Genomic DNA, 72089 nt, shown 5'->3' with positions numbered 1-72089 from the left:
AAATCTTGCTAAATAAGTAAATTTTCCACCTCTTAATTTTCACATCATGTTTTATCAATAAGATATCTACAACTTGATTTTTATCCCTTAAGGGAAAGTTTTCAAGAATGCTTCCAGTGTCGTGAAGAATTTTATTGGCAGATCCTTGCATGCTCCTTGGGAAATGCAAAGCACATCATGTTCTCTCTCATCTAAAATGTCTCAGTGACCTTCCATGCCTTAAAAGATGAAGTGCTGATTCTTTGGCGTGACACAAAAATCCCAGTCACAGCCCAATCCCTTTCCAACTCCCACTTTCCTGTTCATTCTCCCTTTCACAGCTCCCACACATTCTGAGTTCCCTTATCTTGAAGCCCACCAAGCGATGTCAGATTCCCCAGCCTCAGCACATGCTGTCTCTACTGCACATAAGTGACCTACCTAATGCTTGTCTATCTGTTGAGCTGCTAAAATTCATCAAAATTCCAACCCCAACGTCACTTCCTCTGGGACAGCTTCTCTAACTTGCCAAAGCAGAGGTCATCGTTTCTCTTGTGCTCCCCATAGCATCTTGTAGTTTCCTTTTTCATGCTCGTCTTCCACATTTGCATTTGGAGCTGCTGCACCACGGTGCAGTCACATGTTAGACATGTGGGAGATGCATTTAGAACACAGTGTCAGTATGAATTCAAACCTACTTTCAGATTTAATCCTCCCAAAGCAACAACAGGAATCTATGCATTTCTATTAAGATAACAGAGTTTTGGCATTCAAAAGAATGGAGTAAACTCTGGAAGACATCAACCCAGTATCGAACACTTAGTACCCGACCCCCTTTCCAGGAGCTCTGTGGTTTGCTTGTGGGGAGCTGTTCTCCCATTACGGGCCTGGGGCTCAGCAAGAGGGACATTTCCACCTTGCTTCTTCTACCACGGGCGTCAGTTGGAAATTCAATCTGAAATTAATCTCGTGAGTCAAGGACATTAGGGCAGAATTGAATAATTGCAGAAACAACAGTATCAATGTTGGGGTATTAGCCGGAATAGTAGGAGTAGCCTCTACTGTGATGTTAGGCCTGGATAGTCAGGGCTAGTCTGCAACATTTGATAGGAAATAACTGAGAAATTGATACCCATAAAGTGAACGTAATCATGAGGCTAGTTTAATGGTCAAAATCCATGTGAAATATACAATCTCAGCCATGTATAAATAATAAAAGCTAAGACTTAATAAAAAGAAAGCTGAAGGAGACAAAAAATACTTGGGCCAAATCATTTTTTTGGGAAATATATGAAACATGAATTCTAGGGAAATAATATAATTTGCCCAACATCACATGGCCACTGGAAAAGCTAGGCTAAAAACCAGGTTTTTGAGGTTTTATTTATTTATGTATGTATTTATTCTTAAAGATTTTTGTTTGTTTGAAAGAGAGAGCATGAGTGGAGGGGTGGGCAGACGGAGAGGGAGAAGCAGGCCCCCTACTAAGCAGGGAGCCCAAAAAGGGGGGCTCTATCCCAGGACCCTGGGATCATGACCTGAGCCAAAAGCAGATGCTTAACCACTGAGCCACCCGGGTGCCCCTTGAGGTGTAATTTAGTACCATATTTTATGATGCCATGGTGCTTTCCAAGTAATTTTTTACCCATTTTTATTTCCAGCATGATTTAAGGGTCTTCAGTTTCTTATTTCCCTACTTAAAAAGAATACCTTTTTATGTGTCACCATTTTTTAGAATAAAGTAGAGAAGTTATAAGAGTTTTGTAGATGTCATATGTGAATACCACAGTTTGTTTTTTATTTTTTTTGAATATCAGTTTAAAATAGTCAAATCCTACTCTTGATATTTAAATAAGAAGTACAGAATATGTAATACAACATACACTCATATTGAAATCGGATCTCAATTATAACCATAATTTGAAAACTTTGATAATATGTTGCTCTACATACTATTTTTATATATTCACTTGGCTATTCCTTTTTCAAATATCTCTATTCATTTCATGTACATTTGGTGTTTCTAAGAGAAACATTTGGTCAGTTTACAACAATGGCATCGAATCAACTTGATAAAAAATAGCTCTAACTAAAATTTAATTTATGACATTTATTTGGGGCCAAAATTTCTGGCAAGTTCTGAGAGTTCAAAATCCATGAGGCGGTGTAATTTACAGATCTTATATTTTAAAACCCAGTCTGGATTTAGTGCCAACATCTTCCCTATCTCTCTATAAATTATTTTATATTCCAGATCCATTAAAAGAATTTTGAGGGTTTTTTTTTTCAACCAAAAACATGGTCACACAGGGAAATTAAAATATCATGACAGTGGAGCTATTGCAAACCTCCCTGCTTTCTGGTGTTCACAGGTCCAGTCCACCAGCTGCTCAGTTCTAACAGGCAGACATTGCATAGCTTACTGAGTTACCTTCTTATAAAGTATTTGTGTCTAGACTTTGAGTAGGTGTTTTTTTTAAAATCTTTCCTAGTTTGTTCCTGCTTACCATAAAGTTTGAAATAGCTTACATCATAAGAAGTAACAAGTGTGAAAGTTTCAGCTATAGAAAACTAGGCAAAAATATTCAATATTTAAATTAGTTCAGTTGATGAAAGGCTAAAATCGAAGGACAGTTTGATTTCAGAGGAGGTCATAAGTATGTGAATATGTAGTTCCTCAACCAAATTGTCACTTAAATGTAGAGATGTCCCCGTATGGACCTCTGCTGGGTGCAAAGAACTGCTTAAACTATTGTGTAATGATCAATTTCTATAAGAAAAATGAAATTAGTAATGTGAAACCAAATGCAAACTATTATCAAAATCGAAGTGTAAAAAAAGGGAGTAAGTTGAGATAAAAGATGTAAGATCATCAGAACTAAAGTATGTCCTTCTACAAAACCTACTCAGGGAACCAAGCGCTGCGTCATACTAACGCACTGTGCCTGTGGTAGGATTATCTCTGAAACACATCTACCTGCCTCTAAAGAAAGATCCTTCTCCTAGGTACAAGAGTACCAAAAATCCTTGGCAATACTTGGGTCAATGTTTGCCTAAACAGAGCCTTTCTCTTGATGAATACTTTGCCTTATTACCCATCTTTCTCCAAATAAGTGCAGATAAGGAGTGTTCTCCTGTGTAAGTTAGGGTACTTTATACAGTGTGAACAGTATGAAATATATGTATTGTCTCTTAATAAGAAAACCGGAAAGAGGAGCTTCTCCAGAGATGGTTGGTTAGCTGCTCGGTGAGGTCATCACAGAGTCAGGTGTCTGTCCGTCTACGGCCAGTGTGACATTCCAGCAAGCCCACAATTGGCCTCCATGGCTTACATGAAACATCCTGATTAAGAGTGTGGCTTTGTAACCATGATTTCTGATTGTTTGTACCGGCTTGTAGGCATTGTTGAGAGATAGCAGTGGGATCGATGGCGTGCATCTGGCCTGGAGCCTGACGAGGTGCCCTGGGACTCCTGGAAAGTTCTCCTGCCGAGCCCGTTACACACCAAGGCGGTGCTCAGGTGATCAGCAGAGTGTCAGGATTCCCCTACTGAAGCTCCTTGGGACACTGCTTCTGAGGGGGTCCAGGCCCAGGTCAGGTGGTTCCTGATCCAAGAGAGAAGGCACATGGAGGAGAATTTGAGTTTGAACCTGGCCTCTCGTGACCTCTGGCTTTGAGGAAGCCGTTGGTTGTGATGAAGCTCTTGAGCTTAATACTCTTGCTGTATCGGGTCTTTTCTTCTGAAATAAAGTGTAGATTTGTAGGCCTTGCCATTTGGGGTCCTGTGAGTCAGGGCCTGGACTAGGGTCATGCAGGTGTGGACTATCTCCTTCAAGCTTGTGGTCAGGAGACTCACTTCACTCTACCCTTCACTCCACCCTTGTGAATCTTCTCATCAGTCGGCCCTTCCCGTCACCCTCACTAACCTCAACTTCGTGCTCAGTCTCATTTTCTGCCGTTGCCAGTGCCTGCCAGTGGTCATGGAGGCGCCATGCTCTCTTGTTTGCATGTAGCAGGAGAGAAAAACTCCATTCCAATGGTGAACCGACAGTCCTTCCCTTAATGTCTTTAATTGGGACAGACCACGTTGATCACCAGGAGGATGCACGGCCTCAGAGGGTTTAGTAACTAGGGTGATTCTCTAGAGCTGGTACAAGGGCAGATATCTGGAAGGAAACATAAAATAACAACAGAATTTTGTGAAGAGGAGGGGCTCTGTTGTAATTTGGGGAACTCAGAGTGTCAACTATACCTTCTCACTGTCAGAAACATGAACCTAAAAGGAGATGGATAAGTGCAGGCAAATACCAAACACTTCGAACTAAAGTTGACATTCTCCTATTTTTCATTTTCATGGTTCAACTTGCAGGCTTAATTAAATACTTAAAGTTTTCCTAAGAAAACCTTTCTACATTAATGCTTAATATAAGACCATTTACATACTAAAAGATCAGTATCAATATGTAGTAACTAGTAACAGTCTAAGGCAAAGAATTTTGACTGACTATGCTCACTAAAATGGCAGGTATAATTATTGTTTTTTTTTCTACTGATTTCTGTAAATCAGATAATTGAAAATTACTATTTAACTTCTTATTTCAAATAGGTTGTTTTACAGGACTCAAAAAATGTACTTAAAATTAACATAAAGGCTTGTTAAAGATGCAGTTACCCCACATTAAAAATAATTACTCATTTGGGTTAAAACCATTTGAAATCCAAATAGTGTACACTAAGGATACTGTTTAAATTGTCCATGATACACTTCACCAAAAATTACTCAGTTCTATGATTATTTATTTCATATTGTACTGTATACCTGGAGGATTATGAAAATGCTGTTTTAGCCTATAATCAATATTCAAAGTAAAGAAAATGAGAATATTTTTGCAAATAGTTAACTAGCAAGGGGTAGGATATTAGACGTATATAGTACAGTAAGAAAAGTAAAAAGATATAGGAACAAACTGAAGAGAGAATGGCTACCAAAACTAGAAATTATTTACATAACTTAGAAATTCTTGTTAAAAATCTCCCAATTGATATATAATTTTTTACATTACCTTCCCATGACTTACTTTATGTTTAAAAAGACTTTATTTAAAAAGAGAAAGAGTGACTGAGAGAGAGAACGTGAGCAGGAGGGGAAAAAGAGGGGGAAGCAGGCTCCCGCTGAGCAGGGAATCCAACGGGGGAGGATGGGGTCTCGATCCCAGGACCCCGGGATCCTGACCTGAGGCAGGGGTAGATGCTTAAATGACTGAGCCACCCAGACGCACCCCCCCCCATGACTTATTGTATAACTGGAAATTTGCGCCTTTTGACTATGTATATGTATGTACACACACGCACACCACTGCTTCTTTTATCCATTCATTCATTGATGGTGTTTAGGTTGTTTCCATACCTTGGCTGTTGTAAATAATGCTGCGAGAACATAATAGTACAGGTATGGCTTTGAATTGGTATTTTGTTTTCTTTGAATAAAAACCCAGAAGTGGAATTGTTGGATCATGTGGTAGGTTTTTCATAGTGAAAACCTCCACACTGTTTTCCATAGTGGCTGCACCAATTTATATTCCCACTAACAGTGCACAAGAGTCCCCTCTTCTCCTTATCTTCCCTAACACTTCTTATTTCTAGTCTTTTTTTTTTATAATAACCATTCTAATAGGTGTAAAGTGGTATCTCGTTGTGATTTATACTTGCCTTGCCCTAATGATCAGTGATGTTGAGTATCTGTTCACATGCCTGTTGGCCATATGCATATTTCCACATGGAAAAATGTCTGTTCAGATTTTCTGCCTATTTTTTAATTGGATTTTTTTTTTGTTGTTTTTAAGTGTATGAGTTCTTTATATTTTTTTTTGGATATTAACCCCTTATTGGATAAATGATTTGCAAATATTTTCTTCCATTCAGTATATTGCCTTTTAATTTTGCTGATGGTTTCCTTTTCTGTGCAGAAACTTCTTAATTTGATGCAGAACCAGTCATTAATTTTTCCTTTTTTTAATCTTTGTTTTTGGAGACGTATCCCAAAAATCATTGCCCAGATCAATGTTCAGATGTTTACCACCAATGTTTCTTCTAGGAATTTTATGGTTTCAGGTCCTACATTCAAGTCTTTAATCCATTTTGAGTTAGTTTTTATGTGTGGTGTGGGGTAATAGTCTAGTTTTTTCTTTTGCACGTGGTTGTCCAGTTTTCCCAACACCATTTATTGAAGATACTGTTCTTTATTCATTGTATGTTCTTTCTTCCTTTGTCATAAGTTAATTGATCATTAATAAACAGTTTGACAATATTAACTCTTCCAATCCATGAACATGGAATATCTTTTTTTATTTGTGTCATCTTCATATTTTTTCATCAATATTTTCAGTATACAGTCTTTTACCTCCTTGTTTAAATTGTTCATAGGTATTTTATTCCTTTTGGTGTGATTATAAATGGAAATGTTTTCTAAATTTATCTCCCATGATATTTCATGATTAGTTTGTACAATAAAATAGTTTTTGGATATTAATTTTGTATCCTCAGACTTTTCCAAATTCACTTATTGGCACTCACTCACTTTTTATTGGAGTTTTGAGGGTCATCTTGGGCCATCCCAAATTCATACTTTTTGGATTTTTATATGACAACAAATTAATGAACACAATAGCCAATAAAATAATACACAGAGGTCAGGATATAAAAAATAAATGACCTCATTCCTTATCAATTCTATTCCTACTTTGTAAAGACTTTTAGCCATTTATTAATATTTTTGATAGTTATAGCAAAACTTCAAATTATATACATATTATTCTACTCTGTTGGTTTCAGAAGACATGATATTTTTTTCTATGAAGAACATTTCACTGCCTTACTTTAGATCTCTGCTTGCCATGTATTCTCAACTCTGTAGAGATTTGATAATTATTTTATATCTTATATTTATATTTATTATTTAAATATTTTTATATCCTCTTCTCAAATCTTTATTGTTCCACCCATTCTCAACTTCTCATATTATAATATCAGGATAGAATAATCTCTTCTCTGTCCCACCTCTGTCTGCATCCTATTACTTCTACATTCTGTTCCATTATATCTATGCCTTAATAATAATTTATAAATTGAAAACCAATTATTTAATATTTGTAATACATTTTTAAATAAATATGTAAATGTTCACCACATGGCCAAGTTTTACTCTAGGATTGCATTTTCTTCTCTAGGAGTCTGGGGTCACATGCAACTTCATGTCACTTAAAACTGACACCTCTAGCTCAAGGTTGAGTAGTCTTCCTTTTTTACTAAGTCAGTTACTTAAAATCATGCTATATCTCATTGCTTTATATTTGGACTATGAATTCCTTATAAAGAGCTTTATTCTTCCTTAAGTTTTTGGTTTTTTCTTTATGTGGACTTTATGAAGCCCCTAGTTTTCAGCTGTTTTTACTACCTTATCTATTTTATAGATTTATAATCTATTTTATAGATTCTTCTAATTTTTCTCAGTGGCCTGCTGATCTGATCTGAATGGGTCACTCTTGAGGCCTCTGTCTCACTTTCCCTCTCATGCCTTCTTTGACCTAGTTTCCTGGAGCCCATCTTGTTATTCAAGATATTCATAGAAATAGTATGCGGAAGGTTTACTTGCTAAATCTTACATGTCTGAAATAATTTTATTTATTTTTTTGCTACTATACTTCATTGAGTTTGGGTGGGTAAAAATTCTAAGTTCTAATTTAATTTTCTTCAGAAATATGGATTGTCTTCTAGCATCCAATCTTAATGAAAAGGTGCTTCCTGAGAACATTTTAATTCTTGTTCTTTTGAAAGCAATTTTTCTTTTTTCTTCTCTGGAAACTCTCAAGTTTTCTCTTTGTCTTTAGTATTCTGAAGTTCCACAGTCATGTGCTCAAGTAGAGATGGATGGCTTTTTATTCATTGAGCTGGATATTAGGCAGGTCTTTTCAATGTGAACTCATAATTCCTTCATAAATGGAAAATTATATTATCTTTTGATAGTTTCCTACCCTCTATCACTTTAGTACTCTTTTTCTATGATTTCTATTAGTCTGATAGTAAATTTCCTGAGCATGTAAATTTCTGCCAATATTTTTTAACTATGTGAAACTTTTTTATTTTTCTATCCTACACTGTGAGATATCCACTGAACTCATTTTGTATTCTTTCAGTATTTCTTTTCAATATCACTTCTCTTACTTTTAAACCTAATTCTCTTTGTGATTTCTTTTTTGTTCCTTTTTTGTAGTTGCCATAGTTCCACACTTGTGTACATGCCATGTTCTCTCTCATGTCTGAGGATAACCATCACTCTTTTCCTTGAATCATCTGTTTGTTTTATTAGAACAGTTGGTTGGGGTGTCCATTGTCTTTTTTTGGGGGGGGGGTGGAACAATTCTTTTTTTAAAATAATTTTATTGGAATATCTTTGACATATAAAAAATGTATATATTAAAGAAATAAAACTTAATGTTTTGATATATATACATATATATCACATATGTATGTGATGTGATACTGCATGTATGTGTGTGTATGGTGAAAGAGCATTGAAATCAAGCTAACATCCATCACATCGACATGGTTACTAGTGTGTGTATATCTGTGTCTGTGTCTATGGTGAGATTTATGATCTATTTTCTTAGCAAGTTTCAAGCATAGAATACAGTATTGTTTAATTACAGTCACCAGGCTATATTCTAGCTCTCTGGAATTCATTCAATTCACAGACCAAAACTTTGCACCCTTTGACCAACATGTCATATCCCCATTTCTCTCACTCTAAGTAACCACTCCACTCTCTGTTTCTATGAGTTTGACTACTTTACATTGGGTGGCCATTGTCTTGTCTCCCATACTACTGATATGCACATGCCTCCAGTTATTCTTGATGGTCTGGTTCAAATTAAAGAAAGCAATAGGTAACTTTTGTATTAGTTGGGTTTGTCTTTATTTACATCATTTCTCTCTCTCAGGAGTTTTCACTACTTGATCTTTGAAGTGAGGGACAAAAAAGGCAAGGGGTGGGAACTGGTCCCCTAACTAAATGCCTGTATAGTTCAAGTTAATTTCAGGAGAGACCCCAGTTTCTGTTCTTCAAGAGCTAATTGCCTGCTGCCCTCTGTGGGTTAGCAATGTAGGGGTACACTGATTCTAGGGTGGAGCTTCACACAACCCCCAAATTAATCTTTCTGTTTAAAGCTCCACACTTCACTCCTATCTAACTTAGCTGCCTCTGAGCCCAGAGCTGCTGTTTTCACCTCCAATATAGGTTCTTCATAATGTGTTTAGGGATGCAGACATCTAGGCCCATTTCATCTTCAACCATACTTCTCTTCCATAATTTCTTTGCAATCCCCCATCCTTTGTTGATCATCCTCCCCTATCATTTTGTTATATATGTTTATTCAGTTTTGTCTTTTTCTACATGTACTCCAAGATAAGAGGCAAAAAAAAAAAAGCCATTTTGACTTTCCAAAACTAGGTTAAATTATATTCTTCAATAATTGTTTTTCAGATTATTTCTTAAAGTAATTTGTTATCTAAAACAAATTTATTAGGTCCAGCTTGGAGATATTTACTAAGGAGATACATTTTAAATGTAATTTTATATGTATTTGTCTTACTTCCATTGTGAGAAAAGCACTTTTTCTTTTACAGTATGGTAAAATCAGTCCGTTCCTTAAAATAAGCAGAAAATCTATCTTGTCCCTGCAGCTGCTAAAGATATAACATATACAATTATAATTATTTCATCCAAAACCGAAAGAAATAGACAAAGTCCTAAAGCTCAGAAAACTGATCAGGAATAGATACTGAAGGTTGAAGAGCCCTTAGTAGGCAAAAGAAGGCCTTTTTATGAGATTAATAGAAAATGTGTTACAATGTGTTTTTTTATTTAAAAAAAATCACATAAATATCACATATTGAAGCTATATAGGAAACTGTAAGATTGTTCTTTGAATCCATGAGAGTGAGAACTGTGGTTTAGTCAAGACTTAGAGTCTTAAAACCAAATTAAATGATGCAAAGCTCTGAAGATTGAGGAAAAACAAGTCATATCTTTATTTAGATACACCAAATATATGGAATAAATAAGCATGATAAAATTTTAGTAATTACAGTTACCACTTTGTGAGAGCTATTATTTAGAAATGTTGTTTTAAGCACTATGCTTAATTCTTTTTAAAATTTTTTTTTTTATTTATGATAGTCACAGAGAGAGAGAGAGGAGAGAGAGAGAGAGGCAGAGATATAGGCTGAGGGAGAAGCAGGCTCCATGCACCGGGAGCCCGACGTGGGATTCGATCCCGGGTCTCCAGGATCACGCGGTGGGCCAAAGGCAGGCGCCAAACCACTGTGCCACTCAGGGATCCCTAATTCTTGAGACGGATATTATTATTCTAGTTTAATAGATGAGTTAGTTAAAACCAAAAGTGTTAATTAATTTGTGCAAGTGGCATATGTAGTAAATAAGTTAGAAACTGGATATTCCCATATCATCAGTAATATAATTGTTCTCTCTTCTGGCTACGTTTTAGAATTCCATCCGAGAAGCTTTAAGAGGGATAAAGAAGGTTAGCCATCGGTGGCCCAGCAATTCAGTGTTGCCTTCGGCCCAGGGCATGATCCCGGAGACCCGGGATCGAGTCCCACGTCAGGCTCCCTGCATGGAGCCTGCTTCTCCCTCTGCCTGTGTCTCTGCCAATCTCTCTCCCTCTCTGTGTCTTTCGTGAATAAATAAATAAAATCTTTAAAAAAAAGTAAAAGGGATAAAGAAGGAATGAATAGATAGAGAGATGCAAGGAGGGGGAGAGGAAAGGAGGGAAAGAAAGAACGAAGGGTGGGAGGAGGAAGGAAGAGGAAAGAAGAAAGAGAGAAAGAAAAGAAAGAAAGAAAGAAAGAAAGAAAGAAAGAAAGAAAGAAAGAAAGAAAGAAAGAAAGAGGCCCTACCATTTTCCAAGACTCTGATTTTGGTGGTATGGAAAAAGTTTTAGGCATTGGCATTAACTTTAGAGAGATTTTGGGGGGCATTCTAATATGTAGTCAGTATTGAGAACCACATTCCTAGTCGGTATTTCTTGAACTTAATGTCTATATAAATCCAAGGGGGAAGCTATTAAAATGTAAGTTTTCACTTAGTAGAGGATGTTGGAGCTATGACCCTACACCAAAATGGGTTGGACTGTAAGCAAAGTCACCTAGGAAGATCTTCTGTTACTAAGAATAAGACTTACATTAAATAGCGAACTGATTTTGTGGTCAAAGTGAGGCAGAGGGAAATTAAGGTAGGAAATAAACTTTAGACGATAATTGTTGGCATTGTGTAGTAAACAAGTATTTAAATTATAATTCCTAAGCTCTCTTGGAGATGTTAAAGAAAAAATCATTGTGACACTTGTGAAGGACAGGAAGGCAGACTTTACTCAAGAGGACTACCATCACGGGGTTTTGTAGTAGGTATGAGAGTTTGGGCTCACCTACAAAAATAAAGACAGTAGAGATCTGTAGCCAAGGAGAAGGGTGGGGATCAGTGGATGGAAATTATTAAAGGAAACATCAAGGCCAGGGGCATTCTTGGTAGCTCAACGGGACTCTTGCTGAATGTAGGACAGGGTGATAAGACAGTGAGGGTGGGAATGAGGAGTGTGAGCAGATGGATATCAAGGAAGGGGGATCAATAACCCAATCTAACAGGATTCTTCTTAAAAATGGAGTAATTGGGATAACAACAAAGCCCAAGGTCAGGATTAGTCAGAAAGAGGACTCAGAGGAGACTGACTCATGTTTGTCTAAGAGAGAGACAGCCTTTGTCAAAAGTCAAAACAAGTCATAATACAGACCCTTGCAGTTAATTCTCTTGATGTATCTTAATATTTATTGAAATCTCAGAAAACTTTTAAATAAATCAATGGGAAATAATTAGGAAACCCTGTAAGATTAACTTTAAAAAGAGGTAATAAGTCTTAGTAATTAAAATCTGACATAGTTCCTTTTAAATAAATCCAAATACTTATTTTTAAAAATATCTTATTTATTTATTCATGAGAGACACAGAGAAAGAGAGGCAGAGACTCAGGCAGAGGGAGAAGCAGGCTCCATGCAGGGAGGCCAATATGGGACTCAATCCAAGGACCCGGGGTTACGCCCTGAGCCGAAGGCAGACGCTCAACCACTGAGCCACCCAGGTGTCCCCCAAATACTTATCAAAGTCTTCATTGAAAGAAGGCAGTTAATTTTATTGCCAACAATACAATAGAAAAGAGTCTGCAGGCTGCCTTAGAAACAATGTTCATATTGCAATTACTTTAGGAGTGACAGCTCCAGAAATGATGCATGCATTTCACCAAATTTGTTTTTCAAGAAGGAAAAAACTAATTAGCGTGAAATGATATAAATGTCAATAAAATGTAAAAAAATGATATGACTCAGCATCTTAAAATAATTTGAAAAATGTTCCATTCCTGGATAAGACAAGTAGCAATTAGTCGATAATAGATCAAAGTAATCATTAGCTTTCAATTTTTCCGTCTTGTAAAATATAAAAAGAAATCATTATAAATTGAAAGAAAGTAAACAAGAAAAAGTTTAACATATTACGTAATGAGAACTTCATTAAAATAATTTGAAGATTGCTTATGTCCTAAAGGAGTGATTAAAATTATCTTGCTTTTTTAAATCACAGTTTAAGGTACTTCTCTGAGGAGTTGGCACAAATTTTGGACACTACTAAACAGGAAGCAAAGATAAAATAGAAGCTGTCTTAAACTGAGCCGTGAGAACTGTACGGATCTTGGTAGACTTGTTTGATTGATTTCCAGTATCTTTCTACAACACCTGGCTTAAACAATTATCATCATTCATTCACTATCATAAATACTAAATACACTCCTTGAGAAGAAAGCCCATTTTCTGAAACTGAGGTGAACCTCAGAATAAACAAACAAGATTTAAAATGTAGAACATTTAACACAATGTAATCTGTAATTATTTGGAATTTTTATAGACTGTCATTAGCATACCTTCTTAGTTATAATAATAAGATCTCAAAATATTGAGGGGAGAATAGGATAATAGTTTGTCATATATAATTACCCAATGGATTGGATAAACTGTTGAGTATAGATCAATAAACACAGAACTATGCACAGTAAAGATCCTGATGCAACTGAGATTATGAGGCAGGTACTGTACCTCTCCCCGCAAATACAAGAACATATCTACTGTGTTTGGATCACCTACTCTACATTGCTAAGGGGTATCTGCAAGGCGACCTCTTTTAACTCAGTCATTTTTTTTCCATCAGTAGATACATTTTCGACATTACCATAAAATAATCTTTATTTTTCTCCGTCTAGGAAAATATTTCTAAATATTGCCATATTCTCACTTCCATTTCTCAATATTGTGTTGTGATACCATTGCTGATTTTTAAAATTCTTTTCCCATGGCTATTGAGAGAGAAGCCAGTCTTGCTTCCATCATCCTGAAAAACACTCTGGACAAGAATACAACTCTACCAGGACACTTACCCCTGCTGTTCCAATTAAACACTTGGAAATTGTCGGCTCCAATGTTTCAACTTACACTTCTTGTTTAATGGATATCAAGAAACCCTGTGGTTTCTCGGATTTCACCTTTGTTGTGTTCCTTTCTCCAGGAGTCACTCTATTTCTCATTAATTATGGGACATGCTTACCTAAATGAGCAGTCTGTGTAATATGCTAGACCGAGAATCTTCCTTAGTTTATGTTGCGTGTTTGCCCATGTGCCTACTTCTGAGTTACCTAACACCGTTGCTGAAGGTACCATGTCCTCACAGTGAGGTCAACATAAAAAGGCACTTCATTCCCAACTATAGGTCCCTGAAAATTATACTCAAGTTTCCATTTTGCCCAATCTTTAAGCCATTATTCACTTGTTGATCTCAGAAATCTGCGATGCCATCTATATCACATTCCATAATGTTCCACATTTCATCTACCAATAAATATCTTGAAGCAGTACCGTGTGCTTTGGAAAATTCAGCAAGGGCTATACATACTCGTAACATTTCTGAACAACAAAATATTTGATGACAAAGTGCTAGAGATGCTATATGCCCAGAAGCTACCCTGGGGGACGTAGCAGAAAGATGGTTACATCCAGAGAGGTGATGAGGTCAAGAAGAGCACACACTGTATAATCTAAGAAAGCAACACATGACACACATGACCCTTTTATCCATAACGGTTAAACGGATACATGATTATCAGGAATTTGCTGGAGTACTAGATTTGCCAAACATCCTCAAAGAGAAGCATTAGTCAATATGTCGACTAAAGAACTGGGTCATGGATAAGTGGATACCAATGAGTATTTGTTTCTATTAAAACATGCTGATAGGAACAATCAATATATTTTTCTTGAATCAAATGTGTTTATCTGTCTAAGAAAACAGGTCTCCTCATATTCCCTTTACAAAGTATTGGCTACTCTTCATATTTTGCTATTATGTGTATTGTAGGTATCTATGAGAAATCTTGTAAAAATTTGATAATTGCATTGAATCTATAGGTCAATTTAGAAAGATTTTGTACCTTTGATATATTTTCTCCCAACTAATGAATAGTTTCTTTCATTTGTTTACAACTTCCTACATGTCCTTTATCAAAATTTTGTAAGTTTCTTTACTGATTGTATACCTTTTGTTGTTAGATTTATTACTAAGAGTAATACTTTTTGATTTAAGTTTAAATATATTCTTTTAAATTAATTTTATGATTTATTATTTTCAGCATAAGGATAAAATTAACTTGCTTACCCCCTCATGAATTTTTTTTTAAGATTTTACTTCTTTATTCCTGAGAGAGGCAGAGACACAGGCAGAGGCAGAAACAGGCTCCCTGCAGGGACCCTGATGTGGGACTCGATCCCAGGGCCCCAGGGTCACACCCTGAACCGAAGGGAGACACTCAACCACTGAGCTACCCAGATGCCCCAAGTCCTCCTCATGGTTTCTATTTCATATTTTTGTCTCATATTTTCATTTGACTTCTGGGACTTCTTTATCTTTCTCCTATTTTAATTTTGCACTGATATACATACACTCCTTTTTATATTACTCTAATTTTTCTCATTATGTCCCTTGGGAGATTAATCTGTTCCCATTAAATGTAACACAAAATGTATTGACTTATTTTCATAATATTTAGGCATTGTTAATTTTACATTATAGTATTTAAGTTACTAGATATCAGGAAGAGTAAACACCATGCAATGACAATACCTTCTCTTCTAGGGAAGGAGCTAGTGCTTTTTTAGCTGTAGGTTGGAAATTTCTATTGAATTAACCAGAATTATGGTCTGGTTATTGTCTTTGGAGCTTAAGTATGGTTTGAGGAGATATGTGTGGGTGCCAAGTCAACAAAGGGTAGTTGTGATGGTTAGTTTTATGTGTCATCTTGACAGGGGCCGCGGGGAGCCCAGATATTTAGTTAAACGTTATTCTGGGTATGTCTGTGAGGTTGTCTCAGGATGAGATTAACATTCAGGTAGACTGACTATAGCAGAATGCCCCCCTCACCTCATGTGAGTAAACCTTATAAAATCTGTTAGAGACCTTAATAGGCTAAAACCTGCTTTAATGCAGGTTATTTATTTAGGAAGTCTGTATACCATACCTCCAGAAACAGAAATCTGCCTTTAATTTGTTTTTGAGTTCTTACAGCGCCCCCTTCAGCAAGATTTTAAAAAGACCTTAAATATCTGGACTCAAAGTCATAATAATGTTTTTGAATTTTTCACTTTACCTATCATACATAACTCTTAATAATTAGTAGTTACTAAATATTGCTAAATAAACATGCGGGCTATGGATTAATTTATCCAATACTTTATATGCCTCCTGTGCTAAAATCTATAGAAAAAAACTAAACTCATGAAACGTTTAAGTTGATGCAAAAGCCTATGTCTTTTTTTAGACCATTTTAGACCATTCTTAGATATGTTGACGTACAAAAAGCTATACATATTTAATGTGTACAGCTTGATAATTTTGGAGATAAGTATGCATCTGTGAAATCATTACAACAATCAGCGCCATAAACATATCCGTCACCCCCAAAAGTTTCTTCTAGCTCTCATTATTTATTATTATTTGCATGTAAGAATAATTTTTAATAACAGGTTGTATCTCAGACTTTTTTCATATAATTAAGCTATAGAACTGAATGAAGCCCACAGTTCTGAAGCATCTACAACACAATTTCTTGAGAACACCTTTGTTGTCATATGGCCATATTACTTCTTAATTAGATCTATTGGATTTAGGATTTTTTGTTGATTAGTTCTATGTCAGTAGAAATGACAACATGGAGGCAATCTGACTTGAGCAAAATGAAACTTGTTGTTGATTATAGCATGTCATTTGAGACCTTACTAAGTACTGGATACTGTTTATGTATTTTCTTTGCCATAATAATAATTAATTTACTTATTCACTCAAAAAATTGAGTGAATACTAATAATAGCTATTATTATTAGCTAATAATACCTATTAAAGGGCTAATATTTAGAGGAAGGACTTTTATTAGTGCTGATTTTATGTGCTCGGTGCACAGCAATGAGCAAAATAGATAAACTTTTGCACATCCACCTTCATCAAACTTACATTCTATTCAGTGAAACTGGCCAACAGATATTTGTATTTATGATGGATTAGACATTTTAAAATGCTATTGAGAAAAATCAGTGCTGGCAAAGAGAATGGGAAATTCTGAAGTGGGATGGGTAGTACAATCCTGTATAAAGTGGATAGTGAGAAGTTGATATTTGAGCAAAGCCCTGAAGGAGATGAGAGAGTGTGAGATAATGAGGTAACAGCATGCCAGGCAATGGTACGACGCCTGGCATACTCAAGGAAGATTGTGTAACTGGAGCTGAGCAGAGGAAGCGAGGGAGGGAGAAGCAGAAATTGATGTTAAAGAGAAAACAAAGAATGAATACTGGACAAATTGAGATCACATAAGGCAGCAGCCCTCGACCCTGTCATATTCAACACCCCTTTCTTTATAATAGCTATGGATGCAAACAACATTGTTTTAGCAACTGAGGTACTACAGGGATGTGAGTTTCTAAAGCTGTAAACATCACTTGTCAAATTATCAAACAGAACTGAGTATCACATCATCTTCCCTAAACAGTCCAATCATGGTGATCTTAGAAAATTCAACATATGAAAACTATTAGAAAATAATTTGGTTATATGTAAAATAGAATTAGTTTCTAAGCTCAGAAACATAAACAGGTTTTTCATTTTTATGAAATTGCCTTTCCATTTGAAAACTATGGAAGGGGACAGAGCAGTTCAGGAATATCCTACATATTGCAAGATTTCTGGGATCCTTAGATTTGGCTCAATAAACCTGAGTGGGAGTATCTTATCTTTGTTTATTGTGATAATAAAGTTTTCTTTTTTTATGGCAAGAACATAGGATTTATTTATTTATTTATTTATTTATTTATTTACATTGGAGTTCAATTTGCCAACATGTAGCATAACACCCAGTGCTCATCCCATCAAGTGCCCCCCTCAGTGCCCATCACCCCATACTTTTTCAGAACTCCTCTTCAAGAACAGTGCCAAAGGAATAGGGCCTTGCTAAACATTATTTTAGTCTGACCTGACATACCTTAGAAGGTTTGCTGTAGTTACCGTGTTGAGAATAGTAAGACAAGAAAGGAGCCAGGTCCCTGCATGGAGCCTGCTTCTCCCTCTGCCTGGGTCTCTGTGTCTCTCTCTCTCTCTCCTCTCTGTGTTTCTCATGAATGAATAAATAAAATCTAAAAAAAAAGGAGCCAAGAAGATCAGTTGTGAGTCTACTACAGTGATTCAAGCAAAGCATAACGATGGTAAAAGTAGAGGAGCTGAGAAGTAACTGTATTTTAGATATTTATTAGAGTTGAACAGATTTACTATTGAATTGCATGTGAAGAATAAAAGAGAAAAGTCTTATGTGAGTTTAAGTATTATAGTTCTTTGTGTTGCCCTATAATAACTAAAAGGATAGAATTATAATTTATTTAAATATAGTTTTCGAATGGACAGCTTACAAGGAGGAAATCAGAGTTTGATTTGTGCTGGGTTATGTGATACTCTCAACAGTCCAAAGAGGTAACTATTATTTTATTCCTATTTTACAGATGCTGAACTGTGAGATCTAGTGTTTGATGGATGTTCTATAACCATTAAATGTCAGTCCAGGACACAAATATAGGTTGTGGCACATAATTTTAAGCCTTAACTGACTAAAAAAATCCAGTGCAGTAAAAGTTTGTAGACATGGTTTAATTGAGAGGCTCAAATGATGTCATAAAATATGGTCTTATTCTCTCCTTTTCTCAGCTCAGCTTTCTTTTTTAGCAATCCCATTTTCAATCTCATTTTGTGGTACCAAGATGGCTTCCAGAACTCTATGCTTACATTTATTCTTTGTGGCAACTCAACCCTCTTGACTCTGAGACTAGGTTTGAGTGAGCGCTCAACCTGTGGCCCAAGAAGAGGTGATGGTTAATGGTCGCATATCTACCCCCACCCAAACACATCAGCTGATCATGTATAGTGAGGAATTCTCTAGGAAAGATAGGATGCTTTTTTCCAAAGGTGGGATGATGATGATGATGATGATGATGATGATGATGATGATTGATAGATAGATAGATGATAGATAGATGATAGATAGATAGATAGATAGATAATAGAAGATAGATAGATAGATAGATAGATAGATAGATATAGATAGATAGATAGATGATAGATACAAACAACAGATATCCACTGAAGACATCATGAAAAAATAAGTATGTAGATATATCCATGATATGTTGTCAAAATCCCTATTTAGTCCCACTCAGCACTCTATCTCTATAATAATATTTCTAATACGAACAGTCAAAATTAATGGACTAAATATTAACACTAAATATTAAGCATTGGCAAAAAATGTAATCATCATTAAAAGTTTTGGGAAGCGCACACGCACACACACGCGCGCACACACAGAAGTTTGTATCCCAGCAGCTGACACCGTAGGGATTTAAAAAAACGTTTGTTGTGTTAATAAATGGGCAAATAAACAATGAATCTAAATGGAAGCCCTCATTTTTTTTTCACACTTTAGGGAACCTGCCTTCACAGTATTCTTCTCAGAAACATCCAACGTTTTAGACATTTGAGGACTATGTAGCACGATAAAGTTAATGATGTGTACCGTTGATTCTAGGAAGAAGGCGCTCCTGAGAGACACTGAGAATCCAAGTAGATTGTATAGTCACAGTCCTGGAACTCCATAAAAAAGGTCATCAATAAAAGTGGTGAAGCATGGAATTGTAGAGTCTAGAATTTTAGCTTCTAAAAATGGGCATGGCTTTATTTTTTGCTGTTTTGCTTGATCATGTAATGTTTAATAATAATGTTTTCATACAAGGACCGTTATATCTGGTCGTTGTTTTAGGATTACATAAACATGGTCTAAGTCTTTCAGAGATCTGCGTGTGAAACAGTTTTCTTTCTGTTTTAATAATGCAAATAAAAGTTTTTTTAACCTCAACCTAGGTTTCTCATTTCTGATGCCCATAAGCAAAATTTAGCAGTTGCTTCTAAAAGTTTTTGTTGGAGATGTATTAGACCATCTGTTCTGTTTGCTCCCTGATACTTGGAGATAAGTATCTCCTGGCATCAGAGGCAGTTACAACAGCTGTGATTTTGCTTGAAGTATGCTAGTTGCATTATCAAGATTCCAAAATCCTAGGGTATCATAAAGTCTTCCAAGGCCAGATCCATTTACACCAAGGTCACTAGCTTATTCTCTGAAGATAGGGAAAAGTAACAGTTTAGGTCCTTATCATCCAGTTAAGATGATCATCAACCTTAGATATTGAAGTGTATTTTACAGTTGAAGTAGATAGTCCCAAACTAGCAATGTAGTCACAAGTCCATTCAATAACTATGGATAATGAAGATAAATCCGATGCTTTACAAAAATCTCTCTGTACCTTTGTGAGCACACCTGAAATTCATCTATTAAACTTTTTATTTCTCTGGGGGCACCTGGCTGCTTCAGTCAGAGGAGCATGATCCTGGGGTCATAAGTTCAAGCCCCAGATTGGGTGAAGAGATTACTAAAAAAATAAAACAATAAAAAACCCTCTTTATTTCTCTACATCTCAACACCTACTCAATGTCACTGCCTAATTGTTAGCAGATTCGAGCCAAAATCATATTTCATAGGGTCGTCTCTTCTCCTGGGTTTTTGGTACTCTAAAATACGTGGTATTGGAATCAGTGTCGAAGCCACATAACTTCTTGAAATCAGATGTTTCTGTTGCTCCTACGCCAAGCTTGAGCACAGGAATGCTTTGCTGGGCTCTTCCTGCTTTCAGGGCTCGGGCCTCCCCTCTCCCCTCTACGTTCCCACGGCAGCCCTGGTTCTCATGCAGTCCGTCTGGAGGCTCTGTCGGCTAATTACAATCAAATCCTTGCCTCAAAAACAAGCTGTTGGCATTTTCTGATCCTTTCTGATTCATTGTCTCTTTTGGAGAAGAGGACAAAGAAGGAGGTTTGGCAAATAACTGATGAATATTAAATGACAGAGATCAGTATGAATTCAGCCTAATTATTTCAACGTATGGCCAGTGGAGGCAACACCATACAGACCCAGGTATCTATCGATGATACAAACTTGATTTAGAGACAGGGACGTTTATTTCAAATGAGTCTTCCTGTGGGCAGAGCGCATTTCAGAAAACATTCTGGAAATTCCCGGCTCTCAGTCCCCTGCTGAAGACTAGTTTTTCATCAGCCTCTCAGGGGGATTAATAGTTACTGAAGATTACATATAGGTTTATAATTGAAGTACCATCCCATATTTAATTCTTCTGGACTGAAACTCTAGAAGCTAAAACATCATTGAATACTTCACTAAGTTCATTGTGTCTACGTCCTCCTAACTCATTACGCCACTTAATAAACAACAACATGTAACTTCATCTTGTTCATGTTGACATGGTATTTTTTACATGTAAATCTGCCAGAGCAGAAAAATAAATTCAGCTTCATACTCATGACAGCAGACAGAGAAAATTGCCAAAGGCCACTTGTACAATATATATATATATATATTTTTTTTTTTTGGTTTCCCCAATGGCATCCTGCAGATTCTCTGGTGTCACTTGGATTTATTTTAGTTCACGCTGTTCAAGGCTGATGGTGAAAGCCTAACAATGAATTCTATAGTGAAGGGAGAAGATGGTGTGACTTTCAAAAATACAGCAGCTTTAGTTTCTTCAATTAAAAAGCCCCTCTTCGTTGCAGGGATTTTTGGCACGCCTGTATTTCTCTGCTTTTGTTCATTTGTCACACAAATGGGAATATATTAAAGCAACAAGCAGAGTACGGGATGAAATAGCAGCATGACACCTGGCTCCTGGCTGTAAGTGCCCTCAAAAGCTAATTGGGGAGATGAGACATTTATGTATTTATACAAATACCTAATTCAAGTCACTCTGTGTGTGTGTGTCTCTTACAGAAATGTAGAGAGGAGGAATTCTATAATTCTGCCTTTGAGATGAGAGAATCCATCTCAGAGAAAGAGCATAGTAGCTAGACTTTGAGATGTTGAACTTTGATTTAAAAAAAAAAAAATTGGTGACCAAGGGTAAGGGCAACTAACTGTCCCAATTTGCTTCAAGACTGAGGAATTTTTTTCAGCACATGGGACTTTCAGCGCTAAAGCCAGACCAACCTGAGATGATTGTTTATCCTGACTTAAAATATAAGTTTCTTTCTAGCTTTTATCTTCTTCCAATATGATCCCCATTTTTATGCCATGCCTCTCTAAACTCAGTCTTTTTGAAATATCAAACTAACAGCCCATTAAACTCAGTCAAAATCAGTTAAAGACTTTTTCCCCTCTTGTGTGGTCTGGAAAGGCTTGATCTTCGCCCTCCCCCAGGGGTGGGGTGGAGAGACACTATGGGGTGGAGAGACACTACAGGCAATCTCCCTAGTGAGGCAAAGAAAACACTGAAAGGTAATAATGTTAAGGATAATAATAGTTAACACAAACTGAGCTGTTAATTATTACATGCACATTTACGCATTTAGTACTTACAATAACCGTAAGAGGTGGGGGTATCTGTGAAATGAGGAAACTCAGGCATTGAAGTAGCACAAGTGCTACAGTTGGAAATAAAAACTAAAACAAAATGGCTCCAGACTCAGTATTTATCATTATGCCATTGGGTTTCCATATTAAATGCTAAAACTTCATATCCTGGCTTACTCAGAAGAAAATCCAAGGTCAAAAGGGCTGTTGTTGTTGTTGAACTTTGCATTCTTTCTTGTTTTTTTTTTTTTAAGATCTAAAGAATTAAGGGCATTTAAGACTGTGAAAACAGTAGAAGTCCAGAAAACAGAGCGGATGCTGATAGAAGTTATAAGAGAGAATTAGCAAGGGGGAACATTGGCCTTGAAGATTCTTCTTCTTCTTTTTTTTAAGATTTATTTATTTGAAAGAGAAAGACAGAGAGAGTGAGCAGAGGGAGAGGGAGACAAGCAGACTCCAGGCTGAGTGGGGAGCCTGACCTGGGGCTCGATCCGAGGACCCTGAGATCAAGACCTGAGCTGAAGGCAGGAGTTGGCCGCTTCCCCGACTGAGCCCCCCGGGCGCCCCAAAGGAGTCTTCATTAGTGCCGGGAGGGAGATTGAACACTGTTATTTATGAGATTTTGTAGGATGAAGAAATGGATGAAACACAAAATCCAGGGTATATGTAAATATGCATAATCTCAGCGTAGGTGCAATGCTGTGATTTTCCATTTCTATTTTCTTCAAAATCTCTTCCTTTGTTATTTGTGGAGGAAGGAGAGAATGAAAAGAACAGATTAGATTCATGCATCAGGCTTTCTCGGCAGCAGCCTTTCAGGCCAGCTCCTTGCTCCCTCTGGAACATTTTAAGCTACCTTTTCAATTTCAATTGACAATATCTTCAATTTTCAATGAAATTCTTCCCTTAACATCCATGACACGGTCTGTTTTTCCTTCTCCTTCTGTGAACTTACTTCCCTAGTCTTTTCCTGAGATCTTTGTATCAAATCTGGGTGTGTCCTGAAGACGTATCCTTGTAATTTTACCATTCATTCATGCACACACTCTTTCCCCTCATCACTGTGGTAATGGAAACTCATATTTTTGCTTCTCATTAAATACTTGTTTAGCTAAATTAATAATCACAGAAGTGTAGATCTCTAATATGTTAAAATTTGATAAGGTAATCTTACAGCAGATTCTGTTCCCATAATTTTTGCAAAGAAAAATAATTGATGGTTTCTAAAAATTACTATTTTTCTCCTCCGTGGCAGATACAAAACAACCCATAGTTAATTAGTTCTATAGTTATTATCTATATGATAATTAAACATTTAAATACCCGAATGTCCTGCCTTCTTAAAATGTATAGCGTTAGTAACTTTTTTGTTTATTTAAAAAATTCATTGTTATTCACATTTGTAGCGGCAAGCACAGCCCAAATATTTTTTAACAGATTCAAATCTACATTACCCACTTGAAAACGAATTTGAGTTGCCTGCACAAATCCTAGAAAATAATTAATAAGACACTACTGAAGGAGAAAGACACTTGTGTTAGAGGAACAAATACTCCAGTGACTAGACAAGTATTCTCTAATGATTTGCAAAAACAAGGTCTACACCCTGGACAAATTGCTGCAAAATGGGACTATGGTTTTGTGGTTAAGAGCATAGACTCTGGGGCCAAATGACCTGGGTTCCCGTATGTCATTAGAGAAACGACTATTAGAAAGTTGTCCAACCTCTGTAGCTCATTTAAAAGAGGGATAATTTGACTATTTCATAGTAAGCATTAAGATAATGAAGTATTAATAGTACTGACATATAGCGGGCACTCAGCCAACCATCTCTCCCACCTGAGCAGTCAACCAGTCTTTACTCCTTTAGAAATACTTTATTTTTTACTCTCCATAAATGAATATAAATGAAACAAAATTTCAGTTTCCATTTGAACTTTCTATAATCTAGTGTTTCTATAATCTATCTTTAATTCTTAAGAAGTGAATAAAGTATTGTACCTAACGTATGAGTATTTAAATATAAGGCTATTATTTATTTATTTATTTATTTATTTATTTATTTTTATATATTTATTTTATTTTATTTATTTATGATAGTCACAGAGAGAGAGAGAGAGAGAGGCAGAGACACAGGCAGAAGGAGAAGCAGGCTCCATGCACCGGGAGCCCGACGTGGGATTTGATCCCAGGTCTCCAGGATCGTGCCCTGGGCCAAAGGCAGGTGCCAAACCGCTGCGCCACCCAGGGATCCCCAAGGCTATAGATATTTAATCAGAGAGCAAAGAGTGTTGTGAGAATGCGGTTCTACATACACACCTTTACTTTTATGACCCAGCAGCACTTCTGGTATGGTGAAAGAACTGGGTCTTTCATAATACCAAAGATTAAGTCTTTCTTTTTCCCCCCCTCCATTTACACTTTGATCTTGATTAAATAGCTGAGTTTCACAAAACCTCAACTGTTTCATCTTTAAAGTAGACAAGGTAAGATCTGTGTCATGCTATTGTTAGAAATAAAAGAATGTGAGCTTCATTAGCTTGCTAAGGTCACCATAACCAATACTGCGGACTAGCTGGCTACCATAGACATGTATCTCCTCGCAGCTGTGAAAGCTAGAAATCCAAGATTAGTGTCAGCGGGGTTGGTTTCACCGTGAGGCCATCTATGAGGTCTGGCTCAGAGATGGCTGTCTCCTCCCTCCGGCTCCATGTGGTTGTCTCTGTGGGCAAACATGTCTGATGGGTCTCTACGTCCAAATTTCCTTACAAGGGTACCAGTCACTGGACTAGGCCTAAAGACCTCATATGAACTTAATAAAGTTTTTAAAGCCCTCGTCTCCGAATATGCTTATGTTTTCAGGCACTAGGGGTTAGGACTTCAACATATAAATCTCACGGGAAACATTCAGCCCATAACCCTCAACCTTTTGAATCCCCCAAAATTCGCGACCTTCTCACATGGAGAACACACTCATTCCCACTGAAACAGCCCAAAAATCTTAGCCCATCACAGCTTCATGTCTCAGTCCACGATCTCCAACTATAATCTAAATCAAGTGTGGACGGCATTGAAGTGAGATGCACCTGCAGGTACGTTTTCCTTCTAGCTGTGAACCTATGAAACCAGGTCAGCTCTCTGCTTCCCAACTGTAATGGCGGTGCAGATACAGGGTAGATACCCTTATTCCGAAAGGGAAAATCAGATAGAAGAAGGGGTCCCTAGCACAGGCAAGACTAGGGCAGCTAGCAGGGCAGATTGTGTTAGATATTGAGGCTCATCAGGACTGATCTTTTGCTGGCTCTGCTGTCTCAGGCCTGGAGCAGCCCCTGTGTCTGCAACCCCGGGCAACAGCTCCGTCTCAGGCCCTGAGCAGTAGCTCAAGCCGGTGGAACCCAGAAAACACTTCCAGGCCTCAGGCCTGTATGGGTTCTGAAGTACTGGGCGTTGGGACCTCAACCGAGCAATTTGGGTAGGACGCAGTTCAGCCTATAACATGCACTATTTTCTTTTCTAAAGTGTTATACAATTAATAAAATTTAACATGTGGGCATCTTTGTTATTTTAAAGAGACAAAAAATGAGACCAAGGAGTGAAGTGAACAGTTTAGGATACGCTGGTTTTAGAAGCACAGCCAAGTTTAGACTTTTTTCATGCGTGTCCCTATTCTTCTGGCCATCTTCCATAATGTGCATTTGCAGGTTTCTTCTCTCACGTGGTTCCCTTCATCTTTAGTCTAAACTCACCTTTCCCATCCTCATATTCTCCTGGAACAACTCCCTTCGCTCCCGTGGCTCCAAATATGACAGCTGTGCTTCTGCTCAGGATTCTGCTGTCCATGTCCATCCTCATGCTGTCGCTGAGTTCCCAAACCTCCTGTTACCCCGACCCCTGGGCAGCTCACCTTGATGGCCCCAGATGCCTCAAGGCCGGGGACCTTAACCCTCAACCTATCGTCCTTTCCATTCTTAGGCCCCCAAACTCCTCTGTGCAAATAAATCCCAGTCACCAGGCCATGTGTTACGCGGCCTAAGCTAGAAAGCCTGATTCGTAATTCTCAACTCCTTCGGGGCCTTCACCCCTCGTACAATTAGCCACCTTGCCTCATTTCTTCCAGCTCCTTGGAAATCTTAAATATGGCTTCCTCCTTTTCATCAACTCTTCTTCGGTTTTTAAAATTCTTTGCTTTGCCTTCTGGCTTCTGCCCATGATACTCCCCCGAATAAGGAAATACGTGAGCAACTTAACATGTGACTGATTTAGTATCACTGTGTTCTGTAAATACTTAGAAATAGCTCCTAAGGAAACTGGTAACCGCCCTGGGTTTGTTTCCTCCCCACATGCGCTCTTCCCACCACACTTTCCTCCCTCCTGGTGCTCACTGCCCTCAATTGTCAGAGCACGTTTACTCACCAGATCCCCCACCCACTCTCCCATCACACCGAACCGTTCCCATTTGTTCCTAGAGCCCGACTCTCTTGAGAGAGAATAATCACTTAAAGGCAACATGTGAAGAATGAATCCTGGCCCACAAGAGTTCAGTGCAACAGTCATTGTATTTCGTTAGGTTGTCATATCTTGGGCTAAAATTATTGAAGCCACAAGGAAGAAAATGTGTATAAAAACAGATTTTATATTTAGTAGTACAGTAACAAAGGGATAATAATAGGGAACAATGTTATTTTCAAACTAGGAAGTAAGATATGGTATCTAGAGGTGAATCATTATTAATTTGGTGTCTTGGGTTGTTTTTTTTTTTTGTTTTTGTTTTGTTTGTTTTGTTTTTTGTTTTTCTGCCTTTTGCCTGAAAAGCAAATTGAGGTATATAACCTATAAAAGTATCTCAGTTCATCTTGCCTGCCCTGTCACTTTTACGTTTATTTAAGGTTTTGAAAAATCGATGCTAGAAAAAGATAGACGTTCAGCAACGTTAGTGTTCAGTTATAAAAAAAAAATTTTTGTGAGCAATAGGAATAGTAGCGCAAAGTAGACTTGAGGACTGTAAAACACTTAAAAAATTCATCTACAAAATAATGATGGAATGAAAGTGACATAACCCGCCTGAAAGGTGGTTGCCAGTCGGCAATATTTAGGTATTAGCAACTCCAACAGGGCAAGTGGGCAAAAGAGTTATGGACGAGGTTGTCTGTTGCAGAGTAATCCGCCGTCTGATCTCTGATAGAGCTGCAAGGAGACCTCAGGGAAGACTTAGGCCAAGCTTTTTGAGTTATCTTAGCAATGATTGTATTCAACTCTAAGAAGATTACATGAAATAAAAGCATATATATATATATATATATATATATATATATATATATATGAAAGATAAGAGAGATAAGAAAGTTTTTAAAAATATATTCTATTTAAATATTTTATCAATATCATATAATATGTCATATCTCAATAGGCTATATTAAGGGTTTTATATTTTGATGTGAAATAAGTTGGATGCTCATATTATTAGCTGAAGGTGTCGGCAGAGAGCTGGGTGCAGGTGTGAAGATGTCTGAATCTTTTGTTTGTCTGTTTGTTTCTTTTTTTATGAATTTATTTTTTATTGGTGTTCAATTTGCCAACATATAGCATAACACCCAGTGCTCATCCCATCAAGTGCCCCCCTCAGTGCCCGTCACCCAGTCACCCCCACCCCCCATCCATCTCCCCTTCCACCACCCCTAGTTCATTTCCCAGAGTTAGGAGTCTTTACGTTCTGTCTCCCTTTCTGATATTTCCCACACATTTCTTCTTCCTTCCCTTCTATTCCCTTTCACTATTTTTTATAGCCCCCAAAGGAATGAGACCATATAATGTTTGTCCTTCTCCAATTGACTTATTTCACTCAGCATAATACCCTCCAGGTCCATCCACCTCGAAGCAAATGGTGGGTATTTGTCGTTTCTAATGGCTAAGGAATACCCCATTGTATACACAGAGCACATCTAAAAAGGGTAGAAAATCAGGTGGAAATAAGCATCAATATTGACACCGTTGTTCTTTAGTTCGTATTGTGCCCTGACCTTTGGAGGGCAGCACTGAAAGATGCGAAGGCGGGGGTGATAGGGGCAGTGTCCAGACAGTGTGGGCTTTGTCATTGGTTTTCATACCAAGGAAAAGCCACGTTACTAGTATTGAGGCATATCTCACCTGCTTGGGGTAGGGGTGGGTGTCCTCTCTAGAAGTTAAAAAAAAATCAACAATCCATAAAAAAAAAAAAAACAAGCCTGTAACAATAATAATAATAAATCCTTAACTCAGTCTTCTCAAATTGCCTTCTAAGTCTTTTAAATATGTCATTACTTCATCGGTTCGGATTCTTACCAGAAATTGGATGTACCTGTTTCACTGGGCGATTCTCATTCCCAAGATGCAGCCTGGGGCGTAGGAAAGATCTTTTTCTCGTTGACATATAATAGTCATATTATTATATGACAATATTATAACTGACATATAATAGTGTATTAGTTATATATATACACACTAACATTATATTAGTTTATGTAACATAAGAATTTGATATTTCCATATAACATCAGATCACCACCACAATAGGTCTAGTTAACATCCATCCCCATACATGTTACGATTTCTTTCTTGTGATGAGAATTTTTGAGATCTGGTCCCTTAGCAACCGTCCAATGTGCAGTGCCCTATTACTAACTGTAATCGCCAGGCTGTACGTTAGGCCCCCAAACTTATGTATTTTGTAACTGGAGGTTTGTATCGTTTGAAGGAGGTTTTCCTGAAAGAGAAGGTACATGTGCCGTCTGTGATTTACCTCTTTTCCTAAGTAGTAAATCTGTCCGGTGCCACTCTGGACTTCCAGTTGATCAGGATAATGCGGGAGACCACCCAGGAATCTCCGTCCACCCTTATCTGGACAAAAGTCCTCTTGGATGCTCTTACCGTGGAGCCCGAGGCCCGACCCGGTGACCTTGAAGCCTAACTCTTGATTAGGTGAGGTTTCCAGAACAGTGGAGAGGCCCCCATTCTTACTTATTCCCCAATCATACATACTAAAAACAGCTACCCTACGTGACAGTAATAAGATGTGACGATCTGCGTGTTATTTGGACAAGGGGATGGGAGAATTCTGGATGAATTTGGGGAAGGTCATTACTCACAATTGCTGTTTAACAAGCTAAAAAGTTGTATTTTCTTCATATCAGCAGTTGAAAACCCTTTTATAAACTGATCAGCCTGGAGAGTGTTACACATACAGGGTATATATAATTAATTTACAAATACTCCAATTTATATCATAAATACCATGTTGTTACAGTCTTATTATTTCCTAGGAGACTAATCTCTAGAAACATATTCTTGCGTTTTAGATTGCCATCATCACTCTGTTGACTTCTTACCACATGACTCCATTGTCCTCTTGTCACGGAGAGGTCCAGTACTAGAGTTTTGCTCTTTGGTCAGGAACTGCGTTTAGTTGGAAAAACTTAAGATTTTTGTGAACTTTTAATCTATAGGGTTTTTTTGTTGTTGTTGTTCTGAGAATGTATGGTCTGTTTCATTTTTATATGAATGTGTAAGCTCTGCTTTATTATTTTCTCTTGGCATGCAGGGCTATTTTTTTAATGTTGGAAAAATTTTGTTTTTCATTGTCTTTCTCTCCATCCTTTCCTTCTGATATTCCTATTAAATAAATTTTAGAGCTATTCAGCCTACCCCTTCAGATGAAATCTCAGTCACACGTCTCCTCTTTTAGGTGTTGGTGCTATTTGAGGATAGAGCCTTCTTTTTCCTTTTTAACTTTTGAAGGAGCTTGGGGGGGCATTTTGTACAGTGGTTGAAAAAACAGATATTACAGAGAGGCCTTGGTCTCTGCTATTCTCAAAGACTATAATTCTAGGTGTTAGTTAATACCTAAATTCTCTCAGTTTTCCCTGGAGCCATTTTTATACTGGCAATACCGTTGTTTTCAGGTACGAAGTTCGTGTTCTTAGATTGCTCCTTCACTGTAACATCATTATTGGGATATTACCACTGCTAATCTTGCACTTAACAACTTATTATTCCTCGAAGCAGTATTTTCTTAATCATCATCTCTGAGAATCCGATCATGTAGTTTTAGGGCATCAAGTAAAAGCTATTTCCTTCTGGGGCCAGCTACTCCATTTTCCTTCTTATTTGTGTCACTCGCACTTCTGTATTTCCTGGATTTAGTAGTGCTACGCTATTTATTGCAGTGTACAGGTGATGGGTCGGCTGGTTAACACCTGCACGGAACCCCCTGCAGCTGTGTGATACGCAGCCCCCCAGGGGATTTCGCTCAGGGTGGCTGGGCCCTGGGCCCTGCTGGCTCCTGGATGGGGCGAAGCTGCCCTTGGGTGGGCGCACTTCCCAGCAGACCCCACAGGACAGAAGGACAGCAGGCCGCGGCTAAGACCCGGTAACTCCTTACTCTGGAGATGGAGCATTTAGTTTCTTTCCCTCCAGCATGGGATCAATTTCCCCTTGTCCCCTTGCTCTCAGTCTTGCGGAGATCTGGACTTACAGAGGATCTGCTGAAGATGTTTGTATCTCCCATGTAGGAAAATTCTTCGGTCTTATGTCTTATTTGGGGGCATTTATTTCACTTTTGACAGGCATTTCCCATCTCCATATTTCTTCTAGTTCTTCTAGAAATACAGTTTTACAGTCCCACATGCTCTGTATGCAGTTTATTTTTGAGTAATAAACAAAGCGTAGCTATATTATTATTTTTTGTGTGTGATTAACCAGTTACTTTAGCACCACATATTAAATAGGTCTCTTTTTTTCACTGATTGGAAATGCCACTTTGATCATTTGCTTTGTAAGATGCTACTACTGGGGAAAACTGGGTCAAGGACACAAGCGATCTCCCCATGTTATTTCTCAGAATTGCGTATCAATCTACAATGATCTCAGAATAAAAGTTTAATTTTGAAGATAAGATATTCATCTGAATATTAAGTATTTAACTACATGTTTAGATTTGGGGAATATTTTACTTTTTGTATTGCTTTAATTTTATGTCTAATTGTATATTAGCTTCAGACTCCATATGGTTTGTTTTTGTTTTTGGTGTTTTGGTTTTTGTTTTGTTTTGTTTTGTTTTTTTGTTTCTTTTTTCACTTTTGGGAAAAAGAGACTAAGCATGGAAAATACAAATATAGAGAAGACATAAATTATGAAAAATGTTTTGTGAATAAAAATTTATAAATTTCAGGTGGTAGCAGATAAGGTAGTATTTATACAGATATTTAAAAAGATATAGATGTAAAGTGAATATCATAAATGAAGATTTTCTCCACAAGGCTAAAGTAACTTTTTAAAAAGTCAAGTCATGCTTCAACTATATGGAAAAATAATTTTCTTTCAAGGGAGGAAACTTGGGAACACCTCTTAATTTTCTTTGTGAGTTAAACATTGTAACCTAGTTGCAAAAGAATTTAGGAGATCTACCAGGGAAAAAGATGAGTGATTATCATACGGATTTGGAAATTGAACAGGAGAAGTCACATAGAAAAGTTGAGAAAACTAATCCTCCTGGGTCTACTGGAAAGATCCAGTAAACACAGTACACGTGCATGCCCACACACACTCACAGATTACATCGTTGAATAGCAGAGGCAATAAAGGTAAATGGGGAATCCCAATAACACCCACATCATAGGTATAAATAAGCCCGTGGAATGGAGATCCCCAATTTCAATGTAAGATTTGGTAGAGATGAGTCATTGAGGAAGAGTGGAAAGAGGGTTGTAGAACGAGCGGCTACAGTATCCTCTGATATTCCCTTGAAAACATGCAACTTAAGGCAGAGATTTTCAGTTCCAAGGAAATCCTAATCAACATAGTTAAAGCTAAACCTGGGGTAGATTGGAAGGATCTAGAATATCTCTGAGAATTAAATGAAGGGATGTAGGAACAGGGCATCTCCAAAGCTCTATAGATTAGAACCGAGGGCTTGATCCTCCAGGACTCGTTCCACTCCACTTCCCGGGTTCTCTCACATGGTAAGAGACTTGGCCCCAAGGAAACTCTTGGAAATACACTTCGTAGTGATGCCCACAGAGAAGAAACAATTCTTGCTGCTAGTGCCATCAGAAACACCCCACAGAAAGACTGGACTTGCCCTACCTTGAATCTTACAATTGTTCCTACATTAACATTTGGCCAGATTGGTAAGTATTATTATTGATCCCACCTCCAACTGTTGAGTGGAGAGGAATGTGGGGGCATGATCAAACTGATATATACCCCAGGGACAAATTCAACAAATGAGATCATTAAAAAAAAATGCTGTGAACATATTCTGATGACAGAAAGATTGAAAAAATAGAAAATATTTCTTTCCTCTTTATTTTTGCTATTCTTTTTTTCTCCACTTACCTTAATAGATAGTCCTCTTTTCTTTTCTAAAAGACTGCTGTTGAGGGTTTAGTATAATGGCTCAAATGTGTTGGTTAGGGAAGACTTTCAATAGACTCCTTATATTTATCATAGCAAACGTAGAAGTCAATTGTAATATTTTTTTCCAATATTGAAAACCAATAGCACACACTAAATAATGTAGAATCTTTGTTAATAAAAAACTTAAAGTACTGCTCTGGGACTCTTGATTAAATGATGGACCTGTGTCTGTTTTTCTTCTGATGTCACTAATCACCACAAGTATGAGAATATTTGTATTATTCAGCCTACTCGAAAACAAGGAATGTTTGACATTTTATGTACTGCTACCTTCCATGATTGAATAGATACAACGTGGAGATTATTAATCAGACTGTGATTTGGGGCTATTTTATATGCAGTCAATGGAACATGCTAGCTGGAAAAGAAGCCAAGAGGACCACATTGAACTTCTAATTTACGGCTAATTTAATTGGGGCTAATTTACGTGCAGGCAGAGATTCACTTCCCTACCATGCCCTACTTTCACTGTACCCTCTCTGCCTTCTGGATTGTGGACTGCAATACCAAACACAGAAACCAATGTTATAAAATTGGTCGGAGAACAGAAGTTGGGGATGTCTCCTGGAAGCTCTCGAATCTATCTTAAGGGCTTCATTTGGAAAACTTTTTTTTTTTTTAATGGGAAAAAGCTTGATTTCCTTTGAAGGTGTGGTCAGAAGCTTCATCTCAGAACTTCTGGAACCACTTCTTAGCGCCTTCCTGACTTTGAGCACAAGGAAGCACACAGTCTTGCTCAAGGGCCAGCACTCGCCCCTGTGACAGTCCCTGAGTGGTGTGGGCATCCCTGAAGCAGGGGGTGGGTGCAGGGACATGTTCCTGTGGCTGTACCTTCAGATACAGTGGAGGTAGCCTCCCCGGACGACAGTGGTCTTCTGCATCGTCATCTTGGTGGCCATGCCAGACAGATCCACCTTCAGAAGGAGACGTTTCCAGGACAGGGGCATTTTTTGTCAACATGGCAGCCTTCCCTGGCCTCCTTGGGCCTCTGAAAGCCCAAACCAATGCTTTTGTCGTGTCAAGGGGGCTTCTCCTGGCCAGTTTCTCCAAGCAGGACCATTGTCTTCTCTTGAAAGACGGTTGGCTGTCTTTGGTAGGCACGCTCACTCTCATTTCCACCATCTTCCCAGCTGCCTTGAAAAAAAGGCAGAAAGCATTTTAGCTATGAAAAAATACCACATAGTGTTCCCTGGTTTTTTTCCCCAAGGATCACTATATTATTTATTCATCGTATTTCTTTAAATTTAAAGAATTTACTTTGGTAAACTTTTAGTATTTTGTTAGTGGAAATAAACTTCGAGAAGAAACCTTTATATCCCTTGCTGTAGGCTATTGTGATTTTGGTATTAGCAACTGGAAACCTATTTTCACCCTTTTTAGAGGTGTTAAAAATAAATCTCTAGTCAGGAAAAGAGCCTCGTGGTTAAATGAATTAAACTGTCCTCTGTACCTAGCAGGCACCATAAATAATCGATAAGAGTTGGGGAACTTCATTCCCACGTACCTTATATTATCTAACACGCAGCTGATTTACTACATCACACCAGGTCCCAAAAGACCTGAGAGCTTCAAGGTCTGTGCCAATGCCAACCCTATAACAGATTCAGCAAAAGTTAGTCCAGGCATATATTAATAAGAGTTAGCAATTGTTCTTCATTACATGCAATAGGCTAACGTATTTCTTGAGATAAAAAAGGAATGCATCTTCTGTTTGGAAAACTCAGACCACAGTTCAAAATGTAAGAAAAATCCCAGAGATAGAAGTAAGTACTACTTAACATGACAACAGCAGGGGCACCTCGGTGGCCCAGTGGGTTAAGCATCTGCTCCCAGCTCAGGTCACGATCCCAGGGTGCTGGGGTCCAGCGTCGCCACAGCCTTCCTGTCAACCAGGAGCCTGCCTCTCTCCCTGGCTGTGCTCTCTCTCTCTCTCTCTCTCTCTCTCTCTCTCTCTCCCCTAAAAAACAAATGAATAATTTTTTAAATGACAGCCACAGAGAGAAAACAAAAACTCGCAGCAAAATAAAATTCCTACTGAAATCTTTTCTTTGTAATTGCAAGAGAACCATATAAGAAAACTAAAGTACAAGGAAGTGCTATTTTTAAGAATGATTCATTGAGGACATTACCAGTATTTGTTTTTAGAACAGAAGTGCAACAATATTCTGAAAAGCAGGTAAAAATAAGTTTTGGAAAGTCAAACCCCAAAGTCACGTAAGGGAAGTGTATGGAAGTTCATAAGCAGAGTTGTTTTCGGAATTCCAAACACCGGCGTTCTCCTCCTACTGTGGAAATCTGCATTGTTTTGTGTATGCTTTTAAAATTTCCTTGACTTTCATGTGCTTGCCTCCTAATAGCTATATGAGGTGCTTAGATAGAACAGTCATTATCACACCTATCTTTAAACTTAATTTTGACTTTTTTTAAATTGAAGTATAACTGACATAAGATTATATCGGTTGCAGGAGTACAATGTAATGATTCAATTTGGTATATACTGCAAAATGACCACCACGATAAATCCAGTTAACATCCATCACCATATATTTTTACAAATTTTTTTCTCATGATGAGAACTTTGAAGATTGATTCTTCATGCTACTTTCAAATATTAAATACAAATATCCTTAACTACAGTCACCCTACTGTGCATTACAGCCCCATGATTTATTCATTTTATAATTGGAAATTTGTACCTTTTGACCCCATTTTGCCCACTCCCAACCTCATCTCAGGCAACCACCAGTCTTCTTCTGTTCTCTATACCCAGGAGCTCAGTTTTGTTTTATTGCTTAAACCTAGAAGTGAGATCATATGAGATCTTTTTCTGTCTGATTTATTTCACTTAGCATAATGCCTTCAGGGTTCATCCATCTTCCCACAAATGGCAAGATGTCATTCTTCTTTATGGCTGAATAACGTTCATATGTGTATGTGCCATGCACACCACACACCACATCTTTGCCCATCCATTGATGCATATTTAGATTGCTTACATGTTTTGGCCATCTTCACCTCATTGCCAACACTTCTATTTTTTACTTTTTATTTTTTATTTATACCTGTTTGTAGTAGCTACTCTGACAACTGGGAGGTGATATCTCATTGCAGTTTTGACTTCTTCTCCCTGATGGTGAGTGATGTGGAACCTCTTTTCCTGTACTTGTAGGCCATCTGTTTGGTTGGGAAAATGTTCAGATTCTCATTTCACTTTTTTAAATCAGATTGTTTGTGTTTTTGCTGTTGAGTTGTATGAGGTTCTTTTTTTAATATATATTTTGGATATTATCCTTTTGTCAGATACATGATTTGAGAATATTTTCACCCATTTAGTAAGTTGCCCTTTTCATTTTGTTGATGGTCTCCTTTTCTGTGCAGAAGCTTTTTAGTTTGATGTCATTTCACTCACTTTCTTTTGCTTTTATTGCCTTTACTTTTGGTGTCAACATACCCACTTTTAATGAGAGAAAACTAAGAAGTTTGTCACTAAAAGATTGGGTCTGGAACCCAGATATTTTTATTCTAAAGCTAACATGCCTCACAGCTCAATGTGCTCCAAAAATTTTATATACAGATACAGTGGTATGAGACAACCTCAGTTACATTGAGGAAGCTTAAATTTCCTCAGTCTTTGTTATGTATTCTTCACAAAATCTCTTTTATCTGGTTCTTCTATCTTTTTTATCAACCCCAGAAGCATCTCTCATTTATGAAACTCTTCCTTGCTAATGAATGATACGTAAATTGGTAAAACATGAGATCATTAAAATGTATTGAAATAATAGTTACTTCCTCATTGATTTACTTGATGAATTTTTCTTTTAGATATTAAGTTCCATATTGCTAGTGGTCAGTCTTTTTACTTACCTTGTAATTAGATCATACACAATTATGTTGACACAGACCTTATGGATTCATCAAATTTCAGAATTTCTTTAAAATATTGATTTCATATGAAGATGCTAAAAATTCTGTGTAAGTAAATAGCAAAAAGTGAGTTTTTTTAATGTATTAGCAATTCTAAAGTAAGATTTTCAATTCATTCACACGTATCAACCTAGATATGTGCTAAAATAAGCATCATTCACTAAGGTGTGAGATTTTACTCATAATGGTATTTGCTCAATTCCATGAAATTTAATAGAAAATGAAGAGATGTGTATCAGTTCTTACTTTAAGAATGATTACTTTAAAAAAAAAACACAGATTTAATACTAACCTGTTGAATCTTTTTGCTTATTTTTAAATTCCCCAAGACTCAAACACTGTATTTCATCTGTGAGAGGGTTGGGGATAGTAGCATTTGTTGCTTACCTAAGTGCCCAACCACTTTATAAATTTTCATCATTTTTCATTACATTTAAACATTCTAGTGATACCTGTCCCTCCTCTTTAAAAGTGTTTCTTAACAATTATGGATCAACTTAAGTAAAAGAGTCTATTATCAGGAAACCGTTTCACTCTTTAGGTAGCTACAGTAACATCAGCTCATTAAACCTGTCGCTGTCTCAAATCCTGAACAAAATACACTGAGAGTGTATACAGCATATATGTATTTTAATATGTAAGTACTGATATTTGGTTTATTATTCACTTCCATTGTTTTGCCATGTAATCACCAATTTCCACAGTGGAGGAGCTGGGTAGGTGCACGGGATGCCCGGAACTGACAGCAGGCTGCTGCCAACTGCTCTGTGCCAGTTAGCAGTGTTCCTGGAATTGATTGGAACCATACCCAATGAATTTATCTTCTTAAAATATGACATTCTGTTGTAGATTGTAAAAACAAACAGGTGCTGTCAGAAATATTGCCTCAGTAGAAAATATTGTGGCCCAAAGGTAGAAAATATGAGGAAAAAAATAATGTGGTAATTTCTGTTGCACTTAAAAAAACTTTCTGTTAGTCCCAAGTAATCATTTTCTTTTTATTCTGGATAATCTATATTCAGCAAAAATGAAGCAAGTAGTCCCTCATGTAGGAAGCATCCAAAAATGATACATACTCGTTTTATGACCTCTGTGAATGTACTGGTTTTTTTTTAAAAGAGGAGGCCAAGATTGTTGTCCCTTTGGTACATAATTGGAAAAATGTATCTTGGAAGAAGGAACTGAAATTCATACAACCTAGACCTGGACAAGAGTTAGGGAACATTAAAGAAACAGAAAAGGAAGAAAGAAAGAAAGAAATCTCATGTTTATTTTTTATTCAGCCAACTAACATTTACTGAGCACATCGAGTACTACTAGGTATTGGACACGGCTTAAATACGACTGTAAGCAAGACCAAACTGATACATCAGAATCCAGCCCGCAAGAATGTCACAGTAAATGAACAAACAACTCCAATACGCTATGAACAAATAAAGAATGTGCTGAGGAAGCAAAAAGGAATAATTAGTTAATTCTGTTAGTGTGGGTGTTGATGAATGTTTTACATTAGAGGTGATACAGAGCTGAGTCCTTTAGAACATTTGCCAGGGTAAACAAGGGGGGAGCAGAATTGTGAGCAATGGTTGTGCATCCATAACATCATGAAGAGAGAGCAAGTATCAGTAAGAGAATTATTAGAAAAAACTTATTTTTAGAATTATTCATAGGATCCACCGAGTCTGACTTCCTCGGATACTAAGGGTCATCTTTTTATGAGCACAAATAGGGATACTTAAGGTGGGTTAACCAGATTTATGGCCACAGGGATGAAAAGGATACTCTCTGGGTGAGATTTCCTAGAATGAACTGATGGTCCGCTGTAAGGGTCCAAACAGTACTTCTGAGAGGCCCATCCACTCGGTTGACATCAGACATCCACATCCATCCACGAAAACCCAGTGTTATGTGCCGCAGCTCAACTCTCAAGTTGCCCTCGACACACACTCCCCCTTTGTCTGCCAAACACATCCTTACGTACCTAGGCCCAGACCCGCAGAATGGGGGAAAAAGAGACCCACATCTAGAACGCTAATATCTAATATCATCAGCTAATAGCTGATGCTGATATCATCAGATATTAGTAAGGTGCTTTGGTGGCAAATTTTCTTTTTCCTTGGGACACCTCAGTGGGTTTTCATAGGTCAAGCACTCGGAAACATCCAAATTAAAAGAGTTTTTGCTCAAAGTTTAAGCCATTGACCTACTGGAGTTGGGCTCCTTCCCACTTTACATGCCGAATCCCCACGGTGTCAGGTCTTATTAACATACTGAATGACCAGTTGCCCCTCTGAGTCAGCAGTCTGTTCCTAGAGAACGACCTTTATCATCATCCCTTCATATGTGGACAAGACATTTGTAGTCAAATCTGTTTAGGAAACAGCAGATGAAACACCACTGAATAGATTCCCTTGCTGCAGAAATCCCAGCACCTTTATTAATAGGCTCTAGTACGATATGAAGCCTTATGAGGGGGTGATGTATGGTAGACACGGGGCCCCCGCTGGCCGAGAGCAAGCAGGCCAGCTCTCCGGAGGAGCAGACACTGGGATCCGTTGCCCTGCTGTCCTCATTCCTTCTTCCCATCCACGGGCTTCACAGAAATTAGAACCAAATCACCGTCTGCTTAATGGTCTCCGCACTGTGTCTGTCTTCACCTTGGATGGGGAGAGTATATGGAATGGAAAACATTTGATAAGTTGTTTGCAAGAACGCTGAATAAAAGTAGAACAAAAACAAACAAATAAATAAATAAATAAATAAACAAAAATAAATAAATAAATCAATAAAATTAAAAAAAAAAAGGAGAACAAAACTCATGTTCTCAGATTTTATAATAAATGGGCCCCTGCTAGTAAACGATCTCTATCCTCACACTGTTAAATTCCCATTAGTTCAGCTGAATGAAGGTCTCTGGGGCAAAAACAATAAACGGCTATTTTCTCATTCAATCCCATGAAGCTGACCTTCGATAAATATGACACCTGAGGTTGACAGTTATTGCTGATAAAGTAAAAAAGTAGTGTTGACTTATTTTTTTCTGAAGGTGCGTGCATGCAAAATATTTTTTGATTTATTAAAAATATACAATCAAATAGAATAAAATGTGAGTATATGTGATTCCTAGGAAACTGCCTTGAAGAAAAATTGGCAAATGCTCACTTTATGCTCTAAAAATTATATTCCCGGGGGATCCCTGGGTGGCTCAGTGGTTTAGCGCCTGCCTTCAGCCCAGGGCATGATCTTGGAGTCCTGGGATCGAGTCCCGCGTCGGGCTCCCTGCATGGAGCCTGCTTCTCCCTCTGCCTGTGTCTCTGCTTCTCTCTCTCTCTCCGTGTCTCTCATGAATGAATCAATAAAATCTTTAAAAAATAAAAAATAGGGGACACTTGACGGGATGAGCACTGGGTGTTATTCTGTATGTTGGTAAATTGAACACCAATAAAAATTAATTTATAAAAAAAATAAAATAAAAAATAAAAAATAAAAAATAAAATAAAAAAATAAAAATTATATTCTGGATACATTAAAATTGTATGTAGTTCTCATGACATTCAAGTGCTTTTTTCATTCCATAAATTGGGACAACCTTATAACTATGGCATGGCGCATAAATCCTATCCATTTCCCTCTAAATAACTACTTTATATGTTTTACCCTTGTCTAAAGTCTCTTAATCTACAAAACTGCTTCATCTTGACCAATATTCGTATCTCACATCGTTTTCTCTTGAAATTCATGCAGAATAATTAGTTTCATTGTCTCGTCCTCTGCAGTCTTCTTTGTGTATCACCTAATAATAAACGAGAGAGTTGACGTTTGGAATAAAGGAGCCGCAATGAATGAGGTCACCTTTTGTATATCTCTCCACCTGAAAACAAACACCAGTCACTGCCCACTGGTGGGCTAAGATTCAGAGAGGGAATCCACAGGGTTTCTAGCAGGAGAAAACAGGACAGAGTTTTTAGTTTTTAGGGTGACCACGGCAGTTAGAAAGAAAAGGAAGAAATAAAGAAAAGGAGAGAAACAGAGAGGGAAAGTCCCATGTTCTGGATATAAACTCTGCCCAGATCTCTGACTGACCCCTAAACTATGCATGTGTGGGCCAGTCTACCAGAAACCCAGCCAAGCCAAAAAAGCTGAACAGATTTCAGTGTTATTCATCAAAAGGAAGCAGGGTTAGAGATAGGGTTCAGCCAAGTTAACTGCCTGCAAGAAACAAAAACAAGCAAATAAAAAAAAATCAATAATCTTCTGAGAAACATAATAGAATCTATTGTCTCTATCACATCCAGTGTCTATGGGTTCAGGATACAATTGAAAATTATTGAACATGCAAAGGAACAGGAAAATGTGGCTCAAATACTCAAGAGAAAAGCAGTGAAGAGATACCAGTCGCTCAGGGTTTCAGATGCAGCAACAGGCAGAAATTTTCGAGCCATTATGATAAATATGCTCAGGAAGTATACTTGTGGTGAAGGAAGAAATAGGAATCTGAGCAGAGAAATGGAAGCCATAAAGAAGAACAAAATGGGAATTCCAGAACTAAAATTTATAATTACTGAGATATAAAAATTAATCAGAGGGCTTTTGAGCAGACCAGAGATGACAAACTGTGGGTTGGTAAGTCTGACTATAGATTCAATATTATTTTTTTAAGATTTTTATTTTATTTACTTATTCATGAGAGATACAGAGAGAGAGAGAGGCAGAGACACAGGCAGAGGGAGAAGCAGGCTCCCTCCAGGGAGCCCGATGCGGGACTCGATCCCGGGTCTCCAGGATCACACCCTGAGCCCAAGGCTGGCGCTAAACTGCTGAACCACCGGGACTGCCCAGATTCAATATTATTGAATCAATATTGATTCCATCTAAAAAACAGGGAGAAAAAAAATTAGGAAACCATGAAGAGTGTCTTGGGGACATGCATAAGAATACCAAGAGTTCAATTCTGTATGTCCCAGAAGAGAAAAGAAAGAAACTCGAACAGAACCAAGTATTTGAAAAAAAATATAGCCAAATATTTCCAAATTTATTTTTTAAAATTACAAATTGAAGAGTCTTAGCAAACCAAAGAAAGATATGTCGAGAGGCTTCCCAGTTCCACAGGTGAAGAGCTTGGAAGTCACCACTGTGTCCAACAATACGGAAAAAGCTGAAAAGACTGAAAATCAACAACTCTCCTATGACCTTTAAGAGAGGAAAGGCCCCAGGGGAAAGCACTGCCCCAAGATCACCCGGGGGTCGTGGCCCCCACTTGGACCAAGCAGGCCCTGGCAGACTGAGCCCCTGGGGGTGGGTCGGGGAAGAGCAGCCGATGGGGCACCCAGCAGAGCAGCAAGACCCTGGGACTGGCCTGGGCTCAACACCGCCACCGTGATAGTGAGCAGAGGCCACAGTCCCTGTCCTGGCTGGGACCTCAAGAACCCTCCTGAAACACGGCAGGTGCTCCCATCCTTGTGAGGAGGCGGCCCACCAGGGAACCCAGGGAGCCAGCCTGGGCATTTGCTGGGCTCTGGGGGCCTCAGGGAGCCGGGGTGGGGGGGATGTGCTCACAACAAGCAGCATGCTCTCCTGCCCTTGGACGTAGGTAGCAAGCGACTGCACATTCCCACGGGACGATGACCTAAGAACCAACACGTAAGCACCCTGGGAGCACCTGAGCGGCCCAGGTGGTTCAGCTTAGGGGCATATTCTCAGGGCGGTGAGATTGAGCCCGTGTCCGGCTCCCAGCTGGGCATGGAGCCTACTTGAGATTCTCTCTCTCCCTCTCCCCATGCCCCCCCCCACGCCCCACTCTTGTACTGATGCATGTCCATCTCTCTGTCTCTCAAAAAAATAATGATAATTAATCAAAAAAGTAAATCGAAGAAAGCAGGCAAAATATGACTTCATTTTTATGAAGAAGTGCCAAATGCAAGTAGTATACGTGGAAAGTCTAGAAAATTATCCAATGCTTCCAACTGACTGTCTCTAAGGAATAAGATGATGGACTTACTTTGTTTCGGAAAGATCATTTTTCACCTTGTTTTTTTTTTTTTTTTTTTTTTTGAAGAGGAGAGGCAGAGGGAGAGGGAGAGGGAGAATCCTAAGCAGCACCAGAGCCTCGGGTCGAGCTTGACCTAACAGCTCTGAGATTATCGCCTGAGTGGAAACGAGAAGTCGGGTGCTCAACCGACTAAGCCACCCAGGAGCCCTTTATTTCCAATTTTTAATGAAACGCTATTGATGTATTTAAAAGTGAAATAAGTGAAACAAAATCATTGCTCTTTAAAAAGAAAAAAAAAAAAAACTCCTGTCCACAGAACTAGATATAAGACTGAGAAGGTTTGTTGAGTTTACAGATTAATCTTAGGAAAAACTGCTAAAAAAAATCCTATTTCAGATAATTCACATCTGATATGCCCTGGCCCAAGTAATTAAAAGTATTTTTCCATTAATTAAGCTTAATTCAACGTAGGCTTCAGATTATCCGTTTGGAGGCGTGCAGAGTAGGGACTTGATCGCCCATGTTACCATATGTAACACACACATAATCACGTATGATGCGTAAGGGCTGTGTGCTGAGTCACATCGTTCCATGTACAGCCTAACGTTTGCACGTCGCTACGCTTGTGTATACGCGTGTAACTTACCAAGCATTTCAACAAATAATGACATATGAATCTGCTTATAAAAATGACACGATAGGTCAGAAATCCACCTAGATTGTTCCCTCATTGGTAATTTCGCACCTCCTGCCAGCCCTCTGTAGGGCCAAGTGAGCTCATTCTTGGTTCGTTGAGTCCCGGTCACCGAGGAGCCACCACACTGGTTCCCTGGCTCAGGACAGGGTCGCTCCTGGGGAATCCCAGGTGGGGGGCCAGTGAGTGGCACGTCCCCTGAGTTGGACCCTCGGGACTTACTAGGTGGCCAGTCAGGGTGGTGTCACCGTCCTTGGGTTGCCAGGGCTGAGTTGTGGTAATGGGGCCGGGGCGAGGCGCCTCCACTGAGGGCACAGCAGGGCAGTGTCGCCTGGAGCTGGAGGGCAGGCCGCCTCTGCTGGACGGTCCCGGACACCAGGCCGCCAAGCTTACCTCTCGGTAGCACCTGATCCCCCATGAGGGTGCTTGGGCCCGAGCCCAGGGCAGCCCAGGGGATGAGCCGGGGGAGGCCTGGGTTCCTCCATCGCAAGCAGCACCATACAGGACAAGCTGAGGGGCCAGAGGTAAGGGGGAAGGAGCCAGCTTTCGAGAATCTGGAAAATTCTCAGCGTATCCAAACTACAGAAGACCCGAGTATCAAATTCACTGCTAGGAACGTGTGCTCCAGACAGAAGGCCACCCGTGGGGCCAGACGAGCCTTTGGTGAAGAAAGCAGATGTGCGACTCTGCACACATGTTCAAGCATCCCAGCGAGAGCCAGGAATATGGACGGGGTAACCCAAGGGGCATCCGGGGGGACAGAGATGGGATAATTCAGGAAAAATCTGCAGAGGTCTTTCCCGTCCAGCGCTCCACACCCCACGACATGGCCTCTCCTGCCCAGCGCTCTGCACCCCATGACATGGCCTTTCCCATCCAGTGCTCCGCACCCCACGACATGGCCTCTCTTGTCCAAGGCTCCACACCCCACAACATGGCCTTTCCTGTCCAGCACTCTGCACCCCATGACATGGCCTCTCCTGTCCAGCACTGCACCCCATGACATGGCCTCTCCTGTCCAGCACTGCACCCCACGACATGGCCTCTCCTGTCCAGCACTCTGCACCCCATGACATGGGCTCTCCTGTCCAGCACTCTGCACCCCACAACATGGCCTTTCCTGTCCAGCGCTCCACAGCCCCCCAACATGTGCAGGGGCCCACGAGGCTTGAGGATGCATCGGGAGAAGCGCTTCCGGCTTGCCCTGAGACGACGGAACAAAACCAAGGGAGAGAATGTGGCCGAACCTCCAAAATTCTGCGGTAGGAAGTCCACTGCTCCTCAGGTACAGGCATGAGTAGCCGTCGAGGAAGGTGAAAAGTTCATCCTGATTATCCGAATGAGCCCAAATCCAATGACACGTATCCGAGGAAGTGATGCACAGAGGAGGAAACAGTGTGACCATTGGAGTGGAGATGGAAGACATGTAGCCACAGGTCAAGGAGCACAGGGAGCTCCAGGGGGGCAGTAAGGAGGGGCCCCTCCCCTAGAGCCCCCGGGGCCAGAGCCACTGTGCTGGCAGCCCGAGCTTCAGCCCACAGCGACACAAGAAATTCTCTTATTTTAAGCCACCTGGTGTGTGGTGGTTTCTGGCAGCAGCCCGGGGAAACTAGTACAGAACAGCAGCCCGTGCCTGGGAACGACGGGGACCGAACCCTCCCCCTGCCCCTTTCTCTCCCCCTCTCTCCCTCCCTCCGCCCCTCTCCTTCCCTCTCCCCTGTCCCTCCCTCTCCCTCTCCCCTTCCTCCCCCTCCCCCACCCCTCCTCCTCTCCCTCTCCCTCTCCCTTTGCCTCTGCCTCCCCCTCTCCCTCTCCCTCCCCTCTCCCCTCTCTCTCTCCCTCCCTCTCCCTCTCTCTCCATCTCCCTCCCTCTACTCCTCTCCCTCTCTCTGCTCTCCCTCTCCCCCTCCCCTCTCTCTCCCTCTCCCTCCCCCGCCCCTCCTCCTCTCCCTCTCCTTCTCTCTTTGCCTCCACCTCCCCATCTCCCTCCCCCTCCCCCTGCTCCTTTCCCTCTCCCCTCCCTCTCCCTCCCCCTCCCTCTGCCTGCCCCTCCTCCTCTCCCTCTCCTTCTCTGCCTCCCCCTCTCCCTCCCTCCTCCCCTCTCTCTCCCTCCCTCCACTCCTCTTCCTCTCCCTCTCCCTCTCCTTCCCTCCACTCCTCTCCCTCTACCCCCTCCCTCTCCCCTCTCTCCCTCTCCCTCTCCTCCCTTCCAGGTCCCCCCTCTCTCTCTCCCTCTCCCTCCCCCTCTCTCCCTCCCTCCTCTCTTCCTCCCCCCACTCCTCTCCCTCTCCCCCCTCTCTCCCTCTCCCTCTCCCTCCCCCTCTCCCTCCCTCCTTTCCCTCTCCCTCCCCCTCCCCTCTCTCTCTCTGGCCTCTCACTCCTACAGTGGAGCTTCTATTACACTGAGTGCAGGACTTGGGAGCACAGATCCTACTTGTGTCTGAGGCCGACGTAAGTGCCACATACTCTTACTGCTCTTACTGAGTTTTTATAGATTCTCCAGAATAAATGTTTCTTTTGCTGTTGTTGTATGTCCTGAAGACAATTTCCATATACTTTAAATTGTTGGTGGAGTAATTTTCACCGGTTAGGGTGGTTTTGTTGAGGATCTGCTGCAAAGCTCCTCAACGCTGGCATTCCAGAAATGGGTCTCCCCAAGCTTGGTGTTTATTTCTCCATGAGGCAGACTAACTAACACAACAAGTGTGACAGAGAAGTTCAGGTAAACTAATCACATACTTTGTCAGTATATGTTCTTATTTTCTCACATTTATTTTAAAAAATTAAATGTCATGCTAGTCTGTTGAGTTGAAAATACAAAATTTCCCTTTACAAACTCATCTGGTAAGAACATAAAAATGCAATTTGCTTAAAATGAAGTAATTTTTCAGCAGCCTTATCAAGTAATTTTTTTTATTCCCAGTGGCATATTCAAAATAGCGTGACCTTGCTCTCACCATCTTCCAAACCAGAGCCCTCATGTTCTTTGAGTATAGGCAAAACTGAAAGAAGATAATCTTAGTTATGCCTTTTTATAGTTTTTATAAGCATAGATTCTGGATAATATTCCATCAGCACTAAAATATATCAGGCTTTAAATTTTTTTTATAATCCCAATCAAAGAGAGAAAAAAAAATCTACATTTCCATCTGCCTGATTTTATCTAAATAATGCACATATCTTTTCAATCAACCACCCAGAATTGTTGCATTTTAGGAACTTCTAGGAATGCTGATATTTTGTCTTTTTCCAAGTCCTGCACAGAGTGCTATAGAAATGATTTATATTCCAGAGAACTATACTAAGAGATATGCTATTTTTCTAGTTTCTCAAAAAGCAGAACTCTGCTTTCAAATCAACTCAGATCCTGAAAAATTAGAGGCATAAAATATATATTACTTACCAAAACGTTAGACATATTCCTTCTATTTTTACTGATGCCAAAGACAAGAAACAGACACCTGATGAATATCTTTACATTTTTGGTAATATGCATTCAAAAAAATTACATCATGCAATGTCTCTTTTTCGTTACTATAACACCTCATCATCACGTAAGAGTAAATTTCTGTAGATTCCCAGAAAGTAAGTGGTTCATGAGCCTTCTTAATCACATGCCTCAATATTTAATTACATCATAGACTGTTAAGATTTATTAACAGTTGAAAATCATTTAGAATTTGAAAAGTGTCACAACAGTCTGATCATTATTAATTTATATGGAGAAATGCAAGACACTATAAACAAAAATTGAACTCTTTCCAAGACCAGGTGCATTTAAAACTGTAAATACGTATATGCAAATAGAATCTGTATTATTCTATTTTATAAAAAATATATTTTATAGAATCATGATTTATTGCTTTAAAAACTAAATTAGAGTAATTTGCAGGTATACATTTGTTCAATGCAAGACTCCTTGTATAAATGTTGGGCATTCTTATGTTTTGGTGGTTTATATGAAGGATTAGTTTCAGAATCAGTATTTCTTCTTCGTGTAATAAATTCTTTAACAGTACTTTATATTGCAAACACAGGAGAAAAAAATAAGCAAACGAGTAATTGTGTCATGTTATTCATTTTGATTTTTTTAAAATTGATTTATTCTGTTTATCAAAAGAAATAAAACAACAACAAAGATAAAACATTAACACTAAATCAAATATTTGAGACATAACTCATTCTGGTCTCTGAAAATCCAATTTTGAATTAAATCTTTGATTGGATGATGAAGACCTTTGACCTCATGACCAGTGACTGAGAATGTGAAAGAAATGCCAATATATAAAAAAAATCCAAGTGTGCATAAGTGTATCATACATGATGAGCATCATGTTTTCATGCATGTATGTATATGTGTATGTGTTTTCTTTCTATATTCATAAATAACCAAGTTCAAGATTATTTTTTTCCTTCACTAATCAGAAATTCTCAAACATATGCTTCTTAAAAGCCTGTATTATAACCAAACACTAATAATACTAAAAAAATACACCTGGAAATTAACAAGAAAGTTAGTATTATAATTATTAATACAAAAGTAAAAGTTTCATTTATGGAAAGAAAAGGCAGTTATTGAGTATATAATGCATAACATCAGCTGTAAACTATTAGAAAATGCTACTGTCCCATCTCCATATTTACAGAGATTTCATTTTATTAAACTCAACTGAAGGCTTAGCTTATTGTTCACTTCTAGACTATGTCTTTCAGTTGGTTTTGGAGTTCATTCTACTGGATATTCTGATCAATATAAATTGATCTGAAATAGTATTTTCATAATGTTTGGTAAGAGTATTATCACAGTCACAAGAGCTGAAGGACTGTTACCTAGAGGTCATCGGTATACATTTCACTGTGGATTCTTGATATATGTATGAACAATTCTAACAAAGTTTGCCTCTGAACAATAGAAATTACAATGAGATAGAAAAGTCATGTAACTTGGTGGCAACGTAAATAACCACAAGTGAGAAGATAATCAATTCAACTTCTCAATCCTTCCTTCGTAGCGATGCTCTGAGAGCAGTAGATACACAATATGCGTGTGAATCTCCAGGTCCACACTATCTAGTAGGTCTCTGGAGAACCGTGAAGGGTGTTAGTGACAATCCCCAATCACTCAGCACCTACTGCCGTGTACTAACTATGCAGAAGTTGTAAAGATTCGTTACGTCACTGCCACTAGAGAATTCACAGACTGGGCACATTGTCTTCCTGTCAGAAATCAACGTCTAGATTAGGGCAAAGCAAACCATGGCCAGAAAACATGAAAACATTTTTGTATTTTACATTTCCCTTTCTTCTCAGTAATAATCCTTCTACAGATCCAAAGATGGAAATGTATGGAATCAACACCTCCACTAGTTATCTAAAAGAAAAAACACATAATTATTTTATTGGTCCAACGTACTACACCTGTCTGTATATATGCCACTGAGCAACTGTCTTCCTGTTATCAGACACTAGACTGTAAGCTCCTGAAAATTAGAGATGTTCTTAGTATACAGTGCAGTGGTCCGTGTACACATGGTGGGTCCTCAGTAAACCATCTACTAGAAGAAATATCCACTGGGGGCAAAACATGCTTCACCACCAAAGACTAAGACTGAGATACAGGGCTCAGGAAAGTGGGGCAGACTTCTGGACTATTCTTTACTCTGCAAAGTAGCCCATTCTAAGAAATACCCGTGAAAGAATCTACGCTTGCTGACCGATATACAAACTGTTCCTTGCAGTCAAATTACATTGCCTATAGACATAGAGAAAGCAGAGCATTGTGTCATCCCACTTACATAGTATTACCAAGTTATTGTATTTTTGGCTTATCTTTTTGTTAAGATTTTATTTATTTATTTGATAGAGAGTGAGCACAAGCAAGGGGAGCAGCCAGCAGAGGGAAAGGGAGAAGCACACTCCCTGCTGAGGAAGAAGCCCTCAGCGGGTCTCTCTCCCAGGACCCGGGATCAGGACCTGAGCTGAAGGCAGACGCCTAACCGACTAAGCCACCCTTTGTATTTTTGGTTTAAATAGAATTCAACAAGAGGGAAAATTCATGTCTTTTTTATCAAATTTTCAATTGCTGTAAACTTGTCGTAAACAATTGCAAAACTCACTGACCAGTTATTACTTATTGTCTTTCCTTTAAAAAAAATATTTAGATATTAAAATGTTACTTAGAGGGATGCCTGGGTGGCTCAGCGTTTGTGTCTGCCTTCTGCTCAGGGCATGATCCTGGGGTCCCAGCATCGAGTCCCATATCGAGCTCCTTGCGGGGAGCCTGCTTCTTGTCTCTGCCTCTCTCTGTGTCCCTCATGAATAAGTAGATAAAATCTTTAAAAAATAAAATGTTACTTAGGAATTAAGACATGACTTTAAAGATATGTTTACATAATTGACATGAAAATTATATTGCTCACCTAATTTGAATATGTATTCTGAAGTTTTTGTAAGCAATGCATTTCTACACTATCTCAGAGGAAGTGGGTTCCTTTTCAATTAACTGTTATGGTGTCGCCACTTATTTAAGAGTAATATTCTAAAGACAGGATATATTCCAATAATTACATGTTGCAAAAATTACTTTTTGGAAGGGAGGTATCCTCACATGCTGTCTTTCTCACTTAGTTTTGTGTGCTCGATTGTGTATAGTAACGTGTATGCACGTGAAAATCTGAGGATGACCAAACAGCTAGAGTAAAAGGAAAAGCAAAGTGAAAGTCTCTCTGCAGGAACCAGGACTTCCAAATGGTCCTACTTTTAAGATAACTATTTAGTCCATCATGGATAATGGAAGGAGACCACGTAGATGGTGAGACTAGGGTTCCTACTAGCTTGGCCTCAACATCCAGCTCTGTATCCGGCAGAGGCCAGAGTTTTAACAGCTTTCTTGTCTCTAGAGTAAGTACAGAATGGGTATTGAATTCTAAGAGCTTGGGCTTCTGCGATGGATTTACTCTGTTATGATGTTTTTTGTTAATTATTCCTCTTTCATCTTCTTAAATGTTCGTACATTTTTTAGAGCTACCACTCTGCTGTTCCTTAAACACACAAGGCTTTCTTCACTTCACTGTTTCCTCCTCCCGAGGTATTCTTATCCATTGGTCTACGTGGCTCAATTTTTCTTCTTCAGCTCACATAGTCTCAAAAGACCTCCCAGTACCCGCCAATATGTAATAGCCCTCCCCCAGCACCACCTGTTGACGTTCTTCCTTTTGTTTTCTCACACCACTTGTTATTATCTGAGTTTATTTTTTAGTTTATAGTTTATATCTCATACTCTGATTTAGGCTTCATGTGTTCATGGATTGGCTCCTTGTTTGCTGCACAGTCCCAGACCATCGTAGGTGTCAGGGCCATGATAGGTTTTCCGTAAATAATTGCAGAACGAAAGAATAAATTGAATGTGGATTAAACCAGACAAAGTGCTGCAGTCTATAGTAAGTTAAGTGCATGCATTGGCGACTCTACTCTCATGCATTCTCATGTGTGATTATGTACATACACATGATCCTTACTGCATACTTCATTTGAGAGCATGAACATATTTGACTCACACCCTTAAATTCTTGAGTATTAGTCTTTCTAGTGTCAAAGAACTATTATTACCACTGTATAAAGAATGAAAGAATAGGGAAAATCAAAGAATCTAAAAACTTTCTTTGAAAAGATAAAATTGACAAATTTCTAGCCAGGCTAGTAAAAAAAAATAAGGAAAGAAAACACAAATGACAATATGAGACAAGAAAGGGAGATTAAAACATTAAAAGACATTAAGACATTAAGACATTAATTAAAAAACATTAAGACATTAAAAACGTAGTAAAGAAGCACTATAAATAACTGTAACTACAAATTCAATAACTTAGGCAAAAGGGACCAAATCTTCAGAAGATACAAACTATCAAATATACATAAATTCAACTAAACATCATAACATTTTATTAAATCTATTTTTATTAAATCTATATGTAATATGGACCTTCTAAGTTTCACAACTGATCATTGAAGTCTTAGTCTACGAGGGTGGGATGAATAAATCTTGTTACAAATTGGATGCAACCTTCAAGTATATGTTATGTTTTCAGGCGTGAAACTGACAGAAATAGGAAGCAGAAACTATTTCCTGGGCTGGCAAAAACCTAATGCTTAAAACAATTTCTCATACACACTTAGCTAAGTGGCTAAAATTTCACCCTCGGGTGTATATTGTGTGAATGTGCTAAAACATGGACGTTTCCAGGAGCTACAACTATGCAGTAATTGGTACTTGAAGAGAGAACACATTAGCCATTTCCAGTCAGGACTTCTACAGGGTAGATTAGGTTATCAGACTGTGGAAGAGGAATGAGACAGAGGATGCGATTTTTGGCAAAGATGAATGAAGTAGAGTAAGTACAAAAGCAAAAATATGTATGGTAATTCTTCAAGTAAATTCCTTCCAAGTACATTATTGCCTTCCATCCTCCATGTTCAGCTTCCATAAACATCTCATTTTGATATTTCCTAACACTTTTCAAACGTACCTTTCCCTTCAGCTCACTGAGTGATTTACAGACCCTTTTAAGAAGCGTGGCCTCTCACCCTGCCGTGTATTTGCACAAGATGTCCTGAAATGACCTTTCACCACGTCACCAAACTAAAGCGACTCCATTCAAATATCTCCTGAAGCTTTCTGGGTTCATTTCTTCCAAATGTGGCAACTATGATTGCTTCTAGAACACTCTCACCTAGAAGACAAATTAATGAATTGGATTGAGAAAACTTTGTGATTAGGGACTGTATTTTGTTTCGTTTTGTTTTCATGTTAAGACCTGATCACCAAACACAGGACCTGAATAAAGAAGGAGCTCAAAAATGTTTGTTGAAGAAAGAGTGAATGATTTGAGTTGGCATGAGCTTTAAAAACAAGATGTGGATACTTCCTACTTCAGGGGAATACAGTTTGTCATAGAAAAGACAAATAGGTCTGTCATCAGAGCTTGCTGACCACTAGTAATTCTAGTTTCTGCTAATATATTAAGGCACACAGCTTCATGGATAGCACGGCCCTAACCTTGAGTTTAACACTGATTAGAAATGGAAAAACTGCACACAAGAGTGAAGTAGTTCAGAAGAGAGGGTAGAGCTTCCAGAACTAAAGCCATGAAGGCTTTCAGAAGTGCAGAGTAGATGACATACAGATCAGGGGACATTTGAAGAGCTAAGGTAGAGACTTCATTCTCCATCCAGAGACTTGCAAAGGAGGATCTAAGAGTTTTGAGGAATCTACAAGGTGGAAATTCATCAATTTCAGAGCCCACCCCCCCAAAAAACGGGAATGAGGTGGTAGAAATGGTTGGGAAGGTAAAAAAGATAATATCACAACGGAAGTATATTCTGAAGAAGACTGAAGATCCCATAAATCTTGGCATAACTTTCATGAAGATCCCGTTTGGGATTGAAGAATGATGAGTTTTACTCATCAATTAAATCAATTATCCACATAAGACTGTGTTAAACTGACTGACAACATGAAAAGAACCAAAACATTCTCAAATTTAGGAAGGGAATAGAAAGAGAATCCTAAGCCCAATTCACTATTGAGAAACACCTAGGAATATCAATGCTTATCACTAGCTTCCAATTATCCAGTAATAATTTACATGTATTTCAGAGAAATAAAAACTAAGGTGTTGTAGAAGGTGCTACCCTTTCTATAGAAGAGCCAGGGGGGAAATAGCTACATGCAAGCTAAATACTTGAGTGATGCTGGAAAAAAAAGGGGGGGGGATGAAAAAAGAAAAGCCTACTTGGGGTTGAGACTTGGCTCTACGGGCTAACAAAACTTTAGGAATGTATCCTGAATAACAAATAAATAGCTGAAAGAATGAAAAATGAACATGCATTAAATGTCATTGAGTCGGAGATCCCTGAGTGGCTCAGCGGTTGAGTGCTTGCCTTTGGCCCAGAGCGTGGTCCTGGAGTCCTGGGATCAAGTCCTGCATTGGCTCCCGGCATGGAGCCTGCTTCTGTCTCTGCCACCATGAATAAATAAATAGAATCTTTAAAAAAATAAAAAGAAATAAACATAAATGTCATTGAGTCACCAGACTTCCCATCAAACATTTTTACAAGTGTAATCCCCCCTCTCAAAAAGTGTATGGACCCAGAGACTTGCAGACAAGGTCATTCAAGCTCAAAGAATGAGTTGGCTAAGACCATCTAGTCGGGAAGTGACGCATCTGTGTCGGAAAACCAGATCTTCTGATTAGGAGTGTCATTCTGTCCCCACCACCTTCTCTGCCTCTTCCCTTCTGCTGTACTCCACTGAGGGGCAAATGGGTATTTGGAATCTCTGACGTGGCGGAGAGAAACGTGACAAAGAATGATTTTACTTGCATCTCAATTTAGCTGGGAACAAAATCTCAATAAAAAAATTGTCACCAGAACTTTTTTTTGGAGTTATTTAGCTTCTGTATGTTTTAGAATAAACGTGGTGATTGTTTCTCATTTGAAGTCATTAATATTCGATTGTCAAGTGATGAAATTACCATTTGATGAGGCATTTAATTCATCGTTTCAATTAATTATAATGAATATAGCTCTTTAAGAAATTAAATATATATGTTTACGGGAGATAAAATAAATTCTATAATATTGAAATATAACTTATTTATAATTTGTTAATTTTGGGGCTCTGAAAACCTATTCGATATTTACAATGTGGAAATATAGTCATTTGGTATGTGAGGGGACATTTAGCAAAGCCTTTTATAGCTTTTTTTTCTTTTAGTATTTGGAAATAGACCTAGAGCAACTGTGTCAGAGATACTGGGGCCCCCGGGGGGCTCAGTGGTTGAGCGTCTACCTTCGGCTCAGGGCGTGACCCTGGGGTCCTGAGATCGACTCCCACATCGGGTTCCGCAGGGAGCCTGCTTCTCCCTCTGCCTGTGTCTCTGCCTCTCTGTGTCTCTCATGAATAAATAAGTAAAATCTTTTTAAAAAAAGTGTATCAGAGATAATAATAAAATAGATGACATAAATGACTTAATAAAAAATCACACATAGAATAAAATTAGCCTTAGAACGTTGACTGCACAGAAAAATCTTTATTATCTTAAGCACATTGAGATATTAACATTGAGATATTAAAGTTACTATTTGAGTGAAAGTAATGATCTCTGGTGTATGAAAATTAAAACTGAAAGTTCAGAAGTTAGAACATAAAGTAACATTTAACATGCTCTAAGGAAAAACAAATTTATTATCGTATGTACTGTAGTGGTTTATATGGTTTTAATGAGGCTATATTTACTCTGACCTTTGTTACTTCTATTACTCAGAATCATGTATTCAAAATCATAGAAATTCAGGATTCTCTAAATATAATCTCATTTTTCCAATTGATATTATAAAAAATTAAAAAAAAATAAATTTTTACATAGACTTCTATGAATGTCCAGAGTTCAAGAATTATTTATGAATCAAAACAGCCTGATAGATTTTTACTCATTACTTACTGTTCTAGTATATCAACGCTATGGTTTAAACAGAATGGTAATAGAGCTGGTTGATGATTGCAATTGGAAGCAAACAACAAAATAATAAAGTAATTTATTTTTATGTTTAAATAATTAGATACGTATGAAGAAAATACAACAGTATGTTCGTAGTTTATCATTTTCTTCCTCTCCTCTTACGTTGCAATTTATTTTCACTCCTCTTTAAACCTCTGGATATTTAAATGTCGAAGGCTAGGTTTTTATGAGTTCTTAACAGGCTAAAATGTGGGACATGTTAAAAGAAGAAAATAAATACCGACTAATTAAACAGACACACCTACAGTTAATTCAAGAATAACTGAGGCATGTGTCTTTTTCTCCTGCAAAAAAAGCCAGCTATTTTTTTGTTCCCTTCTCCCCGTAAGGCTCCTCTGAGCTGCCCTGGGGTTTAGGGCCCACGCGGGCTCTTCTGTCGCAGGGAACCCGAGCGGGACACGTCAGGTTTCCTGCTCTCCCCAAAGCCACGGGACACTGACTCCTGCTGTGGCTCAGATGTCCCGATGGCCTGACCTTGGGTAACCTGGGATCTTACCTGGGACAGCAGGCCGGGCCTGGAGGACGTGTGGGCGGCTCCCTGGCCGTGGTGGCCGTGGTGGCCACGGGCTGCAGGCTGCAGGTCTGGATGCGAAGGCCTCTGCACATCTGCAGAGCTCTAGGAGACCTGCTCCCCGTGTCCATTGTGTCACTTCCGACGGTTCCAGGTACACTGGGGGCCTCACAAGGTAACTTCGGCTCAGGGACAATCACTGGACAGCACGGACATGGGCTGCATGTGCTGAGTCAAGGTGCAAGTCCAGGGAAGCTGCAGCCTCAGTGGAGAGATTGGGAGGCCCCACTGAACCCCACGGCCTCCTTCCTGGCAGCACCCATTTGCATCCTGAAGCAGCCTCACTTCTCAAAATGAGTCCTTCTCCTTGTGTGCGTTTTTGTGACGACCCACAGGCAACCTTGAGAAACTCAAGGGTAGCCCGTCCTTCCTGTTCCAGAGGGAGACATTGTGGGATTCAGTGTCTGCGTCAGCAGCCCGTCCCCCGGGCCAACCCCGGTACCCTCCGCACGTGGTGCCAAGGACTGTGCCTCCATCAGCTGCCTTCCTGATGCAGCTGCATGTGTCCCGCCCTCAAAATAACAAAGTCCCTGAGCCTTCGGGTCTCACTGCTGTCCACGTCACGCTGACATCATCATCGTCATTATGACTGCTATCGTCACTATAGAAATTGTTGGAAATTCTTGGAAAACACAGCCAGAATGGTCCCAGGGGCAGAAGCGAGCAGAAGACTGACCACACTCTAGCCAAAGGCCAAGCCAGGGGTGTCAAGGGAACCCGACTGGCCGCGTCCACCACCAGTGGCCCACGAGTTCCACGACACCCCGGCTGCCACCACTTTGAGTGGCCAGGACCTGGCCTCGCTGTCTGGCCCCTGGCCTTCCCTGGTTCCCACCTCCAGACAAGCCGGAGGAGCCCGTGGGTGTCGCACCCCACAGAGGCCCAGCTCTCCTCTAGCTCCCTTGGACCCACACCTGCGACAGGTGCACCTGGGGCAGGTCCCTGCCCCCAAAGCCTCTCAGGACTCCTGCTTTCCGACTTTCTGCCAAACGCAAGTGATGGTGGCTGATGCTCACGGCAGGAGCAGCTCCAAGTGCACAGCCTCTGTCCTCATTGGGGGGACGCTCATTTATTCCTGGGGACAGCATCTCAACACAAAGCGCAACTGATCCCTGGGCAAGTCAAGGACAGACTTCTGACGCTCGCGAGTACACCGCACCTCTGGGTCACCTGGAGGGACCCCACAAAGGAGGGTCCATGACAGTAAGATGCAAACATCAGTGGCCAGAGGTAAAAACAACAACTATGGAGGCAGACAGGCTCTGCTACCTTCATTTAACACGAACAGCAATTTTTCTCTCTCCTTAGGGCCTTTTTTTGGATTCCTTCTCAGGTCGGTATTGTCTCCCTAACTTCCTCACCCAAAAAATAAGATTTTCACCTCCAGGGGAGGTATCTCTAGGATGAGGGACTTTCAGTGCTAAGTGGAACTTTACCCCAGGATGAGGGGACACCCAATCTGGAAAACTGGCTCACCTACTTTTTCCTGTGTATCATATTATCATCGAACCAGGATTACAAGCCAGGAAAATCCACGGGCCTCCCATGAGTCCTGCCTGTCTCATTCTTCATATCCAAGCAGTTCCCAGAGGTGGGCTCCCCAGGAATGCAGTGTGAGCTCGGGGGCCTCTTCCTTCCAGCACCCTGGGAGGGGCTCATCATTCATAGGTTCTAATTCTTCCAAAGGCGTCCTCGCCATCAGTGAGAATGGCTGTGCACACAGTGATTTCCCCTCGTCACATGCATGCCCCCCCCCCATGCTGAGCAGTGCCAGGGCACCCACGGAGCTTGTTTGGAATCCAGCAAAGAGGCAGTTACGTTGCCGATACTTGGGTGGTGCTTCACTGGGATCCATCAGCTGCTGTGCCATCGCCGCCGCGAGTGACTGCGGGCTCCATGCTGTGGGCATGGCTCCCAGGGGCTCCTTCCACCCACTAGGCCCACATGCCTGGTGCCCGGCAGGAAGGCCAGAGGCCCTGTCCCCCTCCCCAAGCAGGTGTCCTGTGGCACCTATGACTGCCAGAATGCAGAGCAGTGTAGTGTAACACGCACAGAACCAGAAGCTGATGTACGTGAAATTATTCTAATTTCGAACCTAAATCTACGAGACTATTTGGTTCCTGTAAATGCCTAATCCAAACAGAAGTTATTTGGGGTTAGAACTATGATTCATAGGGCGGCACACACAAGGATTATAAACCTGCCACATTTTTTTTCTTCCTTTATTTGATAAAAGAAAAAAAAATGTTTGAAATAAAGTTGATCAGAATTCCCGTCTTTAGGGCACAATCCGCAGCAGTGCTATCAGCAGCAGTTACGACTACATGGAAGGCCACAACTCTTTTGCCTCCCGACTATCAATTTAAAAAAGGATCGATCGGCTGTGACGGAAACGTCCTTAATTTCCTCCACGTCTTTCCACAGAAAATACTATTACAAAATTGCTGTCATGAGAGGATACTGAAGAACACGCATCCAGAAGGGTCTACACCCACTTACATATAATATCTGTAAGACATTACGTGTGTGCATCAGAGCTGTGTCAGGAAAGGAATTCATAGAGTTGGCGACTTTGCTGGATTTTATGAATTTTGTGACATTTGTCATTATTTGAAAGTTAGGCCTCTCTCGTGATCAGTTTTCTACTTACAAATAAAGGTTTGCTTGCATATATAATTTTGCATGTGTGGCTTTTCTCTGAGCTCTCAGACTCACGCCCTGGCACCTGGGGCCTGGCCTCCCCAGAATCTGTGTGCACCCTGTCACCTCTGCTCCAGGTCTATTTTTAGAGACTGTCTTTGAAGAGACTGTCTTTCTTCCAGTGGATAGTCTTTCCTCCTTTATCGAATATTAGTTGACCATAAAGTTCAGGATCCACTTCTGGGTTCTCTATTCTGTTCCATTGGTCTATGTGTCTGTTTTTGTGCCAGTACCACACTGTCTTGATGACCACAGCTTTGTAGTACAACCTGAAATCTGGCATTGTGATGCCCCCAGCTATGGTTTTCTTTTTTAAAATTCCCCTGACTATTCAGGGTCTTTTTTGATTCCACACAAATCTTAAAATAATTTGTTCTAACTCTCTAAATAAAGTCCATGGTATTTTGATAGGGATTGCATTAAACGTGTAGATTGCCCTGGGTAACATTGACATTTTCACAATATTAATTCTGCCAATCCATGAGCATGGAATATTTTTCCATCTCTTTGTGTCTTCCTCAATTTCTTTCAGAAGTGTTCTATAGTCTTTAAGGTATAGATCCTTTACCTCTTTGGTTAGGTTTATTCCTAGGTATCTTATGCTTTTGGGTGCAATTGTAAATGGGATTGACTCCTGAATTTCTCTTTCTTCAGTCTCATTGTTAGTGTATAGAAATGCCACTGACTTCTGGGCATTGATTTTTTATCCTCCCACACTACCAAATTGCTGTATGAGTTCCAGCAATCTTGGGGTGGAGGCTTTTGGGTTTTCTACGTAGAGTATCATGTCATCAGCGAAGAGGGAGAGTTTGACTTCTTCTTTGCCAATTGGAATGCCTTTAATGTCTTTTTGTTGTCTGATTGCTGAGGCTAGGACTTCCAGTACTATGTTGAATAGCAGTGGTGAGAGTGGACATCCCTGTCTTGTTCCTGATCTTAGGAGAAAGGCTCCCAGTGCTTCCCCATTGAGAATGATATTCGCTGTGGGCTTTTTTGTAGATGGCTTTTAAGATGTCGAGGAAAGTTCCCTCTATCCCTACACTCTGAAGAGTTTTGATCAGGAATGGATGCTGTATTTTGTCAAATGCTTTCTCTGCATCTAATGAGAGGATCATATGGTTCTTGGTTTTTCTCTTGCTGATATGATGAATCACATTGATTGTTTTACGAGTGTTGAACCAGCCTTGTGTCCCGGGGATAAATCGTACTTGGTCATGGTGAATAATTTTCTTAATGTGTTGTTGGATCCTATTGGCTAGTATCTTGTTGAGAATTTTTGCATCCATGTTCATCAGGGATATTGGTCTGTAATTCTCCTTTTTGGTGGGGTCTTTGTCTGCTTTTGGAATTAAGGTGATGCTGGCCTCATAGAATGAATTTGGAAGTACTCCATCTCTTTCTCTTTCCAAACAGCTTTAGTAGAATAGGTATGATTTCTTCTTTAAACGTTTGATAGAATTACCCTGGGAAGCCATCTGGCCCTGGACTCTTGTGTCTTGGGAGGTTTTCGATGACTGCTTTGCTTTCCTCCCTGGTTATTGGCCTGTTCAGGTTTTCTATTTCTTCCTGTTCCAGTTTTGGTAGTTTGTGGCTTTCCAGGAATGCGTCCATTTCTTCTAGATTGCCTAATTTATTGGCGTAGAGCTGTTCATAATATGTTTTTAAAATCGTTTGTATTTCCTTGGTGTTGGTAGTGATCTCTCCTTTCTCATTCATGATTTTATTAATTTGAGTCTTCTCTCTCTTCTTTTTAATAAGGTTGGCTAATGGTTTATCTATCTTATTAATTCTTTCAAAGAACCAACTCCTGGTTCTGTTGATCTGTTCCACAGTTCTGGTCTCAATTTCGTTGAGTTCTGCTCGAATTTTAATTAACTCTCTTCTTCTGCTGGGTGTAGGGTCCATTTCCTGTTTTTTCTCTAGCTCCTTTATGTGTAAGGTTAGCTTTTGTATTTGAGTTCTTTCCAGGTTTTGAATGGATGCTTGTATTGCGATGTATTTCCCCCTCAGGACTGCTTTTGCTGCATCCCAAAGATTTTGAACAGTTGTATCTTCATTCTCATTAGTTTCCATGAATCTTTTTAATTCTTCCTTAATTTCCTTGTTGACCCTTTCATCTTTTAACCTCCACGTGTTTGATGTCCTTCCAAACTTCTTGTGATTTAGTTCTAATTTCAAGGCATTATGGTCTGAGAATATGCAGGGGACAATCCCAATCTTTTGGCATCGATTCAGACCCGATTTGTGACCCAGTATGTGGTCTATTCTGGAGAAAGTTCCATGTGCACTTGAGAAGAATGTGTATTCAGTTGAGTTTGGATGTAAAGTTCTGTAGATATCTGTGAAATCTATCTGGTCCAGTGTATCATTTAAAGCTCTCGTTTCTTTGGAGATGTTGTGCTTAGAAGACCTATCGTGTATAGAAAGAGCTACATTGAAGTCACCAAGTATAAGTGTATTATTATCTCAGTATTTCTTCTCTTTGGTTATTAATTGGTTTAAGTATTTGGCAGCTCCCACATTCGGGGCATATATATTGAGGATTGTTTTTTTTTTTTTAATATTCTTTTTTTTAAATTTTTTTATTTATTTATGATAGTCACACAGGGAGAGAGAGAGAGAGGCAGAGACATAGGCAGAGGGAGAAGCAGGCTCCATGCACCGGGAGCCTGACGTGGGATTCGATCCTGGGCCTCCAGGACCGCACCCTGGGCCAAAGGCAGGCGCCAAACCGCTGCGCCACCCAGGGATCCCTATATTGAGGATTGTTAAGTCCTCTTGTTGGATAGATCCTTTAAGTATGAGATAGTGTCCCTCTTCATCTCTCACTGTAGTCTTCGGGGTAAATTTTAGTTTATCTGATATAAGGATGGCTACCCCTGCTTTCTTTTGAGAACCATTTGAATGGTAAATCGCTCTCCAATCTTTTATTTCCAGGTTGTAGGTGTCCTTCTGTCTAAAATTAGTCTCTTGTAGACAGCAAATAGATGGGTCCTGCTTTTTTATCCAGTCTGAAACCCTGCGCCTTTTGATGGGGTCATTAAGCCCATTCACATTCAGAGTTACTATTGACAGATATGAGTTTAGTGTCATCATGATATCTATTTAGTCCTTGTTTTTGTGTATTGTTCCACTGAACTTCTTCTTAAAGGGGAATTTTAAGAGTCCCCCTTAAAATTTCTTGCAGAGCTGGTTTGGAGGTCACATATTCTTTCAGTTCCTGCCTGTCTTGGAAGCTCTTTATCTCCCCTTGCATTTTGAATGAGAGCCTTGCTGGATAAAGTATTCTTGGTTGCATGTTCTTCTCATTTAGGACCCTGAATATATCCTGCCAGCCCTTTCTGGCCTGCCGGGTCTCTGTGGAGAGGTCTGCTGTTACCCTAATACTCCTCCCCATAAAAGTCAGGGACTTCTTGTCTCTTGCTGCTTTAAGGATCTTCTCTTTATCTTTGGAATTTGTAAGCTTCACTATTAAATGTCGAGGTGTTGAATGGTTTTTATTGATTTTAGGGGGGGATCTCTCTATTTCCTGGATCTGAATGCCTGTTTCCCTTCCCAGATTGGGAAAGTTTTCAGCTAGGATTTGTTCAAATACATATTCAGGCACTCCGGCCCTTTCGGCGCCCTCGGGAACCCCAATTCAATGTAGGTTTTTCTTCCTTAGGCTGTCATTTATTTCCCTTAATCTGTCTTCATGGTCTTTTAATTGTCTGTCTCTTTTTTCCTCAGTTTCCCTCTTTGCCATCAACTTGTCTTCTATGTCACTCACTCGTTCTTCCACCTCGTTAACTCTCGTCGTTAGGACTTCTAGTTTGGATTGCATCTCATTCAATTGATTTTTAATTTCTGCCTGATTGGATCTAAATTCTGCAGTCATGAAGTCTCATGAGTCCTTAATGCTTTTTTCTAGAGCCACCAGTAGCTGTATAATAGTGCTTCTGAATTGGCTTTCTGACATTGAATTGTAATCTAGATTTTGTAACTCTGTGGGAGAGAGGCCTGTTTCTGATTCTTTCTTTTGAGGTGAGGTTTTCCTTCTAGTCATTTTGCTCAGTGCAGAGTGGCCAAAAACAAGTTGTATTGGGAGAAGGAGAAAAAGGGAGAGAGAGAAGGAAAGAAAAGAGAAAAAGAAAAAAGAAAAAAAAGGAAAAAATAGAAGAAAAAGAGAAAGAAAGGTGAAAAAGAAAAAAAGGGGTTGGGGAAGCAATCAGAAATTAAAAAGAAAAAAAAAAACACAGGGGAGTATCCTCTGATTCTGTATACTTTAAGTCCCTTGACCTCCCCTGGAACTGGTCCGTCCAGCTGGTATTCTGGGCGGGGGTGGGGGGGGGCTGTTGTGCTGATTTTCAGGTGTTAGCACTTGGGGGAGCTGCTCTGCCCCTGCCTGCTGCAGGGCTCAGCGGGGGTTGTTTACCCCGTGAGGCCCCAGGAGGAACAGCCACAGTGGCTGGACCAGCTCTGCAGCCCTGGAGTCAGCCCCCGCAGGAACTCCGGAGCTCTCGATCTGCAGGGCTTGGTGGCTCCGGGGCGGGGCCGCTGATCTGCTCAGCTCCGGGCAGGAGCGTCCTCGCTGTCCTGGGCCCTCCCGGCCTCTGCCTGTCCCGGGGGAGGCCGGATCCTGGGCTGTGTCCCGGCGCCCTGTGCTCCGGGGCCTGCGCTGTGGGATTCGCGCTCCCGCCCCGCAGCCCCCTCCGCAGAGCCGCCGCCCGAGCCCCTCCGAGCTGCTCCGGCCCCGCCGTGCGCGCTGCAGCCCTTAGGGAGCTCGGCGCACTCCCCGGGGCGCAGGTGTCTGTTAGTGTCCCCGGGAGCCCGAGGGCATCCCCGCCCTCCTGGGTCCTGCTCCAACTCCCTGCGGGCCCCTTTCCGCCCGGGAAGGTTGGTGCAGCTCCTGCTCCTCCGGGACGGGGCTCTCCTGTCCTGGGGACACTCGCCCCGGCCTCAGCCCGGCTCCTCGCGGGGCCCCTCCCCCTCGGAGGCCTTTTGTTCCTTTATTTCTTTTTCTCCGTCTTCCTACCTTGATAGAAGCGCGAACTCTTCCCACTGTAGCGTTCCAGCTGGTCTCTCTTTACATCTCAGGCCGAATTCGTAGATTTTCAGGATGATTGGAAGGTTATCTAGGTAATTTGGTGGGGACAGGTGCTTTGGGGACCCTGCTCTTCGGCCATCTGGTCCCTCCTACCAAATGTGTTCCTATTATCTTTCAACTCAGCTGTGCTCGGCAGCTGACAAGCTGCAATCTGATGTAAGAGAAAAGAGGGTTTAAAAAAAAGGAGAGAAAAGAGGGTTTCTCTAAGTCAGAGAAACACAAATACCACATGACTTTACTCACGTGTGAAACTAAAAAAACAAACAAGCAAAGAAATGATCATAGGAGGGAAAAAGAGAGAGGCCCACCAAGAAACAGGCTTTCCCCTAAGGAGAACAAGCTGATGGTTACCAGGGGGAGGTTGGTGGGGACGGCTTGCGCGGGCGATGGGCATCACGGAGTGCGCTGTGGTGATGAGCACTGGGTGTTGAGTGTCAGTGTTGACTCACCAAATTCTACACCTGAAAGTAATATGGCCCTGTGTGCTACCTAATTGCAATTTAAATAAAAACCTGTAGAAAAGGGGGAAAGGAGGATTCTCTTTTGAAATTTTAAATAATTTATGAACTGCTTAAAAGAACTCCAGGCCATACCACAAAAACGTATTGGGTAAGGGCGCCTGGGTGGCCCAAGTGGCTAAGTGTCCAACTCTTGGTTGCAGCTTGGGCCATGACCCATGCAGCTTGGGTCATGAGCTCGAGCCCTGTGTCAGGCTCTGGGCTCAGTGCAGAGGCCACTAGAGGTTCCTTCCCTCTGCCCCATGCCCACCTGTGCATGCACCTGCATGCTTTCTCTAAATAAATAAATCTTTAAAAAAAGTTATCGGGTAGCATTTTTAAGCATGGAAAGGTAAATAAATAGAACCTATATGGTAATTTTCATCCTATCAGGACTTCTTCTCCCTATTCTTCTAAGAAACCCCCTACTCTGGGGCACCTGGATGGTTCAGTCAATTAAGCATCCAAGTCTTGATTTCAGTTCAGGTCATGATCTCAGGTTGTGAGATCAGGCCCTGAATCGGGCTCCCTGCTGGACATGGAGCCTTCTTAAAATTCTCTCTCTCCCCCCCCAAATAAATAAATCTTAAAAAAAGAAGCCCCCTATTCTTTCTTTAGGGAAATGATTGAACATTCACTCACACAAATTTCACAGTGGAATTAATCTCACCATTCATGTTTTCTGAGGTAAGCAAGTGACCTAGACCCATCAACACTCTTTCTCTAGGATATTTCAGATAGAGAATTAAAAAATAAATAAGAGTTGGGTCATTTCCATTGGCGAAGCTGAAAAGATGTGAACCTTGGAGCTACTAGGGGCCATAACGCAACCTAAGAAAGCCACACAGAGAAGTTTAAGGCCACAAATACACAGAGACAAAGAGACAAAATACTACAAAAGCTGGGAGATACAAGCAATCAAACTTTCTGAGCTAGACAGAAAGCAAATTTCTCTCTGCAATCAGAGACTAAAACTACGAGAAGAGAGGAGATGTCTGAGTAATGAGTCAACTGAAAGAAGAAATTAGTCTAAACAGTTGTTGGGCCAGGAGAAGGGGGAGGAAAGGCCCAAGAAAATAAAGCCTATTCCCGGGGATGCGGCCGTTCATTACAGTCTTGTAATGCAAAGCGCATTGAGGATTCCAGGGCCCTGCGTTTATTGGACTCCGATCTTCTTGATCAGCTTTTGCTGAATCGACCACGTGGCAAGATCCTCTCCATCTCCAGCAGAACTGGGTGCTTTGGTTCTGTTCACAACAAGCAATTCAAAGTCTCTTCTCTCTGACAGTGGATGCAGTTATTAAAGACTCAGCAGGCATCTTCAGATCAAGAGGATGGCAGGAACGTGCCAGAAGATGGGAGGTGATCCCTGCGGCTACTCATGAGCTGTCCTGCCAACCCTTGAGGATTTACCTCTAGACATCTTGTGACGTAAAATGAATAATCTCCTTGGCCGTTAAGCCCCTATGAGTCTGGAGTCTGGTCAGCGTGGCTACGGCCAAATGCCCTCGCATTGTAACATGCCCGTTCCATGGCCTCGCAGGCCCCCTGCCCTCAGCAGAGCACAGGTTCCTGCAAAAGCCCTAGAGAGGCCCTCTCCCTTCCAAGGCCCACTGTCTTTCTGTGACATTTTGGGTGGCAGATGGAAGTAAGACAATTATGCCTTACTATTTTCAGTCTCCCCATCTTTGGAGTAGCAGGTTTGGCCTTCCTAAACCTGTCAGGGTTCCCAATATGCCATCAGTTAGTGAAATATTAAGAAACCAATGCATGATTTCAGTGGACTAGTTTGATCGCTGTTACCTACTGAAGAGATTGTAAGTCATGTCATCACACTAAGGAGGAATTTAATTTTCCGCATCTTTAATCTTAATACCGTGGTTTCTTTAAAATCAGATAACTATTTCAAAATTAATTTCATTATATAAGTCAATGTAGTATGAAAGCAATTCTTAAAAGTTGATTTTGCCCTTCCATTGCGATTGATCTAATATCAAAAATGATCAGAGTCTAAAATTGGCATGACATTTTCAAAAATAAATTGTTGCTTTTTGAAGGGAAATAGTCAAGTCACTTAGAAATTAAATAAATTAAATGATTTTTTAATTTTAATAGTCAAGTCACTTAGAAATTAAATAAATTAAATGATTTTTAAATTTTAACAGCCAAGTCACTTAGAAATTAAATAAATGCTATTTCTTTTTTTAAGTTTAAAAAGGAAAAAATAAAAAAATTAAATTAAAAAAGCAACAATACTTCATCAAGAATTTTTATAATAATATTTTCTCTCCCTGTCACCTCAGAGTCATTCTGTTAGAGTGATTTTAATAATCAGGTTCCGTGGCTTTCTTTAGCATTCTTCTCTTTTTCCTTATTCCTTTGTACTAGTGAGCACTGCATTATACAGGGACTATGCTGACATTTAATTTTAGCAGCTCTCTACTTCCCTTTCCTATTGTAACAGACTGAATATTATGTCCCCCTCCTCCCGATGTTCATATATTAAAATGTTAACTTCCTAAAAAAAATAAGTAAATAAATAAAATAAAATAAAATGTTAACTTCCCTCATGGTGACATTAGGAGGTAGAGCTTCGGGAGATTAGATCATGAGGGTGGAACCCTTATGAGTGGGATTAGTGCCCTTACGTGAGCGACCCCGGGGAGTGTTTTAACACTTTTTCTGCCCATGTGAGTGTTCGGGGAGAAGTCTACAGTCTGAAGCTCAGCAGAGGGAGTTCAACAGATGTAACCACGTTGACACCCCATCTCCGTGGACTTGAGGCCCCAGAACTTGGAGAAAGAAACTCCTGTCATTTGTAAGCTACAGTCTGTGGTACCTGCTGGAGCACCTGTAACACTCAGAGTCTAACAAGGAGCTTCTCGCTTGTAGCCATTCTCAAGATAGGAGCACACACCCATCCTGTTGTAGGACCGTCCTGTGGCTCTCCCCACATTGCTCCCATGACTCAAATGCACAGGGTTCGCCTTCATCTGTGGCTGATCTCGGCAGCTAAGATGCTGCTCCCCGCAACCAAATCACAACACGTTGCCCCTCATTTCTCCCACTCTTTGTCCTTTCCCTTTCCCACATCTGATGTTTATGCGTCTGTATAGGTTTCATTGGTTGTGTGGCTTTGGAAGACTTCTTGTATGAAAATTGGCATCTTTGTTCTTTGTCTCCTCTCCCAAACAGGCTACCGAACTCCTGCCTACCTTCCAAAACCAACTCAATGATCACAAGACAGTAGTGTTACTGTACATATATAAAAATAGAAATATATTCAGTGAGATATACACTGAAAATATTGAATATTGAAGAATATTCACTTAAAAAACACTGAAAAATATTCAGTGTTTCAGTAAGCTTTTAAAACATTGCATAATGTATTATTTACCCATTTGTAATGGGATCACGTGTTTCAATGTCCCCAGCTGGACTATGATGTTTAACCATAGCTCAGAAATGTCTCTAGCGAACAGAAGGTTTTCATATATTTTGACTGAATTTGACTCAGTTTGATGGTCATAGAGTGGAGGTCTGGGGCTAAGTCTTCGACTTCCTTTATAACTCTCCAGGAGAGTTGATAGCACTCAGAATATATTTAGCAAATACTAAAAACTGAAAACCAGCCTAGACTAAATATCTGGACTTCAAGCTGATTAAGCGGTGGCCTCTCCATTCTAGAGAAAGAGTTAGTACATTCTTCTTTATTCTTCCCACCAATTATAACCACAAATCCTGGACAAAATAAATAAATACCAGAGAAATCTAAAAGCAAATAAAAGGCAAACTAGAAGTTTTATGACTTGAGGAATACCTGAAAGTGAATTCTGGTTTTTGTTTGTTTCGCCTCCTGCAAATCCTAGGCTAGTTGATGGGCGAACCCATGGACCAGGAGCGCCAAGGCAAAGAGAATGTTTTTAAAGCCCCAAGAAAGCACAGCCTCTTTATACAAAGGTGAGTGAAGGGCGATCCTGCAACTCCTCTGACCCCCCAGGTCTGGGATAAGAAGATAAGAGCTGTGCCTCGCTGGTGGCCCACGGGTACCACAGGGACCACGGATGGGTGCTGCCTTCTGTCTCTGCCCTACCCTAGGAGGCCCGCACCCCCCTTCCCAGCCCACATTGTGGGACCCGTGTCGGAGCCCCAATGGCCATCCATGAGCGATAGGGCCTTCTCCTCCTTCCACACTGACCCTTGAGGCTACAGAAGCTGAGATTAAGCTTCGTGGCTAATCCCCATCCTAAATTAAGGAAGCATCACCAAAGAAGTGCACCCTTTCATCTCTCTGCCAAGACTGGGAGTCCTGTTGACCGTCCCACGCTTGCTCCAGGTGGATGACAGCGAAGATGAAGCATCCAACCTCCAGCCAAGTAGAAAGAGGAGGTCGTACATGGGACGAGGGAGGCAGCTGCAGAAGGAGACCCTGTGTATGGCATTCTGGGCACATTTCCCAGTGACCTGGGCACCAAACCAATTAGCATCTCAAAGCAAAATACTTGAAAACCCATCTGTGGTGCAGAATATTGCTGGGGTCTCAGATTTGTCATTCGCTGAAAAGCACACAGACGGAGCAGACCAGGGCAGCACTGCCAAGGTTCCGACGTCCCGGCACTGAAACCACAGCCCGCAGAGGTGAGCCTGGGCCATGCCTCCTAAACCTCAGCACCTCCGTTAGATCCTGGAATAGGGGATATAAACAGAGAAAGTCTTATAACAGGGCTTAAAATTCCTAGACTATATTCCAAAATGATTCGTCATATTGGCAACCAGAAATATCAGTTTGAATGAGAAAAGAAAATCGACAGGAAATACAAGATGTATCAAATGTTGCGATTATCTGACAGTGATTTTAAATAGGAATCAGTAAAACACAAAGCTATGACAAGAAGTGAGGACTGCTCTAGAAGCAAAAACGGAAATTTTGTCAAAAAAATAAAAGATATCAAGAAAAAAAACCCAAAAGTTCAGACTGAAAGACACTCTTGAGAGCGCCAGGACGGTTTTCTATCCTGACTTCAGTGGAGGTCACACAAACCTATACATGGGGTGAAATTTTACAGAATTTTTTGTGCAGCAAAAACAAAATGCAAAGAGAAAAAAGGAAGTGCCTGTAAAAGCTGGTGACATCTTAATAAAGTCTGTAGTTTGTAATTTTGTGCCAATTTCAATTTCCTGACTTTGATGGCCGTGCTAGGGTTTTGTAAGATGCTATCGTTGGTGGCACGTAGCTGGGAGGCGCACAGGAACTCTGTACTCTTCTCGCAACCGTATTTGAATGTAAAATTATTTCAAAACAAAAGTTTAAAACATTGACTCAATATAGAATTTGGAGTGGTATTTGGTGTGAATTCTTAACTATAAAGGCTTTTTCCTGCTCCTACCGTACGTCATCTGTTGCCTAACAACCTCCTTTCTCAGGGAGACGCATATTGCAAATGGAAAAGTACCGTTGATTTACTTCCCACTGACTGTAAAACAATCATATTATTGCTTGGCAACTAGTCCAGGGTGGGACAAGCATTTATTGAGAGGGGGAAAAAAAACCCACTCAAGTGGAATTTTTATTTGAAATTTCCCCTGGAACAGAAGGATGTTCCTCAGGGCGGGATGGCAGGGTGCAGGCTGGATGGGACAGTCCTGCTGAGCTAGTAGACGAGACGGCTTGCCACGCTGCCCCGGAAAGTGTCAGGACAGCAATACCCTGGAACCTTGGATTTCTACGTAATCAACATCCTATAAACAGGTCAAATTTAATCCAGCACTATCAAGCCATTCCCTAAGCAAGCTACCGCTCCATTTCAACCAAGGGCCCAATCTTCCTGGGTGGCCAAAAACTCTGATCGTGATTAGTAAAACTCTGACATTTCAGCTACATAAATAAGGCAAACGAAAGACATAAAATGACAAATTTACTGACGTGAACACGAACATAAAGCAGATGGCCTCATATTCCTGAAGATTGTAGATCAAGCCAAATGGGTTCCCATCAAATTCACTTCTCTATTAACTTCTCCCCACTCAGAAATGTCCAAAACTCACGGTGTGACTCAGTTCTGTAAAAGCAGCAGCACCCGGGGAAGTAGAGGCGGAAAGAAATGTGTATCGGGGATCTAGAACTCACATGCCGAAACTCGGGGTGTTAGACTTTACCTGAGCCTTATTTTCCCAGAAAACACTTCCTAGTAAGGAAGCCGTCTGCCCTGCTGTTTCTGGAAGCCTTCGCTCCCAGCGCGGCCGCTCCAGGAAACCACCTGCCGCCGCGAGCCACGTGTCCCCGGGCTCAGGAGGGAGCCGCTGCCCGGCCGGCCTTCTGTGGGCTCCCTTTTTTTTTTTTTTTTTTTTTTAGATTTTAAAGATTTTATTTATCTATTCATGAGACACAGGGCCCCAGGTGAGGGTGGCTGGGCCCCAGGTGAGGGTGGCCAAGGCTGCAAGTAAGGGTGTCTGGTGCCCAGATGAGGGTGACCAGGGCTGCAGGTGGGGGTGGCTGGGTCCCAGGTGAGGATGGCTGGGTCCCCCAGGTGAGGGTGACCAGGGCCCAGGTGAGGGTGGCCTGGGTCCCAGGTGATGGTGACCGGGGTCCAGGTGAGGGTGGCCGGGGCCCAGGTGAGGGTGACTGGGGCTGCAGGTGAGAGTGACCAGGGCTTCAGGTGAGGATGACTGGTCTGCAGGTGAGGGTGACGGGCACAGTGAGGGCCCAGGTGAGGGTGGCCTGGGTCCCAGGTGAGGGTGACCAGGCCCCAGCTCTACTGCTCATCAGCCCAGGCAGTGTCATGCGACTTCCTAAGGGCACAGGTGCTGCTGGGTGAGAAGGGCACCCTGTTACCGCCAGGCAGGCCACACTGAGAAGCCAGCTTCTGTGTGGTGGTGGCCCCGGGAAGGCCCGTGGGTGATGGTGCAGAGCTTGGAGGGGGTGCGGCCGGGGAGGGGGAAGCTCCTGCCTGCAGCCGCCCCGCTCCCCACCTCACCCCAACCTTCCCAACAGGAGCCCCACCTACTTCCCACTTAATGTTCACCGGACACTTTGACACGTCGATGACCAGGGATCCATCACCCCGACCCTGTTGTCTCCCGAACACAGGAGGACCATGTGTCGGCCAGTTTGCAGCCTCTGTGTACACCAAGATTACCTTCTGAGCCTATTTAACCATTTTACTCAATTTTATTTTGCTTTACATTGATTGATTGATTGATTGATTGATTGATTTAAAATTTTGCTTTCCAGGGAAGTTTTGAGCCCCCCTGGGGTAAGCACGAAAAGGGAAAAGCCTAAGTGCTGAAGAGGTCACCTACACTGAGGTCTACTCGATAGCGGCCGTAATAAAAAGAAACTCAAAGGAGAAGGGAAACTGAGGACAGAGTTGTAGCTATCCCTCATCCATCCCTGTACCAGAAGATTCTACTTTTAAATCAGCCTGTGAAGTCTTGGGTTTTAAATTATGAGGAAAAGCTGCATATTTCCACATATGGCTGCTGAGGTGTCACTTTCATTGAGGACATGTTGTTCCTGGGCTTTTAGATTTTTTTTTTAAGTTCGTATTACCCTTTATTTATTTTTTTTTAATTTTCTGGAAAACATGCTGGCCAACTGTCATACTGATCACTTACAAGTTATAGGCTCTATTATATTTCTTTTGTCTTATGTCCTTTCAGTATTTTTTAAACCTTGGAACACCATTTTTTTCTGTTTTCTCAGCTATCTTATCTTTCCTATCCAAATCTAATCATTTCCTTGTCTGGTTATTTTCTTCTTCTCATTCAAAAATTTATTTTCAAACAGGACAAAAATAAAATAGTCATGAAATTGTCACTATAAGAAAAGCCACTGTCAATGCTTAAAGTATTTTTGATTTTTTTCCAACCCACTAATGTATGATAATATGGGCAACATACAGGTGGTTTATGAAACAAAGAACTTACTGCCATCATTTTCCAATTATCAACTATATAAGGAACCAAATTATCTTTACCTCTTTTTTTTTTTAAAGGTGTTAACAGTGAAAATATGCCTGTGAAAACAAACCTCTGCCAGCATTTCCTAGTTTGATACTTAGGAATGAGATTGGTGGGACGCCTGGGTGGCCCAGTGGTTAAGCATCTACCTTTGGCTCAGGCTGTGACCCTGGGGTCCTGGATCGAGTCCCACGTCGGGCTCCCTGCATGGAGCCTGCTTCTCCCTCTGCCTGTGTCTCTGCCTCTCCCTCTTTCTCTGTGTCTCTCATGAATAAATAAATAAAATCTTAGGGAAAAAAAAGGAATGACATTGGACATATTTAATACTTTCTGAGCTTTTGATCAGTCAATCATAAGTGTTTAACCATATGTTAATAGAAAGAGTCCATAGATAAAACTTTTTCCTATAGAACAAATATTTAAAAAGTTATATTTCTCATGCAAGCATACAAAATCTTAAGAACAGATATTTCCTCATTCTAGGTTATTCATG

The sequence above is a fragment of the Nyctereutes procyonoides genome, unplaced genomic scaffold (genome assembly GCF_905146905.1).
Source record: "Nyctereutes procyonoides isolate TBG_1078 unplaced genomic scaffold, NYPRO_anot_genome, whole genome shotgun sequence".
Lineage (NCBI taxonomy): Eukaryota > Metazoa > Chordata > Mammalia > Carnivora > Canidae > Nyctereutes > Nyctereutes procyonoides.
This window is presented reverse-complemented; position numbering follows the sequence as displayed.